Genomic DNA, 72089 nt, shown 5'->3' with positions numbered 1-72089 from the left:
GTCCGCCCCCTATTCATCATCATTGAGTAAACTTTGACCCTGTACCTCACAGTCAGCAGACACATTCCAGCCAATCAGCAGCAGACCCTCCCTCCCAGACCCTCCCACCCCCATTTTTGATTCATTCGGAAGCTGCGTTCTTAGTGAGAGGAGGGACAGTGTAGCTGCTGCTGATTTAATAGGGAAATCGATAGCTAGGCTAGTGTGTTCAGTGTCCACTACAGTCCTGAAGGACTCATCTGATCTCTGCTGTAAGGACAGCACCCCAAAAGCCCTTTTTAGGGCTAGAACATCATTTTTTTTTTCTCTGTGTAATCTAATTGCAGTTGCCTGCCTGCCAGCGTGTGTGTCAGGCTCACAGCGTATACTGTGCCCACTTGCCCAGTGCCACCACTCATATCTGGTGTCACAATAGCTTGCATTAAAAAAAATAATAATAATTTTTTTGACTGCAATATAATAGCAGTCAGTTTCCTTCACACGTGTGCGTTTCAGGGCCTGCCAGGGCACAGTGTCACACCAGTGCAACTCATATCTGGTGTAACAGTAGTGCACATTTTAACCCCTTAAAGACGCAGGGCGTACCAGTACGCCCTATTTCCCGAGTCCTTAAGGACTCAGGGCGTACCGGTACGTCCTAACTTTAAATCGGGATTCCGGCGCCGCGGGGGTTAATCGGAACGGGATGCCGGCTGAAATCATTCAGCCGGCATCCTGTAACAACGCAGGGGGGGTCATTTCCCCCCCCCCCCGTATCGGCGATCGCAGAAAACCGCAGGTGAATTCAGACCTGCGGTTTTCTGCGTTTCCGGTCCATTCGGGTCTCCGGTGACCCGATGAACCGGAAAAAGACTGCGATCGGTGGCATAATTATACACCACCAATCACAGTCCGTGCATTTGGAGAGGCGGTGCTGGCCCTGGTGCTGAACGCCGCTGTCCAGGGTGCTGATTGGTGCAGGGGAGAGAGGCGCGAGATTCAAACTTCCTGTGCTCCTCTCTCCCCTCCTCTTCCTGTTCTGCACGAGCACCCGGCAGCACCGTCCAGCACCAGCTCCTGCGCCCCCCTAATCGCCATCCATCACCCTCCTGCACCCATCGCCATCCAGGTAGGTTAGGGTCAGTGAGGGAGAGGCACCGTTAGGCAGAAAAGAAGGGAAAAGTTAGTTTAGGAAAAAAAAAAAAAAGAGAACTTTTATCTAATTCTGTGTTCCATCTTTCAGACCCCAGACCCCCCCTGCCACTTGCCAGTTCGTCGCACAAAACCCGGGCTCATTTTTGGCTACACCCGGTGGCTGGACGCCGGTCAGTGCAGCCGAGATGGGGACATTTTGGGGCCTCGTGCTGCATATGGGTCTAGTCCAAAAACCCAGTGTCAGGCAATACTGGAGTGGGGACGTCCTATACCAGACCCCACTGTACAGTATGGTCATGACACGTCCCCTGTTTGAGGCCATCCGGAAATGTCTGCATTATTCCGATAATGCAGCATGTCCCCCCCCCCCGAGGTGATCCTGCCCATGACCGTCTGTATAAGATACGGCCGGTCATCGATCACTTTGGGGCCAAATTCATGGAGGCCTACGTACCTGGAAGGGAGGTCGCGGTTGATGAGTCTCTCGTTGCGTTCAAGGGGAGACTCAGTTTCCGCCAATATATTGCCACAAAGCGGGCGAGGTATGGCGTGAAGCTATACAAAATTTGTGAAAGTACCTCAGGGTACACTTACAAATTTTGTGTGTACGAGGGGCGAGATTCCCGTATTCAACCCCCAGAATGTCCCCCCACTCTGGGTGTTAGCGGGAAACTCGTGTGGGACCTTATGTACCCACTGCTGGATAACGGTTACCACTTGTACGTGGATAACTTTTATACCAGCATTCCCTTGTTCAGGTCCCTTGCTGCCAGATCCACGTTCGCTTGTGGGACCGTGCGGAAAAATCAACGCGGCCTCCCTGCCTACCCCCTCCAGGTACCTATCCCCAGGGGTGAGACCCGTGCCCTTACCAGTGGAAACCTGTTGCTGGTCAGGTATAAGGACAAGAGGGATGTCCTTGTACTGTCCACAATCCACGGTAATAGCACCACCCATGTCCCTGTGCGAGGTACCGCGGCAACGGTCCTCAAGCCCGATTGTATCGTCGACTACAATCGGTATATGGGAGGAGTTGATCTCTCTGATCAAGTCCTCAAGCCATATAACGCCATGAGCAAAACCCGGGCATGGTACAAAAAAGTTGCGGTCTACTTGGTGCAGGTTGCCATGTACAACTCTTTTGTACTATCCCGAAGCGCTGGCAGCACAGGGACATTCCTCCAGTTCTATGAGGCAGTCCTCAAGGCCCTGATCTTTTCGGACCGGGAAAGAGCAGGCCGGAGAACCTCGGGAACTGGAGGCGCCCGGATCGTCCCTGGCCAACACTTTCCAGGTGTGGTCCCCCATACTGGAAAGAAGGGACGAACCCAAAAAAAGTGCAGAGTGTGTCGCAGGAGGGGGATACGGAAGGACTCCACCACTCAGTGTGACACGTGCCCCGATCATCCGGGCCTCTGCGTTATCGATTGCTTCAGGGAGTATCACACTTCCATGGAGTACTAAATTTTTATAATCCCCAACAGTCCACTAGAGAACATAAAAAACTATGGCTCTCAGACTTTGGAGACACGGAAACAATTTTTTTTTTCCACAAAAAATATTAGTTTTAGTGCAGGCATCCTCAAACTGCGGCCCTCCAGATGTTGTAAAACTATAACTCCCAGCATGCCCAGACAACCTACAGCCATCAGCAGGGCATGGTGGGAATTGTAGTTTTACAACATCTGGAGGGCCGCAGTTTTAGGATGCCTGCTTAGTGTCTCCAAAGTCTGAGAGCCATACATATTGGGCATCGTCCCGTGCGTAAAAGTCGTCGCTATAAAAATAACTTTTGATCAAACCCCTCAGATGAACAGTGTTAAAAATATAAAATAAAAACGGTGCCAAAACACCCGTTTTTGAGCAGAATTTCCATTTGAATCCTTTTTTCCGGTAATAAAGCAAGGGTTAACAGCCAAACAAAACTAAATATTTATTGCCCTGATTCTGTAGTTTGCAGAAACACCCCATATGTGGTCGTAAATGGCTATATAGCCGCACGGCAGGGCATAGAACGAAGGGAACTCCATATGGTTTCTGGAAGGCAGATTTTGATGGACTGTTTTTTTTTTTTGACACCATGTCCCATTAGAAGCCCCCCCTGATGTAGCTTAGACTAGAAACTCCAAAAAAGTGACCCCATCTAAGAAACTACACCCCTCAAGGTATTCAAAAGTTACTTTACAAACTATGTTAACCCTTTAGGTGTTCCACAAAACTAAATAGCGAATGTAGAAACAATTTTTGAATTAAAATTTTTTGTTACCTTGCCTCAAAAAAGAGTAATATAGAGAAACCAAAAATCATATTTACCCCTAAAATAGTCCCAAAACAACAACCACCTTATCCCATAGTCTCCTAGATGGGGTCACTTTTATGGAGTTTCTACTCTAGGGGTGCATCAGGGGGCTTGAAAGGGTACATGGTGTAAATAAACCAGTCCAGCAAAATCTGCCTTCCAAAAACCATATGACGTTCCCCTTCTTCCATGTCCTGTTGTTTAGCCAAACAGTAGTTTACGACCACATATGGGGTGTTTCTGCAAACTACAGAATCAGGGCAACCCATATTGAGTTTTGTTTGGCAGTTAACCCTTGTTTTACTCCTGGAAAAAATTGATTATATTGGAAAATTTTCCAAAAAATAGAAATTTCTAAATTGTTTCTCCGTCTGCCATTAACTCTTGTGGAACACCTAAAGGGTTAAAAAAAAGTTTGTAAACCCAGTTTTGAATACCTTGAGGGGTGTACTTTCTTAGATGGAGTCACTTTTTTGAAATTTCTATTCTAGGGGTGCAACAGGGGGCTTCAAATCGGACAAGGTATAAACAAAACTAGTCCTGCAAAATCTGCCTTCCAAAACCCATATGGTGTTCCCCTCCTTCTATGTGCTCCCGTTTGGCCAAACAGTAGTTTACGACCACATATGGGGTGTTTTTGCAAACTACAGAATCAGGGCAACCCATATTGAGTTTTGTTTGGCAGTTAACCCTTGTTTTACTCCTGGAAAAAATTGATTATATTGGAAAATTTTCCAAAAAATAGAAATTTCGAAATTGTTTCTCCATCTGCCATTAACTCTTGTGGAACACCTAAAGGGTTAAAGTTTGTAAACCCAGTTTTGAATACCTTGAGGGGTGTACTTTCTTATATGGAGTAACTTTTTTGAAATTTCTATTTTAGGGGTGCAACAGGGGGCTTCAAATGGGACATGGTATAAACAAAACCAGTCTTGCAAAATCTGCCTTCCAAAACCCATATGGCGTTCCCCTCATTCTATGTCCTCCCGTTTGGCCAAACAGTAGTTTACGACCACATATGGGGTGTTTTTGCAAACTACAGAATCAGGGCAACCCATATTGAGTTTTGTTTGGCAGTTAACCCTTGTTTTTTTCCAGGAAAAAATTGATTATATTGTAAAATCTTTAAAAAAATCTAAATTCATAAAATTTATGTCCATTTGCCATGAAGTCTTGTGGAAGACCTAAAGGGTTAACAAAGTTTGTAAAAACAGTTTGAAAACCTTGAGGGGTGTAGTTTCTAGAATTTTTGGGTGGCTTCTATTATGTAAGCCTCACAAAGTGACTTCAAACCTGAACTGGTCCATAAAAAAGTGTGATTTAGAAGATTTCTGAAAAATTTCAAAATTTGCTTCTAAACTTCTAAGCCTTGTAACATCCCCAAAAAATAAAATATCATTCCCAAAATGCTACAAACATGAAGTAGACATATGGGGATTGTAAAGTCATCACAATTTTTGGGGGTATTACTATGTATTTCAGAAGTAGAGAAACTGAAACTTTGAAATTTGCTAATTTTTCCAAATTTTTGGTAAATACTTTTTTGACCCAATTTTAGCAGTGTCATGAAGTACAATATGTGACGAAAAAACAATCTCAGAACGGCCTGGGTAAGTCAAAGTGTTTTAAAGTTATCAGCACTTAAAGGGACACTGGTCAGATTTTCAAAAAATGCCCAAGTCCTTAAGGTGAAATAGGGCTGAGTCCTTAAGGGGTTAAAAACAAATACAATTTTGACTGTAATAGATTGAATAGCAGTTAGTTGTCTGCAAGCGTGTGTGTCAGGCCTACAGCGTCTACTCTGCCAACTTCTGCCAGTGCACAGTGCCACTCATATCTGGTGTCACAGTAGCTTGCACGCATAGTACAACTTAACTAATCTAAAAAAAAATGACAGGCAGAGGCAGGCCACCCCGCAGGGGCCATCGTGGTCGTGATGCTGTGATTCTCTTTGGCCCTAGAATAATGCCCAGTGTTCAGAGCCCACGTACCCTGAACTCAAAAAGTTCTGAGGACATAGTTGACTGGCTAACACAGGACACCCAATCTTCTACAGCTTCTGCTCGGAACCTTGACGCACCATCCTCCTCCAGCTTAGCTTCGGGCACCTCTCAAGTTACCACTCGCCCGCCTGCCGCCACCACCAACACTAGCACCACAGCCGCTTCACTTGATCTGTCAGAGGAGTTATTTACACATCAGTTGGAAGAAATGAGTGATGCGCAACCATTATTGCCAGAGGATGTAGATAACAGGGATATGTCTCAGTCAGGCAGCATTACACACATGGACGTACGGTGTGATGATGATGATGTTGTACCCGCTGCTGCTTCCTTTGCTGAGTTGTCAGATACAAGTGAAGCGGTTGATGATGACGATGTGTCCGTGGATGTCACGTGGGTGCCCGCTAGAAGAGAAGAAGAATAGGGGGAAAGTTCAGATGGGGAGACAGAGAGGAGGAGGAGACAAGTTGGAAGCAGGGGGAGGTCGTCGCAAGGAGCTAGTGGCACAGTCAGACAGCATGCATCGGCACCCGGGGTCAGCCAGACAGCACGCCAATCAACGCATGCTGTTGCCACCACCAGAATGCCGTCATTGCAGAGCTCAGCAGTGTGGCATTTTTTTTGTGTGTCTGCCTCTGACAACAGCGATGCCATTTGCAACCTGTGCCAAAAGAAACTGAGTCGTGGGAAGTCCAACACCCACCTAGGTACAACTGCTTTGCGAAGGCACATGATCACACATCACAAACGCCTATGGGATCAACACATGAGTACAAGCAGCACACAAACTTAAAGCCGCCATCCTCCTCCTGGTCCAGCATCTTCAGCCACGTCAACCACTGCTGTCCTCCTTGCCCCCTCTCAACCATCCGCCACTCCGTCTCTCGCCTTGAGCAGTTCCTGCTCATCTGCCCACAGTCAGGTGTCTGTCAAGGACATGTTTGAGCGTAAGAAGCCAATGTCACAAAGTCACCCCCTTGCCCTGGCATCTGACAGCTGGCTTGTCTGAACTCTTAGCCCGCCAGCTTTTACCATACAAGCTGGTGGAGTCTGAGGCGTTCCAAAAATTTGTAGCTATTGGGACACCGCAGTGGAATGTACCCGGTCTAAATTTCTTTGCACAAAAGGCAATCCCCAACCTGTACTTGATTGTGCAAAAGGAAGTAATGGCATGTCTGGCACACAGTGTTGGGGCAAGGGTCCATCTGACCACTGATACCTGGTCTGCAAAGCACGGTCAGGGCAGGTATATCACCTACACTGCACATTGGGTAAACCTGCTGACGGCTGCCAAGCATGGAATGCGTGGCTCTGCAGAGGAGTTGGTAACACCACCACGACTTGCAGGCAGGCCTGCTGCCACCTCCTCTACTCCTCCTACTCCATCCTCTTCCATAACCTCCTCGGCTGAGTCCTCTTCTGCTGCTGCGTCTTGCTCTACATCAACGGCACCCCCCCAGCTCCCCAGGGGCTATTCCACATCCCGGATACGGCACTGTCACGCCATCTTGGGGTTGACTTGCCTGAAAGCAGAAAATCACACCGGACTAGCATTCCTGTCCGCCCTGAACGGACAGGTGGATCAGTGGCTGACTCCGCACCAACTGGAGTTCGGCAAAGTGGTGTGTGACAACGGAAGCAATTTGTTGGCGGCATTGAATTTGGGCAAGTTGACACATGTGCCGTGCATGGCACATGTGTGTAATCTGATCGTACAACGCATTGTGCATAAGTACACAGGCTTACAGGACGTCCTGAAGCAGGCCAGGAAGGTGTGTGGCCATTTCAGGCGTTCCTACACGGCCATTGTGCACTTTTCAGATATCCAGCGGCGAAACAACATGCCAGTGAGGCGCTTGATTTGCGACAGCCCGACACGTTGGAATTCAACACTCCTAATGTTCGACCGCCTGCTCCAACAAGAAAAAGACGTTAACAAGTATTTGTATGACCGGGGTGCTAGGACAGCCTCTGCGGAGCTGGGAATTTTTTTGCCACGTTACTGGACACTCATGCGCAATGCCTGTAGGCTCATGCGTCCTTTTGAGGAGGTGACAAACCTAGTCAGTCGCACCGAAGGCACCATCAGCGACATCATACCATTTGTTTTCTTCCTGGAGCGTGCTCTGCGAAGAGTGCTGGATTAGGCCGTAGATGAGCGTGAAGAGGAAGAGTTGTGGTCACCATCACCACCAGAAACAGCCTTATCAGCATCGTTTGCTGGACCTGCGGCAACGCTGGAAGAGGATTGTGAGGAAGTGGAGTCAGAGGAGGAATGTGGCTTTGAGGAGGAGGAGGAAGACCAACCACAACAGGCATCCCAGGGTGCTCGTTGTCACCTATCTGGTACCCGTGGTGTTGTACGTGGCTGGGGGGAAGAACAGACCTTCAGTGAAATCACTGAGGACGAGGAACGGGACACGAGTAGCTCGGCCTCCAACCTTGTGCCTGTTGAGGGACCCTCGTATAAAAAGGCTGAAGAAGAACGACCTGTACTGGGTGGCCACGCTACTAGACCCCCGGTATAAGCAGAAAGTGCCTGAAATGTCACCGAATTACCGCAAGTCGGAAAGGATGCAGCAGTTCCAAAATAAGTTAAAAAGTATGCTTTACACAGCGTATAAGGGTGATGTCACAGCACAACGGGAATCTAACAGGGGAAGAGGTGAAATTAATCCTCCTCCTCCCACGCCTGCAAGGACAGGACGCTTTACAGACGTGTTGTTGATGGAGGACATGCAGAGCTTTTTAAGTCCTACGCATCGCCACAGCCCTTCGGGGTCCACCCTCAGAGAACGACTCGACCGACAGGTAGCAGACTACCTCGCCTTAACTGCAGATATCGACACTCTGAGGAGCGATGAACCCCTTGACTACTGGGTGTGCAGGCTTGACCTGTGGCCTGAGCTATCCCAATTTGCGATAGAACTTATGGCCTGCCCCCAGGGGCATAACTAGAAGTGACTGTGCCCCACAGCACTCCTTTGGCACAGTGTAGCGGTATACTGTATATTGTGGTGCACAGTGTAGCGGTATACTGTATATTGTGTGGCACAGTGTAGGCTATATGTGTATAACATAAACATATTTCATATGAAAACTTACAGTTACTTGACTTGGCCCTTGGGGATCTCGGACACCACTTCCACACTTTGGTCGGGGGCTCAGTGGAGCTGATGTTGTGTTTTATCCTAATGAGAAAGATTTCATAATAAGGATTTGGAGAAGGGGCAGAGGGATAGCAGAGCAGGGAGAGGATGGTGCTGCTACTAGGGGGTCATACCATGGGGGAGTAATAAAGACCACCATAATCCCCCCCGCAGTAGAAATAATTCTCCTTATAATGTGACAGTGCAAAAATACCCCCTTGTAATGCCCCCAGTTGAGCTAATGTCCCCATAGTGCCCCCATAATGTCCCAGTATAAAATACCCCTATATAGTGCCCCCAGTAAATTCCCCCCATAGTGCTCCTCTCCCCCCTTCCTGCTAGTGCCCCCCATAATGTACCAGTATAAAATGCCCCATATATAGTGCCCCAGTAGATGCCCCTCAGTGTCCGGCCTCTGATAGGCTGCCGGCCTAGTGTCCCCCATAATGCCCCCCAATAATGTGCCAGTAAGTGTCCCCATAGATGCCCCCCCATCATGTGCCAGTATCAAGTGCCTCTCTCCTCCGCCCCACATGTCCCAGTATCATAGTGCCATCTCCCATCCCCGAATGTGCCAGTATCAAGTGCTTCTCTCCTTCCCACCCCCCATGTGCCAGTATCATAGTGCCAAAACCCCCCCCCCCCCCATGTGCCAGTATCAAGTGCCTCTCTCTTCCCCCCCCATGTCCCAGTATCATAGTGCCATCTCCCCCCCCAAAAAAAGTGACAGTATCAAGTGCCTCCCCCCCCCATGTGCCAGTATCATAGTGCCAAACCCCCCCATGTCCCAGTATCATAGTGCCATCTCCCCCCCAAAAAAGTGCCAGTATCAAGTGCCTCCCCCCCCATGTGCCAGTATCATAGTGCCAAACCCACCCATGTGCCAGTATCAAGTGCCAAACCCCCCGCCCACGTGCCAGTATCAAGTGCCTCTCCCCCCCATGTCCCAGTATCATAGTGACATCTCTCCCCCCCCCAAAAAAAGTGCCAGTATTAAGTGCCTCTCTCCCCCCCATGTGCCAGTATCAGGTGCCAGCCAACCCCTCTCCCCCCCACATGTGCCAGTATCAGGTGCCTCTCTTCCCCCCCCATGTGCCAGTATCAGGCGCCAACCCCCCCCCCCCCCCATGTGCCAGTATCAGGTGCCAACCCCCTCCCCCCCATGTGCCAGTATCAAGTTCCTCCCGCTCCCCCATGGCAGTCGGGTATTAAAAAAAATAAAATAAACACTTATACTTACCTCCATGTCAGCGATGCGATGCAGCCTCTTCCTGTGTCCCGCCCTGTATGTTCATATATGGAGTCAGTGCTTGTATTTCAGAAAAGTTTCTGCTGGGATTCTAACCCACGACCTTCTGTATCAGAGGCAAAGCACCTAACCACACGACCATAAGAGCTGCCTTGCTGCTGACTGAAAAAATATGAGACTTCTACTGTTATAGTGTCACGGCTGAGGATGGGGGAAATCCTCAGCCGTGCGGTGAAGGAAGATGTCCAGTCGCTACTCGCCAGGAACACAGAATCAGGGAGCAGGTCACCTCCTGTTGCGTCCCTAACGCTGACCCTGTCTCCTACCTGCATGGGCCGACCTTGATGGTAGGAGGACCCATGCGCAGGAACCTCGGATCCCTGACTTACCCTCCGACCGGTCCCTGGGCTAAGGAGCAGGGTAAGACAACCCACTCCTCCTAGGCACGGAGGAGCAGGAGTCTCACTGGCCAAGCAGCATGAAGAAGGGGGGGGTACATAAACATGACTATGGATAAGACAGGTGAACCAAATAGTTCCAACCAAACCTGTCTCAGCCTTGCTGACTGGAACCCGTGCTTAGGAAAAGCTGTCCACACAGACAAAGGTAAACAGCACACACATGAAGACACACAGGGACCAGGACATCCATAGCTGCACAAAAACCAAAGACACAGGACATCAACAACACACACGGTATTAGAACTTATGACCCGGAAGGGTGGCCCTTACAAGAAGATGGAAAATCACAGGAGGCTGCTACAGCAAAGCATGACTGAAGCAACCTACTGAGCCATGCCAAAGTGAGAGGCTTTATAGGCCTAAGAGGCCACACCCAACGGTCAGACACACCCAGTGACAACACACACACTGGGAAGGGAGTTAACCCTTCCAGCACCACAGGAAAGGGAAAACACCAACTTAACGGAACAGTGTCCAACACAACAAACACACTGTGGTTGTTGCCGCAGGCAACGACATGGGTGGCAACCGTGTCCTGGGAGTCAGCCCCAAGACCGGGACACTGCCACCACATGTACACAACGACAAACGTTGCCACGGGCAACCACAGTGCAGGAAAGGTGTCCGTGCACACCACACATAAGACAGAGTGCACACAGACATACATAAGTGCATACATACACGCACACAACTCCAAGGAAACCGCACACATACCTGTTGTCCGCGGCAACCGCACTTGAGGCAAACAACATCAAGCCTCAAGCTGCGGTTGAAACAACAACCCAAACCGCGGGCAACAGTATGCGGCTCCCAAGGAGTCACGGCCAAAACCGTGGCCGTGACATATAGCTAACTAAGTCTACATCTAAACACAACACACCCAGTTGCCCCAACACACCCAGCACTACTATATCTCTATATGACAGCTGTCCCAGCACACTCAGCTCTGCTATATCTCTATATATGATAGCTGCCCCAACACACCCAGCTCTGCTACATCTAATACGCATGACAGCTGCACCAGCACACTCAGCTCTACTATATCTCTATATATGACAGCTGCCCCAGCACTGCTACATCTATATATCTCTAAGTATTGCTATACAGTAGATAGATATATAGAGATATAGCAAAGCTGAGTGTGCTGGGGCAGCTGTCATGTGTATAGATGTAGCAGAGCTGGGTGTGCTTGGGCAGCTGTCATATATAGAGATATAGGAGAGCTGAGTGTGCTGGTGCAGCTGTCATGTGTATTAGATGTAGCTGAGCTGGGTGTGCTGGGGTAGCTATCATATATAGAGATATGGAGGGGCGTGGTTTGGCAGCCGAGCGTGATGGCCGCTTAAACTTGCTGCTCCTGCACAAAAGCGACTATACTAGCAAGGTATACCCTCTAAAGTGCCTGGTGCCATACACCGCAAAGTGCCTTGAGATCTTTGCAAGATGCCTAATGGCAAGAGAGCGCCCGCCAAGCAAGGCAAGTTGGATTTTTACTTTGAAAAAGACGCGGACGCCTCTCAGCAGAGCCCAGCGGCACCGCCATCTTTACCTCATGAGGCCGAGAAGGATTCTGCATCCTCTCCTACATGTCAGCGAGGATCACCACAGCCGAAGAGCGACTCCAGCCTACAACCTGCCTAAGCACTGGGACTACACCGTCGGACAGCTCCGCTGCTTCATCGCCCTTACCTGGGATCACACAAGCACGGCCGCCATGCTGTTCAAGCGCGGAAGCCTGAGGAGCAGCTGAGGCCCAAACTCCAACCGACTGCAGAAGTGGAGGTGAGCGCTGAGGGCCTAGAAGCCCAATCCGTCACAGACATCCTACACAGGCTACCCACCTCTGACCAGCCTGCGTCGGGCAACCTCCTGAAGGAGATGTTGATTGCATTCAGTGCAGCCCTTCATTCAGATTTCTCCTCCCTGATTACCCCGCTAAAATCTTCTGTCGCGGGCTTGGAGTCGAGAGTTGCGCATGTAGAGGTCAAGATGGGAGAGTTTGCGACCTCGCACAACCAGCTGATAGACAACCAGGAGGCCATGCAAGCGGACATAGACTGCATCCAAGCTAAGATAAATGACCTAGAGGATCGCTCTAGGCGTAATAACATTAAATTTCGGGGCATACCAGAGGACATTAGTCCCTCGGAGCTGATGGACTATCTAAAATCCCTAATGAAAAAGCTACTGCCCTCATTTGCAGATCAGGACCTGATGATAGATAGAGCACACCGGATCCCTAGACCCCGGCACCTACCGGAGAACACCCCCAGAGACACTCTGGCCCGCATACATTTTTTCCGCACGAAGGAGGCTGTACTAATGGCGGCCCGTCAGCTGTCTGAGATGCCTGCGCCTTTCCAGCCAGTGAAATTGTATGCTGATTTATCGGCAGCCACGTTGCAGCAAAGGCGTCTACTGGCTCCTATTACCACCGTTTTCAGGGAGCATAGTATCGCCTATAAATGGGGGTTCCCTGTGAAGCTCCTGCTCACCCATAATGGCAAGCAACACAGCATCGCATCTGTGGAAGAGGGTCGACGCCTGCTGAGCTCATGGAACTTTCCTTTACCCTCGGATGATGACCTCCTATCGTTGCCTCCGCGCCACTTAAATGCAGAATGGCGGACTGTTGGTGCTAAGAGGGGCACCAAGCATTAATATTATCTTATTAATTTGTGCACAGGAGTGCACTCTAGTGCTTGGCATCAAACAGGACTAGTTCCCCTTTCAGTCCTAAAACCGGATTTACACCTCTGCGGGTGACTATTCACTCCGGTTTGAATGATGTCTGTCTTCCTTCTTTTTCCTTTATCATTATGTATTTGTTCTTTATTGTTTGTCATTTGCCTATATGGTCGTAGTCATACAGTATATCAGACAATGTTGTTAGATGGGATGGAGGGGGTGCTGGGAGGGGGCCTCCTATTGTTCCCAAAATTATCGCAGCGTGTGTCCTTAGCCTTTTGATTATTTCTCATGGTTCTTAAATTAGTCTGTCTGAATGCTAAAGGACTAAATAGCCCCCAGAAAAGGTCCTTTATGTGGTCAGAAGCACTTGGCCTCAATGCAGATATTTTATGTGTTCAGGAGTCCCATATACTAAGCAAAGATGCGCATAGGATTAAACACCATCTATTCCCTTATGTCGTACAGTCTCATTACCGCAAAAAGCAAAGAGGAGTCATTCTGGCTTTTAGGAACACTGTTGCCTTTTCAATAGGCAGTACGTTCATAGACCAAAACGGTAGATTCATTATCCTAACATGCACTTTGAACAATATAGTGTATACTATAGTGGCCGTTTATGCTCCAAATAGGCATCAGATACACTTCCTTAATAAAGTGTTAGCGAAAACGGAGAAACTACGACAAGGTCATTTAGTGATCTGTGGAGACTTTAATCTAGTACCCGACGCTGAGATAGACTCCTCGGCCAAAAATAGAAGTTCTTATCCCACTCTGAGTCCTCTTTTGAGACGTGAAGAGTTGTACGACATTTGGAGAATTCAACATGCATCTGAAAGGGATTACTCCTTTTTCTCACCTGTGCACAATTCCTACTCCCGCATAGACCTTTTCTTGATCAGCAGATCACTCCTACAGCTGGCCACTCAGTCCACGGTGGAAATAATAAAATGGTCGGATCATGCTGCTATCTCCCTATCCATTCAGGAAACATATAATGTACGAGAAACTCTCTGGAGATGTAGCCCTTACATTATCTCCAACCCAGAATATAAGGCAGAAATCAATAGAGCACTAACTAACTATTTTGAGCTGAACGTGGGCTCAGTCTCTAATCCATGTAGCCTATGGAATGCACATAAGGCCTTCATCCGAGGTATCTTCATCAAGCTGGGACACCAGGCGAAAAAATTAAGAGAACAGAAACTAAATGCCATACTCTCCCAACTTACCTCCCTAGAATCCCTAAATAAATCCTCCCTATCTGCAGAAAGGGTGGCCCAAATACATGCCCTGAGAACGCAACTTAGGGAGTGTCTTCTTTTTGCATATGAAAAAAACCTGAGGGCCTCTAAAGCCCGCTACTACTCACAGGATAACAAAGCAGGGAAACTATTGGCCCGCCGCTTAAAAATGAGAGCCGCCAAAGCCAGAATCCCTCACCTTGTTCACCCGACCAAAGGGCATAAGATTTATGACCCGAGGGCTATAGCAGATCAATTTGTAGAATATTATTCAGCCCTATATAATCTAAAAGACTCCCCTGAGATAGAATCCATATCGCCCCTTGAGATTAGCTCTTATCTAGAGAAATTAAACCTACCAGCCCTAAACGACCATCAAAGGAATAAATTGGCTAACCCTATTAGTACCTCTGAGATAGCTAAAGCCATATCCTCACTTCATCCTCCTAAATCCCCTGGCCCGGATGGTCTAACCAATATTTACTATAATACCTTTCAAGACCAGCTTATTCCCCACCTCTTGCCGGTCTTTAATAAAGCATTCACAGAGGGTTCACTTCCAACCGAGATGCTATCTGCTACTATAGTAGCTCTGCCTAAACCAGGCAAAACGCCAGACAGACCCCAAAATTTTAGACCTATCTCTCTGTTGAACACAGACTTGAAAACTTATGCTAAGATCTTAGCCACTAGAATAGCAGACATTATACCACTCCTAACATCTGCTGACCAGTCAGGATTTGTCAAAGGTAGGCAAATCACTGATAACTCCCGCAGGATTCTAAACATCATAGATACTATTAATCGTAAAGGGACTAGTGCGCTACTAGTGGCCCTAGACGCAGAGAAGGTGTTTGACCGACTGAACTGGTCATTTGCCTTCTCTGTGTTGAAAATAATGGGGCTGGGGGAGGCGTTCATAGAGGCAGTGCGAGCCCTTTACTCTAATCCCTCGGCTAAAGTATTTATTAATGGGGCACTATCTGGGTCATTTCCCTTGACTAATGGAACACGTCAAGGGTGTCCCCTTTCTCCCTTGATATTCATCCTAGCGATGGAACCTCTAGCTCAGGCCATTAGACTCAGCCCAGATATTCCTGGGATACAGATTGGGAGGTGCAAGCACTGCATCTCTATGTATGCAGATGATGTGCTCTTGACACTCTCATCACCTCAAATTGCCCTTCCGGTGGCACTTTCTATTATTAAAGAATATGGTCGGTTATCGTACTATAAAGTCAATTAATCCAAATCCCAAATTCTCCCTTTAAATATGGTAAGCAACCTGGTAGACTCCCTAAAGATCACCTTCTCGTTTGATTGGAGACAGGATAGCATTAAATACCTGGGTATAAATTTACCTCCGTCCCTTCCAAATCTGTTCAAGGTTAACTCTCTCCCCCTGCTGGAGATGATTAAGAGTGACTTCGCCTCATATAGCAAGTATGAAATATCCTGGGTTGGATGCATTGCGACCTTCCAAATGTTTATCCTGCCAAAGCTTCTGTTTATCTTCAGAATGCTCCCTATTAAAGTCCCCAACTTCTTTTTCAAGAAGGAACAAGGCCTGCTCAGCGACTTTGTGTGGTCTGGAAGTAGGCCTCGAATTGCTACAAGTACTCTCACAAAAAGTCTTAATCTTCCAGATCTTAAGGATTACTTCCTGGCCACCCAAATCCAGGTGCTGAAGAAATGGTGGACATTAGATGTTCAAACTCCATGGGTACAAATAGAATCTGCATCAACCCCAAGTGGCCATCTCAAAGCTCTTCTGATTGACAGCTTAAGTGTCTCCAAATCTAAGGTTCTGCCTTTACCCCTTGTAATGAAAACTTCACTACATCATTGGTGTCTATTTCATAAAAACTGTAATCCGACTCCTCTCTCACTGTTAGAAACGGCACCTTTGCAATTAGTGGAATTACATATTCCTGAGTTAGATCTATCATCATGGAGCCCCTTAGGTATCAACACGCTTAGTCAACTATATAATAATGGCTCTTTAAAATCCTTTAGCGAGCTACAAGAGGAATTTGAGATACCCAGGGGAGACTTCTTTAAATTTTTGCAGGTTAGGCACCTCCTACAATCAAAACCACCTTACCAAGTGATTGCACATAAGGGGATTTTTGAGATATGGGCCCGGCCAACTAGTAATGACCGCAAAGAAGGGATTGGATCTCTGTATTAAGCTCTTGGCTTGAAATCCACCTTTTCTAAATCTGCACCACTTCAAGCATGGGATAAGGAACTAAAAGTAACTATCCCTGAGTTAGATTGGATAGCAACATTCAAATTCATCTCCAAGACATTTCGGAGCACATCCTTGTATGAGGCGGCCGTTAAGTCATGTTTGAGATGGTACTATACCCCTGACAGACTGAGCAAAATGTACCCTGGCACGTCTCATCTCTGTTGGCGTGGTTGTGGTTACTCTGGTACATTACTGCACATCCTTTGGGAGTGCCCTTTGATATTAAAAATCTGGTCTGACATATTCGGGATAGCTTCTAAGTTCTGTGGTATCACGGTCAATAAAAGCGTGTTCACGGCTTTGTTTTTCAGGGGTATACGAGAAGTCCCATCTAAGTACAGAATCCCAGTAGCGCATTTATTGCTGGTCACTAAATTAGCGCTAACTAAATATTGGAAATCAGCTTCTATCCCATCTGAGGCTGAAATCGTAGCTAGAGTCCATAACAATTGTGCATATGAAAAAGCTATGGCTTATAAGGAACATAGAGTGGATAAGTTCTTGTACCAATGGGGGTCGTGGATGCGGTTCCTGCCCGGGGACCTAGGCCAACCCTATGACATATCGCTATGATGTTGTCTGAACTCTGTATGACTATAATGTTATTTCATATAAAGGCAATGATTATTTTCTGTTGTTTTCTGTTGTTTTTCTGTTATTTTCTGCTCTCTATATACTTAATACTTGTTTACTTGTATTAAATTACCTATTGCTGATTGTAATGCATCGCCATCTATGTATACTTGTATGTATGACCAACTACCTTCTGTATCTGATGGTGTTTAATCATCGCTTGTGTTGAAAATATTCAATAAAAATGATTGAAAGATATATAGAGATATGTAGCAGAGCTGAGTGTGCTGGGACAGCTGTCATATAGAGATATAGCAGTGCTGGGTGTGTTGGGGCAGCTGGGTGTGTTGTGTATAGATGTAGACTTAGCCAGCTATAACAGTAGAAGTCTCATATTTTTTCAATCAGTAGCAATGCAGCCCTTATGGCTGTATGGGTAAATGCTTTGCCTCTGATACATGGTACATGGAGGTTGTGGGTTCGAATCCCATCAGGAGACTTCAGGAGACAGTAAGATTAGATCACATTAGCGAGGGTGCTGCGGCTATTTAACTAACTTGAAAATAAACTGTCACGCACACTGCCAGGGCGCCGAAGCAGCCGCTTCCCCGGTAGTTACTCCACTGCCTGCCCCGCTTCAAGTGTCCTGTCAGAAAGGACCTTCAGTGCAGCAGAGAAGTCGCCTATGTCAAAAAAGTCTAGATTACCTCACCTTTATTAAGATGAATGAGGGATGGATCCCGAAGGGACTGACAGTGGGCGATACATTCGACTAAAAAAGGCCTGATGAGATGAGCTGCCTTGGGCTAAAAATGGTCCACACGCTGCTGTATTTTATCTCTGAATGCCGGATGACTTGCGTGACTTATCCGCCACCAACTAGGGTTCAAGCCGCAATGTTTTAGGGCACTTTCTGCCTGGGAAACAAACATTAATTTTTCTGGCCGCTGCTACAGCAGCAGCTGCAACAATACCAAATTTTTCAGGCATGTGTACATGCCTAATTTTTCTGGCCTCTGGTGCTAGACTGTGACTTCAAAAACCCCCCAAAAAAAGGCACATACATGTGTCAATTCCTCTTCGTGATCGTTACCTTGTCGTGGTGAAGGGGCTTGCGTATCACAATGAAGCGACCACCTCTTATGAGTGTGTTGGCAATGGCAATGTTGGCACACCCCAGATGATAAGGTCGTTGCTTCATTGTGAACAGACCAAAAGCGATCGGCTGGATAATTTTGCATAGAAAAAACTGTAATTTTCTTTGTGATCATCTAAGGTGATCATTAAAGCCTACTAGGCCAACAATGGGCCCACACTGCAGAATCATTGTTTTCTGGGTCACTTAACTGTCACTGAACTACCTCAGCACGACCATAGGCTTTGTAAAACCCCCATCGCCTGCAATCTCCCAAACGTGCGCACGAGCACAGTCATAACTACACCAAGATTGACGCGTAGAGGTATGAAATTTATGTCATGAGTGTGTCAACTATTGACAACTCTTTGCGGTTGTCTAAAATCTATTCCATACACGTCCCCTGATAGGGGACGTAACAGGGATTAAACTGATAAGAATAGAACTACTTAACACACCACTCCTATCTGGTGGCACATTAAATTGCATGCGCAGTGCCCCAAATTTGAAGTAGGAGGAACGACCAAGCATCTTATTCTATCTCCCGGTTCCTAAAATCGATGCCATATACACGTCCCCTGATAGGGGACGTAACAGGGATTAAACTGATAAGAATAGAACAACATAACACACCACTCCTATCTGGTGGCACATTAGATTGCACGCGCAGTGCCCCAAATTTGAAGTAGGAGGACCGACCAAGCATCTTTTTCCATCTCCCGGTTCCTAAAATCGATGCCATATACACGTCCCCTGATAGGGGACGTAACAGGGATTAAACTGATAGGAATATTACTACTTAACACACCTTATAATAACGCAGAGAGAGGCAACGCAGACAGAGGAGCCTGAAGAAGAGGAGTCAGAGGAGGAAGGTGGCTTTGAGGAGGTGGAAGGCCAACCACAGCAGGCGTCCCAGTGGGCTTGTTGTCACCTTTCGGGGACCCTTGGTGTTGTACGTGGCTGGGTGGAGGAAGAGACCTTCAATGACATCAGTGAGGACAAGGAACGGGACATGGCTAGCTTGGTATCCAACCTTGTGCAAATGGGGAGTTTGCGGTTGTGCAAATGGACTGTTTGCGGTTGTTTGCGGTGTGTTAAACGGGGAGTTTGGTCTGTCACTGTGAAGCAGGCGTAACCCTTACACTACCTGATGGATTAAACATCATACCTGATGTTTTAAAGCACGTTATTCCAAACAATTTAGGAATGTTAGCTGATTTATGCCCTTTATGGATTAAAACCAGACTCTGCGTCAACTATGTAATTTTCCATGGGAGTTTTGCCATGGATCCCCCTCCGGCATGACACAGTCCAGTTGTTAGTCCCCTTGAAACAACTTTTCCATCACTATTGTGGCCAGAAAGAGTCCCTGTGGGTTTTAAAATTCGCCTGCCTATTGAAGTCTATGGCGGTTTGCCCGGTTCGCCCGTTTGCGAACATTTGCGAAAATTTGCGTTCGCCGTTCGCGACATCTCTAGTCAGGAACATAACGGAGCCCATGCACCCCGCCAAGGTATCTCAGTGTAGTGCGGGACCTACCGCTAACCTACTTATAGTGTGTGACCACTGTCCGATAGGTGCCAAGGTCCGATTCACAACCAAACTCCCACATACCTCCAAAGTAAGAGAACTAATACAATGGGAGGAGGGAGGAGGCTCCGAGCCCCACCTAAAGCAGGCCATGTGACACAGGCTACCAGGTGCACTAGAATGTTACCAACTATAAGCATCCACACATTCAATACATATCAAGAAAAATCACAGAATAGAGTGGCCTAACTGGGAGGAAAAGCTTAAACCCCAAATACTGTAGCGTATTTATAACCGGGGGAGCAGATCCTCCATATGTGATCCGTTGCTAACAGCAATCCCCAGCAAAAATGCATACAATGGAAGATGCCGGCAGTGGACCACATGTACCACAAAAACATTATTTTGCATATTTTTTTTTTTTTTTTTTTACAATGTGCAGATAGTACTGTACTACTAACCCCTCCATCCACCCCTACATACATTGTAATACAGAGCCACATACCTCTTACATCCAGTGACGTCTCTTTGATGTAGATGCTCTCTTTCCTCATCTTCTCCTTTCAGACCTTCAGACCAGACCACCATTTTTCAGCCATTTCTCGTCTCTGCAGTTTGACAACCAAAATCTTAGTTTACTACTTTTCCATCATCCTCCCATCTTCTGGACAAATCATCCTACCACCCCCAATACTGTGCTCCCCAATACTATACTGCAGAAACCAATAAACCCACTGATAATAGTACTACCATGCAGATAGTGCCCTTCAATAATTATTGGCACACAGTGCCCTAAAAATAACTGCACCCAGCAAATAGTGCCCCTGACACTAATAGTGTAAACATAACGTCCCCCAAAAATAATTGTGGTAAGCTGATACTGTGCCGAGGTGCTCCCAAAAGTCCCACCAATAGGAATAATTCTCTGCTAGAGCACACATGGTAGTAATAGTGCACACATGGTAGTAATAGTGCTCCTACAGTGCCCCCAACATGTCCCCACTGTGCCCCAGAAGTAATAATGCTCCTATAGAGCCCATACTAGTAATCATGTTCCCCATAGACCCCCAGTAGTAATAAAGCCCATCATAATGCCCAACAGTAGTAATAATTCTCATTATAATGTGCCAGTGTAAAAAATACCCCATTTTAATGCCCCCAGTTGAGCTAATGTCCCCATAGTGCCCCATAATGTACCAGTGTACAATGCACCATATATAGTGCCCCAGTAGATGCCCTCAGTGTCCCCCATAATTTGCAAGTATAAAATACCCCTTCTTAGTGCCCCACATAGATGAGCCTATAGTACCCACCATAATGTGCCCCAGTATAAAATGCCCCTATACAGAGCCCCCCATATAAAATACCCCTTCTTTGTGGCCTCAGTAGAAGCCCCCATAGTGTTCCTCTCCCCCTTCCCCCATATACAATACCCCTTATTTGTGGCCTATGTAGATGCCCCCATAGTGCCCCCAATAATGTGCCAGTAAAAAGTGCACCCAATAATCTGCCAGTAAGATGTGCCCCCATAGAAGCCCCCATAGTGCCCCCAATAATGTGTCAGTAAGATGTGCCCCCATAGATGCCCACCAATAATGTGCCAGTAACAAGTGCCCCATAGATGCCCCAAATCATGTGCCAGTAACAAGTACCCCCATAGATGCCCCCCAATAATGTGTCAGTAAGAAGTTCCCCCATAGATGCCCCCAATAATGTGCCAGTAAGAAGTGCCCCCATAGAAGCCCCCATAGTGCCCCCAATAATGTGTCAGTAAGATGTGCCCCCATAGATGCCCACCAATAATGTGCCGGTAACAAGTGCCCCCATAGATGCCCCAAATCATGTGCCAGTAACAAGTACCCCCATAGATGCCCCCAATCATGTGCCAATAACAAGTGCCCCCATAGATGCCGGCCAATCATGTGCCAGTAACAAGTGCCCCCATAGATGCTCCCCAATCATGTGCCAGTAACAAGATCCCCCATAAATGCCACCCATTCATGTGCCAGTAACAAGTGCCCCCATAGATGCCCCTCAATCATGTGCCAGTAACAAGTGCCCCATAGATGCCCCCCAATCATGTGCCAGTAACAAGTGCCCCCATAGATGCCCCCCAATCATGTGCCAGTAACAAGTGCCCACATAGATGCCCCCCAATAATGTGCCAGTAAGTAGTACCATAAAAAAAAAAAACACTTATACTTACCTCCATCAGGCTGGCTGCGATGCGATGCAGGCCTCTTCCGGCCTGTGTTCCACTCTCTGTACGACTCAGGCGGACCGATGATGTGTGCACTGGCCTCTCAGGCTGCAGGCACTAGGCCTGCAGCCTATCAGAGGAATGGGGAAGGGAGATGTCTCTCCCTCCCTTCCCCCGCCGTAGCACATCTATCTGTATCGCTGTCCTTAGGACGGCGATACAGATGACTATGGAGATGAGTGCTTCCACAATGGAAGCGCTCATCTCCCTGTGCCCTGCAGCCGCCCCCCACTTGTCACCAGGGCCGTGCTGCCTGGGGCCATCGCCTCACTTTGCCTAATTGGCGGTGCGGCCCTGCAAGCGCCCCCTGGAATTTTGCGCCCGGGGCAACGGACCCCCCCACGCTACGCCACTGGCCAGCGGGGCTCAAGAGACAGCTGCATTGGGCCCCCCAGGAGCAACTGGGCCCGGTGCAGCTGCCCCTTTTGCCCCGCGTTAAAGATGTCCCTGTCTGTCTCAAGGATAGCTCAAGCAGTCCCTTGGTCATCAGCCCACAAGGAAATTGCCCTGTAGGGTCTATGGACAGTCCACCCCTGCTCCTCTGTCATAAATGACATGTTGTGGAAACTCATGCAGATGGAGAATGTGTTTGATGAACAGGTGGGCAAGATGAATAGCAGACCAGTCAGCAGAACAAAATGAGCCATTTTGGAGAAACAGTTCTCAAACACCACGATCATGGACAGGGAGAGATCTGTGATAACATCCATACCAATATTTTGCCACCAAACATCTGGCAAAGGCAATGGGAGGAGAAGACCTTCAGGTTTCTGCCAAGAGGAATTGTTCTATGTGCATGTGGTGCAGGATGCAACATAGTCTCAGATGTTTTCTTTTAGCTGTATAAACAAATGTTTTCTTGGAGGAATGTCCATTGATCAAGACAGGAGCTATAGGTACAATTCAGACCAGATCAATGATGTGTTGTGGCCCAGCAACCTGGTTTGTTAGATTAAAGAAACATGAAAGAGAATCTATTGTAATTGGCAGGACAGAATTGGAAAGCGAAACTGAAGGAAGCAAAGAATAGAGACGACCTAGCTTGAGGATTCACATGCTCAGCAGATAAGGCCATATTCACACTACCATAGTTTTCGGTTCACATCCGATCTGCATTTTTTGCAGATCGCACATGGGCCTCTTCATTTCTATGGAGCCACATAAAATGCGGACAGCACAAGGATGTTGTCGTGCCTATACTCCCAAGACTAGTAAATTGCATATGTAACTCATCTGCATCAGTCTTTCATGTGTTCTCATGAACCTTAAGGCTAGGGTTACACTGCAACATTTGTCTCAAGACTTTTTGTCGCAGAAAAGTAAAAAAAAATTTTTTTTAGGATATTCAGTGGTGTCGCACTAAGACATTTGAAATGTTGCAACTGCAACACAACAGTTGCAAAAAATCCATCCAAGTTGGAATTTTGAGTGACTATGGCATCACATTCGAAGAATATCGCATGTCACAGTGTGACACTATTGAATATCATTATAAAAAATGTTGCATGACTTTGGTGCGACACATTTTGCAATGTAGTTGTAACCTTTTTATTGCGCGACTTATTGTCGCACGACACGTCGTCATGTAGCCCTAGACTTAGGGTGCCCTCACAGGCTGCAGATTTTGTTGCAGACTTTTCTGCAAATGAAAATCAGTTCCATTCATCTGAATGGGGCTTGCAGAAAATCATGTGCTTACCACTCCATTCAAATGAAAGAAATTATTTTTCAGTTGCAAAAAATCTGAAATAAAATCAGCAGCGTGTGAAGGCACCCTTAGTGTAGAATATACTGTACAGAGTAAGACAAAAGTCGAAGGACACCCTTTTATTTCAGAAACAAAAGGGAAAATGAAATATCTGAATACCCCAGCAAGTAATGGGGCCTATCTTTTAGGCTATGTTCGGATCATGGCCACTATCTTGAAAGCCACCATATTGGATCCAGAGCTAATTTTTCTAATAGAAAGGGGTCATGTAAGATATAAAAAAAAGACCAGAATTTTCTCACAAAACAATTGCCGGATTCAGATTTGAAATATCTCTTGTGGTTCAAAAGTTATCAACAATAAAATTTGCAACAACAACCAGGCACATTGCCTGTGATGCATAGCTATTTGACGGGTTCAGTGTGTTGAAGCTTTGAACTTTGTATGTTCATGATAACTTTTGAACCATAAGAGATATTGCAAATCTGATTACAGCAATCAATTTCTGAGACAATTCTGGTCTATGATATACTACATGACCACCTTCCCATTGGAAAAATTTGCCCTTGATCATCTTTCAAGGTGGCAGCTATGTTCTGGACATAGCCTAAAATGTAGGCCCCCCTCACTTATTACTTGCTGGGGTATTCAGATATTTCATCTTCCCTTTTGCTTCTTGTGACGAATACCGTACCCCGACTGACATCGGATGTCAACTACGTCAAGCTCACAAGATACGGTATGGTCCCTGGTTACCAAGGCATGACGTTACGCCCTCCTGGAGGAGTGGGTAAGGTCAGTCTTGGTACAGTTTTCACAGACTCCTCCTGTCCACACGGGCACATAGAGGCAACAAGCTGAGAGAGTCTTTTCACTGCCCCAGTGAAACAGCGCGTTCTCAGCCCGGGAAGACTGCCACCAGTTTCTTGTTTGATATAAGCCCGGTCCACTAACGGGATAATATAGGGTAAGAAACCAACCAACGGTAGCGTATAACTAGCCGAAACACGGACGTGGGGATTCGTGATCGAGATACAAGACAGCACAAGATTAAATTATATATTTAATTGCCTTAAGGGCTCACTAGACAATACACTATACACACAAGGATATATACAGTGGTCTGAGGTTACAAATACAGGTGGTATGGTACAAACAGGATTAAACAGAGTGAAAGTCAGTTTACCAGATGGATGAGTCCTTTTGGGTTGTGATGAGTCCTTTGCTGTAGTCACATGGAGGGCAGGGATGTCAGCAGGTTTCAAAAAAATGAGGCAGCACTCCAAATCACGGTGAAAGGTGATGACCCAATTTATTCCCAGGCAACGTTTCAGCCCACTCAATGAGGCCTTTGTCAAGCAAAGCAATAGTGCCACACATGAGTATACAGTACAGACCAAACGTTTGGACACACCTTCTCATTCAAAGAGTTTTCTTTATTTTCATGACTATGAAAATTGTAGATTCACACTGAAGGCATCAAAACTATGAATTAACACATGTGGAATTATATACATAACAAACAAGTGTGAAACAACTGAAAATATGTCATATTCTAGGTTCTTCAAAGTAGCCACCTTTTGCTTTGATTACTGCTTTGCACACTCTTGGCGTTCTCTTGATGAGCTTCAAGAGGTAGTCCCCTGAAATGGTCTTCCAACAGTCTTGAAGGAGTTCCCAGAGATGCTTAGCACTTGTTGGCCCTTTTGCCTTCACTCTGCGGTCCAGCTCACCCCAAACCATCTCGATTGCGTTCAGGTGACTGTGGAGGCCAGGTCATCTGGCGCAGCACCCCATCACTCTCCTTCATGGTCAAATAGCCCTTACTTTCAAAGTTTTCCCAATTTTTCGACTGACTGACTGACCTTAATTTCTTAAAGTAATGATGGCCATAATACAAATTCTAACAGTCTATTCAGTAGGACTATAAGCTGTGTATCCACCTGACTTCTCCTCAACGTCACTGATGGTCCCAACCCCATTTATAAGGCAAGAAATCCCACTTATTAAACCTGACAGGGCACACCTGTGAAGTGAAAACCATTTCAGGGGACTACCTCTTGAAGCTCATCAAGAGAATGCCAAGAGTGTGCAAAGCAGTAATCAAAGCAAAAGGTGGCTACTTTGAAGAACCTAGAATATGACATATTTTCAGTTGTTTAACACTTGTTTGTTATGTATATAATTCCACATGTGTTAATTCATAGTTTTGATGCCTTCAGTGTGAATCTACAATTTTCATAGTCATGAAAATAAAGAAAACTCTTTGAATGAGAAGGTGTGTCCAAACTTTTGGTCTGTACTGTATATACCCAAAATTGATCACATGATACATAAGTGAATAATTGAGCACATGGTACATCAAAACAATTGGTCACATGATTAATACACAGAATCTAAAATGACAAAAACTGCAAAATAAATACATGATTATCCATAAATACTAAAGGGACCAATGAGATTTTGAACAACAATATCTAAAAAGGACACATCCTCAAAACATTGATCTGTGAATAGCTATCAAATGATAAAGTGCAAGTGCATTGTGCTAGTGAAGGGTTAAAAGATTTAGTCTAGCTAGTTAACACACAGCTGACCTATATTTCACAATTACATATCTCAAAACCAGCATACCATCGGTGGTTCAGTGTGTCCGCATGTAATCGGCGTTCCCCTGTATGAACTGCGCAAGTGTGGGGCCAGACACTCAACCCCACCCTCCCCGCGCGAGCGGCGCTCCTCCTAGCCACCGCCCACAAAACTGGGTACATGCTAACGGAGATCACTTCGCCCGCAACAAAGGGAGAGAGGGGCGGACCATGTGACCCCACCTCGGCCAATCAGCACCAGGGGCGTGTGTAATCACTATGGTAACCCTGTAGTTTGTTTACCTACAGGCATAAAGTAGCGATCGTGAAATCAATACAGGGCATCAGTGGGACCATTTTATTATTATAACTAAAAACCAAACAATCACTGGCAGTATAAAGGAGATAGTGGATCCACTGAGCACATTCAGGCGATGCTCCAAATGCCACGGCAGCATCCAATGAAGGTGACCCCGCAGCAAAATTATGCAGCGTATCAGTCAACACGTCAGTGTCAAGCGCCACGCTGCAAGATGGAGCGCCACACATACACGTCAAACAGTCCACATAGCACAATAACATTGGAGGTCTAGGGTGACTTCCTAACGACTGGGTACTGCAGTGTTAAAGGTGCAACGCAGGACAGGGACCCCTGTGATGGACCCCTCGTCCCATGCCTTAATGCCATCCGGAGACAGGGCACGCCTGTGTCCCTCTCCGGGTGGCAAAATTACACCACCACCGCATGAAACCAGTCCCAAGAGTGCAAATGATTAAACGATATCCATCCAGTACATTTATTTAAATAATGCATTAAAAATGAAACCACTGATGTCCCTCCGATCATCAAATCAAACTTTTCAGTAAAGCCAAGTTATGCGGACGTAGAGAACCACTTCTGGCATCACTGGACAAATATGGCAAAGGACGTCCATCTAGGTATGAAAAAAAAACGCTAAATTAGTAAAAGTTAATAAAAACCTTGTCCATGTCACTATTACGTAATCATACAGGCAGGACAGGAGATGATAATCCATGATAGTAGGATAGAATAGCATCTATCTATCAAACAGCCCCCATTTAAACTCCGTATTCAAACCATTAGGTTTCAAGGTGTGCAAATGATATATCCATATCAGTTCACGCCGTTTCAGAGCTTCTTCTCTATTACCGCCTCTTTTCAGAGGAGGAATGTGGTCAATGACCCTAAATCTGAGATCTTTTTCTCCATGGCCAGCTTCAGCGAAATGTTTAGACTCAGGTAAGTCTTTCTTTTTTTGACGAATAGTGTACCTGTGTTGGGTCAGACGTGTTTTTAGGTCTAGAGTGGTCTCACCTACATAAAGGAGGTCACAGGACATTGGAGTAGGTAGATTACAAAAGCTCTATCACAGGTCAGGTACTGGCAAATATCATATTGTGTATGTAAAACAGGGTGAGTGAACCTATCACCTTTGAGCATGTAACTGCAATTCACGCAGTTCAAGCAAGGGAAACACCCTTTTCTTTTAGTGCCTATATAAGTTTGACTGAGCACCTTACCCCCAACTTCCGCTTTAACAAGCTTATCACACAAATTGGGGGACCTTCTGTACGAAATGAGAGGAGGGACCTTAATGTGACGTAAATTACTCCTCAAGATGGACCAGTGTTTTTTGATAGCCTCAGCTATCTGGTAGCTACATTCTGGAAAGGTCGAAATGAAAGGCCCATGTTCTGATAGTACCTTATTTGTTGTCAATGGAGTGTCTACTTTTAGTTTATCCAGATGTCTCTGGACCAACCGTTTAGGATACCCCCTGTGGATGAATTTGTTAGACATCTCTAGTAGTCTCTGAGATCGCATTTCAGAGTTTTTGACAATCCGCTGCACATGAAGGAATTGACTACAGGGGAGACACTTAATCATTGAGCGTGGATGACAGCTCTCAAAACGTAGGAATTTATTACAATCCGTCGGTTTAATAAAAAAGATCAGTCATTATTGATTCACCCTGGCCCTAAACATAGTGTCCAGGAACTGGATCTGCTCCGTAGAGTGAGTAAGGGTAAATGTCGGGGGTCTACAGTGTTAAGGAAAACATGAAAATCCAACAGACCACCCTCCGTGCCATCCCAGACAACAAACACGTCACCAATGTATCTCCACCACCCCAGCACATGGCTGAAGTGGTGGGACACATATGTAACATCCCAGAGTGGGGTTACTATACGCTTTTGCCCCGCTACAATCTGCTAAGAGCATTAATATTGCCATCTGATGTGATTTCCTCATGTCATTCACTACTGTGCAGTTGAAACCATTTTAAATGTTATATTTTCCTTTGTATTATTTCAGGTCTACCAGCAGGTGGCAGCATCATTGGTAGGAATAGTTTTAATGTTATGGCCATTCAGAATGGAACATTCCAGTTCTGTTCTGTTCCCCCCTGCTTAAGGGAAGTGGAGTTTCCCACGCCCTGCGGCAAGGGAGGGAAAAAACTGTTAGAACCCGTTTTGTCCAGCTCTCCCTGCAAGGGGAAGGCTGTGTTAGTAGGAGCTCCCAGATACAGGGATCCCAAGACAGGATCGAGCCTCGGCTGAGGACAAGATCACTCTTCCCAGCCTGAGCCATCAGCCTCAGCTGGTTTACAAGAAAAGCAGCCATCTCCAGCCTCCAGAAAGAATCCTCCCCTGTGAGCTAAGCTGTGAGTAACTATCCAGAGTTCAGGAGAAACCAAATACCTCCTCAGCTAGTCAGGCCCACACCAAGCAGAAGATAGACAGAGCAGAAGACAGATTCCTGCCAGATTCTCTAGGAATATGAATAGAAGCAGAATACATATTGATTCCTGCCACATATTGCCAATACCTGCTGGGACCCGAGACCTATGCTGTAACTCGTATGGATTCAAGCTGCCATTAAGTAAAGACAAGTTGGATTATATCACCAGTCTGGATCTCATTCCTAACTACCAAAGTTCCTCAGTTACTCCTACTAACAACACTCAATTTATTGCAAGTGAGCCAGGATCCAGGAGTCCAGCCGTACCAAGGTAGGAGACACCGTTGATACAATACCTACTACACAGAGACATTATCCCCCTCTGGCATTCCTTACCTGGTACGTGAGTTATTACATCTTAAAGGGCCCTGTTACAGTACCTGCGCAAGCTGCAATTGGCATCACGAACTACTACACATATATCCTGACCCACTGTATAGCTGACCCACTGTACCAGTGTCCTGCTCATTGCATTAAGTGGTGTCACGGGAACAGCATCGGATTGAATTGTGTGCCTACCCCTGTCCAACAGAACCGGATCCAATAGTGTGCCTCACCAGGATTTACCTTTGTGCCTTACTGCATGTACTTATTGCTGAGGAGTGTGGACTTGCATCAGTTGCAGAACAGTGGCAGTGCAGGGGTTAAGCAGCTATCCCAGATATCTCCACCCAGCAGAGGGGAGGGAACCAAACAGCCTGCCTCCACAGAGAAAGCATTCCTACAGCAGCAGGAACAAAAGTGTTGAATACAAGTTCCTAGGAGGACAAAGAGATCGCTGCCCATACAGGAAGCAGGAAGTAAAGCAGCGGCCATTTTAAGAAAGGGAAAAACAGCATTGTCTTCATTGTATGTGGGAGAATCGTCTGCTATCAAGCCTGAGTGAGTACAATTGTGCAAATAACCTTGCTAAAGACTGTTAATAGTTGTTATCTGTCTGCCACAGCACCATACATCCCGAAATTGAGCAGTTGCAGCGACTCTTAAAGGAGCCACGCACCAATTCTGCTGCAGCCACCCATAGCAACCTGCATTTAAAATTGCATTGTAGCCAGTACTAATCCCTCTAATCTGGTACTGGGCATCAAGGGACATGTCTGACAACGAAGATAGCACCCACTTTGACCGCAGCGATCCGCCAGCAGCAGCGGCAACCACCTGCATTATGCCTCTCACTATGCCATACTATTTTGGGGCACCCTGGCTCCCAAGTTACTCAGGAGAACCCCGTTCACTCAGGGAATTCCGTGATAAAATGCTAGCCACGTTTAAGCTATATCGTGTATCACAGGATCAGAAAGTGGAAATCCTGATTGGCCAATTACACGGAGCTGCGCTCCGGGAGGTCAAGTCCTGGCCCCAGTCAGAGCGGAAAACCGCTAAGCAGATCCTAGACCGACTCAGTACCACCTTTGAGACTAGGACCGCCTCTGAACTTAAAATGCGCTTCTTTGGAAAGCGGCAGCAGCCAAAGGAGACTTTGAGAGACTTTGCCCTGTCCCTGCAGGAAGCACTGCGAGCTGTTATTCAGATTGATCCCCGTGAAACTGAGGGACAAATTCAAACCCTCAGGGAACAGTTTATTGAAGGTGTCCTTGATGAACCCCTCAAACGTCAGCTGAAGATGCTTTCAGCTCAGCACCCAGATGCCCCTTTCTTGGACTTTAAGGAACTTGCTATTGCCATTCTAGGGGAAAGTCACCAAGCTGAACCTCCTGAAAACAAGAAGGCAGGGCCCGCACTACGGCCTGCTACTCACAGCCAAATAGCTGAGCACGGAGCTCAGGCACCCGTTCCAGATACTGTAGCAGCTCTGACCGCTCAAGTTTCCCTCTTAGCTGAGAATATGGAGAGGATGAGGAAACAGCTAGAGCGACTAGAACAGCAACCCAAAGTGGGGAAAGGAACTTTTGCAAACAGAGACCACCCTACACCCGGTCCGCAAGCATATCGACGTCAGCCCGTCAGTAGGTTGCCAGACCCCGGTTATCAAAACACCAGGGAACAGCGATGCCTGCATTGTCAGAGGTATGGACACATTGCAAAGGACTGCCATCAGTTAAACGGGTATCCCCTGAGGTCGAGGACCGCCCCTCGGGAGGAAGAATACTAGGTGCCAAAGATCCAGCCTTTATGCCAAGGTATGTGGGTGCCCGCCCCATGGTGGAAGTTGACATCAACAGAGTGAAGTTTTCTGCCTTAATTGATACCGGATCTCAAGTGACTACCATCCGCCAAACAGCATTTGACACATGCCAAAACGGAGCCCAATCATTGAGCGTGGATGACAGCTCTCAAAACGTAGGAATTTATTACAATCCGTCGGTTTAATAAAAAAGATCAGTCATTATTGATTCACCCTGGCCCTAAACATAGTGTCCAGGAACTGGATCTGCTCCGTAGAGTGAGTAAGGGTAAATGTCGGGGGTCTACAGTGTTAAGGAAAACATGAAAATCCAACAGACCACCCTCCGTGCCATCCCAGACAACAAACACGTCACCAATGTATCTCCACCACCCCAGCACATGGCTGAAGTGGTGGGACACATATGTAACATCCCAGAGTGGGGTTACTATACGCTTTTGCCCCGCTACAATCTGCTAAGAGCATTAATATTGCCATCTGATGTGATTTCCTCATGTCATTCACTACTGTGCAGTTGAAACCATTTTAAATGTTATATTTTCCTTTGTATTATTTCAGGTCTACCAGCAGGTGGCAGCATCATTGGTAGGAATAGTTTTAATGTTATGGCCATTCAGAATGGAACATTCCAGTTCTGTTCTGTTCCCCCCTGCTTAAGGGAAGTGGAGTTTCCCACGCCCTGCGGCAAGGGAGGGAAAAAACTGTTAGAACCCGTTTTGTCCAGCTCTCCCTGCAAGGGGAAGGCTGTGTTAGTAGGAGCTCCCAGATACAGGGATCCCAAGACAGGATCGAGCCTCGGCTGAGGACAAGATCACTCTTCCCAGCCTGAGCCATCAGCCTCAGCTGGTTTACAAGAAAAGCAGCCATCTCCAGCCTCCAGAAAGAATCCTCCCCTGTGAGCTAAGCTGTGAGTAACTATCCAGAGTTCAGGAGAAACCAAATACCTCCTCAGCTAGTCAGGCCCACACCAAGCAGAAGATAGACAGAGCAGAAGACAGATTCCTGCCAGATTCTCTAGGAATATGAATAGAAGCAGAATACATATTGATTCCTGCCACATATTGCCAATACCTGCTGGGACCCGAGACCTATGCTGTAACTCGTATGGATTCAAGCTGCCATTAAGTAAAGACAAGTTGGATTATATCACCAGTCTGGATCTCATTCCTAACTACCAAAGTTCCTCAGTTACTCCTACTAACAACACTCAATTTATTGCAAGTGAGCCAGGATCCAGGAGTCCAGCCGTACCAAGGTAGGAGACACCGTTGATACAATACCTACTACACAGAGACATTATCCCCCTCTGGCATTCCTTACCTGGTACGTGAGTTATTACATCTTAAAGGGCCCTGTTACAGTACCTGCGCAAGCTGCAATTGGCATCACGAACTACTACACATATATCCTGACCCACTGTATAGCTGACCCACTGTACCAGTGTCCTGCTCATTGCATTAAGTGGTGTCACGGGAACAGCATCGGATTGAATTGTGTGCCTACCCCTGTCCAACAGAACCGGATCCAATAGTGTGCCTCACCAGGATTTACCTTTGTGCCTTACTGCATGTACTTATTGCTGAGGAGTGTGGACTTGCATCAGTTGCAGAACAGTGGCAGTGCAGGGGTTAAGCAGCTATCCCAGATATCTCCACCCAGCAGAGGGGAGGGAACCAAACAGCCTGCCTCCACAGAGAAAGCATTCCTACAGCAGCAGGAACAAAAGTGTTGAATACAAGTTCCTAGGAGGACAAAGAGATCGCTGCCCATACAGGAAGCAGGAAGTAAAGCAGCGGCCATTTTAAGAAAGGGAAAAACAGCATTGTCTTCATTGTATGTGGGAGAATCGTCTGCTATCAAGCCTGAGTGAGTACAATTGTGCAAATAACCTTGCTAAAGACTGTTAATAGTTGTTATCTGTCTGCCAGAGCACCATACATCCCGAAATTGAGCAGTTGCAGCGACTCTTAAAGGAGCCACGCACCAATTCTGCTGCAGCCACCCATAGCAACCTGCATTTAAAATTGCATTGTAGCCAGTACTAATCCCTCTAATCTGGTACTGGGCATCAAGGGACATGTCTGACAACGAAGATAGCACCCACTTTGACCGCAGCGATCCGCCAGCAGCAGCGGCAACCACCTGCATTATGCCTCTCACTATGCCATACTATTTTGGGGCACCCTGGCTCCCAAGTTACTCAGGAGAACCCCGTTCACTCAGGGAATTCCGTGATAAAATGCTAGCCACGTTTAAGCTATATCGTGTATCACAGGATCAGAAAGTGGAAATCCTGATTGGCCAATTACACGGAGCTGCGCTCCGGGAGGTCAAGTCCTGGCCCCAGTCAGAGCGGAAAACCGCTAAGCAGATCCTAGACCGACTCAGTACCACCTTTGAGACTAGGACCGCCTCTGAACTTAAAATGCGCTTCTTTGGAAAGCGGCAGCAGCCAAAGGAGACTTTGAGAGACTTTGCCCTGTCCCTGCAGGAAGCACTGCGAGCTGTTATTCAGATTGATCCCCGTGAAACTGAGGGACAAATTCAAACCCTCAGGGAACAGTTTATTGAAGGTGTCCTTGATGAATCCCTCAAACGTCAGCTAAGATGCTTTCAGCTCAGCACCCAGATGCCCCTTTCTTGGACTTTAAGGAACTTGCTATTGGTATTCTAGGGGAAAGTCACCAAGCTGAACCTCCTGAAAACAAGAAGGCAGGGCCCGAACTACGGCCTGCTACTCACAGCCAAATAGCTGAGCACGGAGCTCAGGCGCCCGTTCCAGATACTGTAGCAGCTTTGACCGCTCAAGTCTCCCTCTTAGCTGAGAATATGGAGAGGATGAGGAAACAGCTAGAGCGACTAGAACAACAACCCAAGGTGGGGAAAGGAACTTTGGCAAACAGAGACCGCTCTACGCCCGGTCCACAAGAATGTCGGCGTCAGCCATTCAGTAGATTTCCAAACCCCGGTTATCAAAACATCAGGAAACAGCGATGCCTGCATTGTCAGAGGTATGGACACATTACAAAAGACTGCCGTCAGTTAAACGGGTATTCCCTGAGGTCGAGGACCACCCCTCAGGAGGAAGAATACTAGGTCCCAAATATCCAGCCTTTATGTCAAGGTATGTGGGCGCCCGCCACATGGTGGAAGTTGACATCAACGGAGTGAAGTTTCCTGCCTTAATTGATACCGGATCTCAAGTGACTACCATCCGCCAAGCAGCATTTGACACATGCCGAAACGGAGCCCAACTGATACAACCTCCTGAAGCTTGGCTCCAGATCATGGCTACCAATGGCAAATTAGTGCTTATACTAGGTTATTGGGAACCTACCTTACAGATTGAAGATACTGAACTCTCATGTCAAGGAGTAATCGTGATTCAGGTCCCAGATGATGACAATTGCCCTGTGGTCCTGGGAATGAATGTACTCAGCAATTGCTACCCTGAAGTGCTGAAAGCCTTAAAGAAACCCTGCCTGACTACACCCATGAAACTCAATGGTTATACACCAGACCAATCGAGTGCTATCCCGCCCAACAAAAGTTCAGCAATCAACGGGGTGAAATCTGCCGTGTCCGCATCAAGGATGCTTATCCTATCAAACTCCAGCCTGGAGCAGAGACTCTGATATGGTGCAAGGCTTGTATCGGTATCCAAAGTCAAGATTATCAGGCCCTTGTGGAGCCAATACATCTTCAGGATCACCCCCTTGTCCTAGCCGCCAGGAGCGTGGTCACCGTGTCCCAAGGAAAGGTACCTATACGCTTAGTCAATCTGGGTGATGAAGCTGTGAAATTAAAAAAGCACTTATCCAGTGGCCTGCCTATACCACATCGCCCACAGGATATCCTGGATATCCCACTACTGCGGCTCAACAATCACTCCAAACAGTGGAGGAAGCCCAAAGACCCCGCCAGAACAGCCCCTGGGGGCCGAACTACACATCGGGGATACCACAACCTCTGCTGAGCAACTCAACGGTGTGCTGCACTTAGTAAAACAACACCATCAGGTGTTCAGCAAACATTCTCTGGACTATGGACAGACTTGCTTAATACAGCACACCATTCAAACCAGCAATCATCCTCCAATCAAAGAGAGATACCGACCAATCCCTCCTGCCATGTACCAGCAAGTGAAGAAGATGGTTCAGGATATGAAGACAGCTAATGTCATCCAGGATAGTCACAGCCCCTGGGCTGCCCCCTTCGTCCTGGTAAAGAAGAAGGATGGAACCATCCGTTTTTGTGTGGACTACCGTAAGATCAACAACATTACGCACAAGGATGCGTACCCCCTGCCACGAATTGAAGAATCCCTGGCAGCTCTGGGATCCGCTGCCTACTTTTCAACTCTGGATCTAACCAGTGGCTATTGGCAAGTTCCCATGGCACCAGCTTTTGCCACCCCAATGGGTCTGTTTGAGTTCAACAACATGCCATTCGGGCTATGCAACGACCCTGGGACATTTCAGAGACTCATGGAAAGATGTCTTGGACGCAAAAACTTTAAGACTGTGTTGTTGTACCTGGATGATGTGATCATCTACTCTAAGACCTACGAGGAACATTTACAGCACCTGGCGGAAGTGTTCCAGACTTTGACTCAACATGGACTGAAAGTGAAACCTTCAAAGTGTCACTTACTGAAGCCCCAAGTGAAATATCTGGGCCATGTTGTGAGTGCAGAAGGCGTGAGACTGGACTCTGACAAAATAGCAGCAGTACAAAGCTGGCCGGCTCCCAAAACAGTCAAAGAGGTCAAGAGCTTCCTCGGATTTGCAAGTTACTATCGTAGATTTATCCCGCACTTTGCTCAGATTGCGGAACCTATCCAGGAGCTTGTGAAAGGTCACCCTAAAGGATGTCAGAATTCCAAGATACCAGTGGAGTGGAATGAAGAGAGAGAAGCTGCTTTCCAACTGTTGAAAGAAAAACTTACAGAACCTCCAGTCCTGGGTTATCCTGACTACAGCCTACCATTCTGCCTCTATACTGATGCAAGTAAGAAAGGTTTGGGAGCTGTACTATCTCAGACGCAAGCTGGAACTGAAAGAGTCATCGCCTATGCTAGCAGATCTTTAAGAGAGCCAGAGCGGAATGACCATAACTACAGTTCGTTCAAACTGGAGTTCCTAGCCTTGGTCTGGGCTGTCACTGAGAAATTCAAGGACTACCTAGCTGCTACACCTTTCACAGTCTACACCGACAATAATCCGCTAGCTCACTTGAACACTGCACGTCTGGGAGCTCTAGAACAAAGATGGGCCTCTAGACTGGCCAACTTCAACTTTACCATTAAGTACCGTACTGGGAAATCTAATGACAATGCCGATGCTTTGTCTAGGCTACCTGCCCAGAAAGAACAAATTTCTACTGATGATCAGTGGGAAGATGTGGAGATGCCAATATTCTACTCCCGATTTGCCCGACAGGAGGCCCTACACACTAGGCACCCGACCTCTAAAGTCACTTGTTTTCCACAGACCTGTGACCCCTCACCTCCAGTTGAGAAAGAGCTCTGGATTAAACTACAATCAGAGAGCAGAGCCATTGGAGAACTGTTGGATTATTTTTACAGCGGGCGCATACCGGAGAGAATCCGACGGCGGAGAGCTGACTCAGAGCTAGTTCGCCTCTGGCGAGAATGGAAACTACTCTTCCTACAAAGAGACCTACTCCTCAGGAGAACGCTTGATCCAGTCACCTGTGAGCGCCTCCACCAGATAGTGGTGCCTCGAAGAGATGCCAAGATGGTGATGGACATGTACAAACCGGATTCCAAAAAAGTTGGGACACTAAACAAATTGTGAATAAAAACTGAATGCAATGATGTGGAGATGGCAAATGTCAATATTTTATTTGTAATAGAACGTAGATGACAGATCAAACGTTTAATCCGAGTAAATGTATCATTTTAAAGGAAAAATACGTTGATTCAAAATTTCACGGTGTCAACAAATCCCCAAAAAGTTGGGACAAGTAGCAATAAGAGGCTGGAAAAAGTAAATTTGAGCATAACGAAGAGCTGGAAGACCAATTAATACTAATTGGGTCAATTAGCAACATGATTGGGTATAAAAAGAGCTTCTCAGAGTGGCAATGTCTCTCAGAAGCCAAGATGGGTAGAGGATCACCAATTCCCACAATGTTGCGCAGAAAGATAGTGGAGCAATATCAGAAAGGTGTTACCCAGCGAAAAATTGCAAAGACTTTGCATCTATCATCATCAACTGTGCATAACATCATCCGAAGATTCAGACAATCTGGAAAAATCTCTGTGCGTAAGGGTCAAGGCCGTAAAACCATACTGGATGCCCGTGATCTCCGGGCCCTTAAACAACACTGCACCACAAACAGGAATGCTACTGTAAAGGAAATCACAGAATGGGCTCAGGAATACTTCCAGAAACCATTGTCAGTGAACACAATCCACCGTGCCATCCGCCGTGGCCAGCTGAAACTCTACAGTGCAAAGAAGAAGCTATTTCTAAGCAAGATCCACAAGCTCAGGCGTTTTCACTGGGCCAGGGATCATTTAAAATGGAGTGTGGCAAAATGGAAGACTGTTCTGTGGTCAGACGAGTCACGATTCAAAGTTCTTTTTGGAAATCTAGGATGCCATGTCATCCGGACCAAAGAGGACAAGGACAACCCAAGTTGTTATCAACGCTCAGTTCAGAAGCCTGCATCTCTGATGGTATGGGGTTGCATGAGTGCGTGTGGCATGGGCAACTTGCATGTCTGGAAAGGCACCATCAATGCAGAAAAATATATTCAGGTTCTAGAACAACATATGCTCCCATCCAGACGTCATCTCTTTCAGGGAAGACCCTGCATTTTTCAACAAGATAATGCCAGACCACATTCTGCATCAATCACAACATCATGTCTGCGTAGGAGAAGGATCCGGGTACTGAAATGGCCAGTCTGCAGTCCAGATCTTTCACCTATAGAGAACATTTGGCTCATCATAAAGAGGAAGGTGCAACAAAGAAGGCCCAAGACGATTGAACAGTTAGAGGTCTGTATTAGACAAGAATGGGAGAGCATTCCTATTTCTAAACTTGAGAAACTGGTCTCCTCGGTCCCCAGACATCTGTTGAGTGTTGTAAGAAGAAGGGGAGATGCCACACAGTGGTGAAAATGGCCTTGTCCCAACTTTTTTGGGATTTGTTGACACCATGAAATTCTGATTCAACATATTTTTCCCTTAAAATGGTAGATTTACTCAGTTTAAACTTTTGTTCCGTGATTTATGTTCTATTCTGAATAAAATATCAGAAGTTGGCACCTCCACATCATTGCATTCAGTTTTTATTCACGATTTGTATAGTATGCCAACTTTTTTGGAATCCGGTTTGTACCATAACCGGTCTGGTCACTTTGGAATCCAAAAAACGGAAGCCACCATCAGACGACGTTTCTACTGGATCGGCATGAGAAGTGATATTGAAACCTGGTATCGACAGTGTCCCACCTGTGCAGTGGCAAAAGGGGAAAGACATGATCAGCGAGCCCCCCTTCATTCAATAGTGAGTAAAGGTCCTCTTGAATTTGTGGCAATCGACCACGTGAAACTGGAACCCAGCAGATCTGGGTATGTCTATGCGATGACCATCATAGACCACTATACCAAGTTTGTTGTGGCTGTACCTGTAAAGGACTTAACTGCAAAAACTACAGCTGCTGCCATGTGGAAGAGCTTCATTCAGCCATATGGGTGTCCTGGAAAAATACTCACTGATCAGGGATCTGCATTCGAGTCTCAGTTATTCTATGAACTTTGTGCCTTGTACAACTGCAAAAAACTGAGAACTACTGCATACCACCCTCAGGGAAATAGACTGTGCGAAAAAATGAATCAGACACTGATCAACATGCCCAAGGCTGTGCCGCCTCACCAGAGGTCTGATTGACCATTACTCCTCCCTGAATTAGTGTACATGTACAACAATACAACCCATTGCTCTACTGGGTACACTCCATACTATCTCATGTTCGGAAGACATGGCCGTCTACCCGCAGATCTTGCCCTTGACGTCCCTTTGCCGGACGCTGAACCACTCCTTCCCCAATCTGAGTGGGTCAAAGAGCATCAGAAACGCCTGAAGGACGCTAAAGAAATAGTGGACTCTAAAATAGAGAAGGCGCAACAAAAACAAAAACAGGACTTTGATATAAATGCACATGCTGAGCCCTTACAGCCTGGAGACCAGGTCTGGCTAAAAAACAATCACCCTCTAAGCAAACTGGATAGTTGCTGGGAGCGTGAGCCATATACAATAGTGGCCATTCCCTCATCAGAGGTCTACGAAATCCAGAGAGAGGATAAAGGTATTCAGCGAGTCCATCGTAACAGGCTTAAGAAATGCTTACAGGAACCTGTTCAGGAGCAGCCAAGAGAAGAGGATACATCACCTGAGCTGCCATTGTCTTCAGAAAGTGAGACTCCAACATAGTTGCCTTCCATGCTTGACCCTCTTCAGTGGTTTCTCCAACCTCAAATTCGAGTCCTGATGCCAGTGTCCGAGATTTCTCTGTCTATAGAACCAAGTCAGACAGCTGATCCTCCTGTACCAGTCCTGGACTCTAGCTCCACTCCTGCAGACTCTGGATTATCCTTGCGGAGATCTCAACGGACCACCAAAGGTCAGCCTCCTGCTCATTATAGGGACTTTCAGCAGCAGCAACCAAGACGAAGTCTCCCAGTGCTTCCTGTAAGCGGTCTCTTGATATGAGGAGAACCAACCATTAGATTATAGGAGCCAAGCCATGGACACATTTTGACTGGTAAGAAACATTGCCTACTATTTATTGTTGACATTTTTGTCCTTTTTCATTTCACCTTTTTATGCCTGGACTTAATGGACTCCATCTATCAGCCAAACCATACTTCATGTTGGATTACAAATTATTTTTGTGTTTTTCCCTACTTGATACAAGTTACTCTTTTACAGATGCCGCAATGTGAATTTATGCACTGTTTGTGAAACTGCACTAACTTTTGCCTTTAGCCAGAGCAGTAGCATCTTACTTTTGTGTGTCTTGCCTTACAGCTCTGTTCTCTTTACACGGACTGCCTATCTGAAAGCTTAATACTAATGGCCTACACCTGGGGTCATATATCCCGTTTACCCAGGGTAGGACCAAGTGGTAAGTCCCAGGCATGTCCAGCACAGGTACCCCCGCTGCTTCGGGAATCGTTAGAAGTCATAGATTGCTCCTTCCCGCTAGTTTTATGTTCAGGATTGTTCCCATCCTAAGGTGTCTTATTTCCAGGAGATCCATGGGATCGTACTGCCCTCCTCCTGTGACATTGCCAGAAGTGTACGGAGACGATAAATACCTCCCCTTCTGAGCCTTTTTGTCTAAGGTACGGGCCCTCAAACCTTAGAGCCACAATTTAGCTACCCTTATAGTCACTATTGTGATCGTGCTTTAAGCTAAATTTCTCAGGCTTTGGTGCAGGGAAGGGAATACAGGATAAAGCCACCTTTTCATTTGCGGGCATTTCATTACACAATGGTGGGACTACAGACTAAAGACCCCCCCATGCTTTCTTTGGTGTTTAAAGGATCCAGAACATTTCAAAGTCAGTCGGTAATGTTTGCTTAGTGCAGTATTAGGTTACCTGGTTATACCAAGAGAAGGAAACTGTGTGTTGGACACCTTACTCTAACGGGCAGGAACCCAGGGTAGCCGTTTTATGTTTGTCTTCATTTGTCTTATGTGTGTTTCAGGCAGCCCTTTGTATTAATTTGGGTACCCCAAGAGCTCATTCCTCTTATCCTAAGCACAAGCCCAGGACTGCTTGATTCAAAGTAAGGGGGAATGTAACATCCCAGAGTGGGGTTACTATACGCTTTTGCCCCGCTACAATCTGCTAAGAGCATTAATATTGTCATCTGATGTGATTTCCTCATGTCATTCACTACTGTGCAGTTGAAACCATTTTAAATGTTATATTTTCCTTTGTAATGTTTCAGGTCTACCAGCAGGTGGCGGCATCATTGGTAGGCATAGTTTTAATGTTATGGCCATTCAGAATGGAACATTCCAGTTCTGTTCTGTTCCCCCCTGCTTAAGGGAAGTGGAGTTTCCCACGCCCTGCGGCAAGGGAGGGAAAAAACTGTTAGAACCAGTTTTGTCCAGCTCTCCCTGCAAGGGGAAGGCTGTGTTAGTAGGAGCTCCCAGAAACAGGGATCCCAAGACAGGATCGAGCCTCGGCTGAGGACAAGATCACTCTTCCCAGCCTGAGCCATCAGCCTCAGCTGGTTGACAAGAAAAGCAGCCATCTCCAGCCTCCAGAAAGAATCCTCCCCTGTGAGATAAGCTGTGAGTAACTATCCAGAGTTCAGGAGAAACCAAATACCTCCTGAGCTAGTCAGGCCCACACCAAGCAGAAGATAGACAGAGCAGAAGACAGATTCCTTCCAGATTCTCTAGGCATATGAATAGAAGCAGAATACATATTGATTCCTGCCACATATTGCCAATACCTGCTGGGACCCGAGACCTATGCTGTAACTCGTATGGATTCAAGCTGCCATTAAGTAAAGACAAGTTGGATTATATCACCAGTCTGGATCTCATTCCTAACTACCAAAGTTCCTCAGTTACTCCTACTAACAACACTCAATTTATTGCAAGTGAGCCAGGATCCAGGAGTCCAGTCGTACCAAGGTAGGAGACACCGTTGATACAATACCTACTACACAGAGACATTATCCCCCTCTGGCATTCCTTACCTGGTACGTGAGTTATTACATCTTAAAGGGCCCTGCTACATTACCTGCGCAAGCTGCAATTGGCGTCACGAACTACTACACATATATCCTGACCCACTGCATAGCTGACCCACTGTACCAGTGTCCTGCTCATTGCACATAGACGTAATCTGTCTCCAGGTATGACATGAAGACATTGGCGTAAGTCAGCGCCATATTTGAACCCATAGCAGTTCCCCGCAATTGAAGGTACAGTCGTGGCCAAAAGTTTTGAGAATGACAAAAATATTAGTTTTCACAAAGTTTGCTGCTAAACTGCTTTTAGATCTTTGTTTCAGTTGTTTCTGTGATGTAGTGAAATATAATTTCACGCACTTCATATGTTTCAAAGGCTTTTATCGACAATTACATGACATTTATGCAAAGAGTCAGTATTTGCAGTGTTGGCCCTTCTTTTTCAGGACCTCTGCAATTCAACTGGGCATGCTCTTGATCAACTTCTGGGCCAATTCCTGACTGATAGCAACCCATTCTTTCATAATCACTTCTTGGAGTTTGTCAGAATTAGTGGGGGTTTTTTGTCCACCCGCCTCTTGAGGATTGACCACAAGTTCTCAATGGGATTAAGATCTGGGGAGTTTCCAGGCCATGGACCCAAAATGTCAACGTTTTGGTCCCCGAGCCACTTAGTTATCACTTTTGCCTTATGGCACGGTGCTCCATCGTGCTGGAAAATGCATTGTTCTTCATTGTTGGAAGAAGTTGCTGTTGGAGCTTGTTTTGGTACCATTCTTTATTCATGGCTGTGTTTTTAGGCAAAATTGTGAGTGAGCCTACTCCCTTGGATGAGAAGCAACCCCACACATGAATGGTCTCAGGATGCTTTACTGTTGGCATGACACAGGGCTGATGGTAGCGCTCACCTTTTCTTCTCCGGACAAGCCTTTTTCCAGATGCCCCAAACAATCGGAAAGAGGCTTCATTGGAGAATATGACTTTGCCCCAGTCCTCAGCAGTCCATTCACCAAACTTTCTGCAGAAGATCAATCTGTCCCTGATGTTTTTTTTGAAGAGAAGTGTCTTCTTTGCTGCCCTTCTTGACACCAGGCCATCTTCCAAAAGTCTTCGCCTCACTGTGCGTGCAGATGCGCTCACACCTGCCTGCTGCCATTCCTGAGCAAGCTCTGCACTGGTGGCACTCTGATCCCGCAGCTGAATCCTCTTTAGGAGATGATCCTGACGCTTGCTGGACTTTCTTGGACGCCCTGAAGCCTTCTCAACAAGAATTGAACCTCTTTCCTTGAAGTTCTTGATGATCCTATAAATTGTTGATTGAGGTGCAATCTTAGTAGCCACAATATCCTTGCCTGGGAAGCCATTTTTATGCAACGCAATGATGGCTGGACGCGTTTCTTTGCAGGTCACCATGGTTAACAATGGAAGAACAATGATTTCAAGCATCACCCTCCTTTTAACATGTCAAGTCTGCCATTTTAACCCAATCAGCCTGACATAATGATCTCCAGCCTTGTGCTCGTCAACATTCTCACCTGAGTTAACAAGACGATTACTGAAATGATCTCAGCAGGTCCTTTAATGACAGCAATGAAATGCAGTGGAAAGTTTTTTTTGGGATTAAGTTAATTTTCATGGCAAAGAAGGACTATGCAATTCATCTGATCATTCTTCATAACATTCTGGAGTATATGCAAATTGCTATTATAAAAACTTAAGCAGCAACTTTTCCAATTTCCAATATTTATGTAATTCTCAAAACTTTTGGCCACGACTGTAGTAGCCATCTTTGAATGAAAAATAGTTATACCTCAACACTATATTCAATAGATCAATAATGAATTCCCTGCATTATCCAGTGTAATTAGTTTGAGACAGGCATCTCTGAATAGCCTCCACACCTCTATCATGGTTGATAGAGGTGTAGAGGCTAGTCACATCAAAAGATGCCAAGATGGTAGTCGGGGTCACCGAAACATTTGAAATCCTGTCAAGGAAATCACCTGTATCATGTATGAAAGATCTGGATGTAACAGCAAAACAGCGTAAAACCTTGTCCAAAAACACTGAATCTCTACCCGATACTATTGGCCTACCGGGGGAGTTTATTAAGGACTTGTGTATTTTAGGCAATACATAAATCAGAGGAGTCTTAGGGTGTGTCTCTAAAAGAAAAGTGTATAGGGAGTCATCTATGATACCTTCTGACCTATCCATGTTCAGTGTATTGTTAATCACTTTTAACACATCAAACTTAGGATCATTGTGAAGTCGCTGGTATACTGCCGTATTATTCAACTGCCTGAGAATTTCAGACACATACCAATCGATATCCATAACAACAAAGGCTCCCCCTTTATCTGCCAGTTTGACAGTGAGGGAGCCGTTGTTGCATAGTTCATCTATCGCCCGTATTTCAGCTGTAGTCATATTCGGATGCGCCAACCCATTATCACATGATGCAATTTTCAACGTCTCAATTTCTAAATGAACCGCATTAACAAATATATCAATTGCAGGACAGTTCAATTGGGGAGTGAAGTCACTCTTGGTCCATAAACCAACTGTGCCAAGGGTGAGTTCACTAGTATTTATATCAATCTGCCTGTTACTACAACTGTGATTAGCTGCATCTGCAAACCAGACCTTCAATTTGATATTACGATAAAAACGATACAAGTCCAGTTCCAATTTAAACCAATCCGTACCAACAGAGGGACAGTATGACAAACCCTTGGACAATAGTTTAATCTGTGTATTGGTAAGTACAGAAGAAGATATATTTACCACATTAGATTTTTCTTTCTCATTGTCCGACCTTTTGGTGGGACGTTGCTCCTGTTGTTTTTCTCCACCTGTGCTGTCTTTGTCCACCTCGTCTGGTCCTTTTGGATCTATAGTTGCTTCTAAAAAAGGCATCTCCTGTTGCGCTTCTTGTGTCAGCCCTGTCGCTGTTGGAGACATCGATTTCCTCCGAATGTTACCTTATGATTGTTTCATATTTATATTTCCTTGAGGAGTGTCGGGTATTTATTTCATATAAGATATGAAATCATAAAAATTATGATTTCATATTTTTATGAAATATGAAAAATTAAAAATTAAAAATTTAATTGGCGGACATATAAACGCCAGTTCTTTTATTGATGAGATCTAAAGTTAATTTGTGCAGATAATGAAACAGGGTGCAATTAATTATATAAATTATAATTTATTACAAACAAATACATGCAGTAAAAATGGCATACAAATGAATACAAGGATAATATCAAAATTGACCACAAGATGATGCTCCACCGTTTACGCCGGGCTCACTTAATTTACTACACCAAGTACAATACAATACTACTTTTTTCTTTTATCAAATTATTACCGATTAGTGTACTGATTATCAAAATATTATAATGTAACAACAACAACAAAAACAATAGAAATGAATCTGTGGAAAATCCCTTATGCTCAATCAAAGAATATGGCAGTAGGAGACACCTTATAAATGCGCTCGTTGGCCTAACTATGGATAATAAAATTCGATCAGAGATCCCACTCTGATAGCAATATTACAGGAATTCTAATGATGTGCACATTCATTAAAATTTCCCATAAAATTATTGTTTTAACACTATTGACCCACTAAGAATGGGGTCTCAAATATATGCCAATTGGAGCGATTTATAATTACTGCAAATGAAATAGATTATACATTACCCCTGGCTTTGGGATAAAGAGCTTTTAGAATGGACCCAGCTTTCCAAGATATAGATATGTCCCGTCCTGTGGTATGTTCCTGACGTGTGAAGTGATGCTGATAAATGAATCTTTGTGAAGTTTTTCTTTTTGTGAAGTGTTCCCCTTTGTGAAGTGTTCTGATCTCCCAAAACTGGATCAGATATTCCAATCCTTATCTATGCCCTCCCCTCTTGGATTAGGGATTTCCAATTAGATAAGGTGGGTGCGACGTATGTTAAACATGGGGATGATGTTATTTAATTGACATTCCTTAGAAACTTCTGCCCATCTACCACTTGATGGCACTGTTGTATCATATTGTCACGGAACCATGAACCAGACATACAACAAGGGATAAGTGAAAATAAGAAGGCTTTATTGAAAATAAAGCTGTAAAGCAAAAGTCCAAACGGATGGCGAAACCGAAGCAGAGTCTTTGCGAAGCCAGAGGTCAGGAACCAGAAGGGTAGTCAGACGAAGCCAGGATCAGGAACCAGCAGGGTAGTCAGACGAAGCCAGGATCAGGAACCAGCAGGGTAGTCGGACGAAACCAGGATCAGGAACCAGCAGGGTAGTCGGACGAAACCAGGATCAGGAACCAGAAGCAGCAGCAGTCTAGAAGCATGTGAACACAGGAGGACCAAGCAAGGAACTGAAGCCACAGACCTCCTATATATATGAGCTAGGCATCCAGCTCCTCCCAGTGGGAAGGAGTAGCCGCAGGGTGGGAGGCTACAAGAAACCCAGAAACCAAGATGGCCGCCAGCACATGTCAAACGAAGGAGAACAGCAAGAAGGTAAGACCATGACAGTACCTCCCCCTCAAGGGCCCCTCCTCCGCGGAGTAAAGAACGGTTTCTGAGGGAAGCGTGCGTGGAAGGCTCGGAGCAAGGCAGGAGCATGGACATCTGCGGGGGGAACCCAGGAACGCTCCTCTGGACCATAACCACGCCAATGGACCAAAAACTGCACCCGACCGCGGACCAGGCGTGAGTCCAGGATATTGCTCACCTCATACTCCTCACGATTACCCACTTGGACCGGACGAGGCCGAGGAACCGAGGAAGTGAAACGATTACACACCAGTGGCTTCAACAGGGAGACATGAAACACGTTGGAGAAACACGCATGCCAGGAGGAAGCGCAAGGGCATAGGCTACCGGGTTTACCCTGCGAAGCACTCGGAAGGGACCAACAAAGCGAGGCGCCAGCTTGGGAGTGGGCACTCGAAGGTTGAGGTTGCGGGTGGACAACCATACACGGTCTCCGACCTGGTAGGAAGGAGCAGGCGCTCGTCTGCGATCAGCCTGGAGTCTCTGGCGCTGCGCAGAGACCTCAAGGGACTTCTGGATCTGTACCCAAGAAGCACGTAGGACGGAAAGGTGATCCTCCACAGCCGGAATATCCTGGGGAGAGAATACCTCCGGTAACACGGCAGGTTGGAACCCATAATTGGCCATGAAGGGAGACGTCCCAGAGGAAGAGTTCACCGCCGTGTTCCTGGCAAACTCAGCCCAAGGCAGGAGGTCAACCCAATTGTCTTGGTGATCGGAGACATAGCAACGAAGGAATTGCTCCAAGGCCTGATTGGATCGTTCTGCGGCCCCATTGGACTGAGGGTGGTAGGCCGAGGAGAAGGAGAGATGAATCCCCAACTGGGAGCAAAAGGCGCGCCAGAACCTGGACACAAACTGACTCCCCCGATCCGACACAATCTCCTTGGGCAAACCGTGCAACCGGAAGACCTCCCTGGCAAAAATCGTGGCCAACTCTGTGCAGAGGGTAACTTCTTGAGAGGAACACAGTGGCACATTTTGGAAAACCGATCCACAATCATGAGAATGACCGTATGGCCTCGGGATGCAGGGAGGTCCACAATGAAATCCATCCCCAGGTGTGACCATGGGCGCTCCCCGGTGGCTATGGGTTGCAGAAGGCCCAACGGAAGGTGCCGAGGGGACTTACTCTGGGCACAAACGGAGCATGCCGCTACATATGCGGCGATGTCGGAACGTAGGGAAGGCCACCAGAACAGACGTGAAACAGCCCAGGACAGCTGATTCTTTCCAGGATGCCCCGCGGTCTTGGAGTTATGGTAGGTTCGCAACAACCGAGTGCGCAACTCCTCAGGCACAAAACATCTGCCGTTGGGTCTCCCAGAGGGAGCACCAGATTGAGCCGCCAAAATCTGCTCACCCAGGGGAGAGGTCAGGCTGGTGCGAATGGCGGCCAAGATCTGATTCGGAGGTATGACCGAAGTCGGAATCGACTCCTCCCTGGACAGCTCGGAGTACTGCCGTGATAAGGCATCCGCCCTGATGTTCTTGGAACCGGGTAGGTAGGAGACCACGTAATTAAAACGTGACAAGAACAGAGCCCATCTGGCCTGACGTGGTGTCAATCTCTTGGCCTCAGAAAGGTAGGTCAGATTCTTGTGGTCCGTCAGGATGAGGACCGGAACCACCGAACCCTCGAGCAAGTGCCTCCATTCTTTAAGGGCCTGCACGATGGCCAATAACTCCCTGTCACCAATCTGATAGTTGCACTCCGCGGAAGACAGTTTCCGGGAGTAAAACCCACAAGGAAGCAGAGGACCCTCTGGTGTTCTATGCTGAGACAGAAGGGCGCCTACTCCCGTCTCAGACGCGTCCACCTCGAGGACAAAGGGCAACCCAGGGTTGGGATGCGACAGAATCGGAGCCGACACAAAGGCGGACTTTAGAGCCTCAAAAGCTCGGATGGCCTCGAGCGGCCAGACCTGGGAATTACTGCCCTTCCTGGTCAGATCCGTGAGAGGCTTGGCTAGCATGGAAAAGTCCCTGATGAACTTCCGATAATAATTGGCGAAGCCCAAAAAGCGCTGCAGGGAACGAAGACCACTGGGCTGGGGCCACTGTAAGACAGCCGAAACCTTCTCAGGATCCATGGAGAACCCCTCAGCGGAAATGATGTAACCTAAGAAGGTTACCTGGGATCGGTGAAATTCGCATTTCTCAAGCTTACCGAACAGCTTGTTCTCTCGTAACCGTTGCAACACTCGTCTGACATCCAGAATGTGGGCCTCCATGGATTCAGAATATACCAAGATGTCATCCAAATAGACCACCACACACTGCTGCAACAGGTCACGGAAAACATCGTTGATGAATTCCTGAAAGACTGCGGGCGCATTGCACAACCCAAAGGGCATAACCAAGGATTCATAATGACCGGTCCTGGTGTTAAACGCGGTCTTCCACTCATCGCCCGCCTTGATCCTTACCAGGTTATATGCCGCCCTCAGGTCGAGTTTGGTAAAGACCGTGGCCCCTTTAAGGCGATCGAACAGCTCGGAAATCAAGGGTATCGGGTAAGCGTTCTTGATCGTGATGCGATTGAGACCCCTGTAATCGATGCAAGGCCTCAACTCACCGCCCTTCTTTTTCACAAAGAAAAATCCAGCCCCTGCCGGGGACGAGGATTTGCGAATGTGTCCGCGTGAAAGCGCCTCCCTCACGTACTCCTCCATGGCCTCATTCTCCGCTACCGACAGTGGATAGACTTTGCCACGAGGAGGAACGGCACCAGATTGTAACTCTATGGCACAATCGTATGGGCGGTGCGGAGGTAGGGCAACCGCGCGCACCTTATCGAATACATCCCGGTACTCCTCGTATTCAGGAGGCAACAGAGAGTCCGAGGAAGTACACAGCAACTTGACAGACCCATGGATGCAACTAGCCCCACACTGCGGTGACCATGAGAGGATCTCGGCCGATCTCCAATCGAAAGTCGGATTATGCTTCCGGAGCCAGGGGTACCCCAAGACCACCGAGTAGTGTGGAGACGAAATAACCTGGAGGCAGACCGACTCTCTGTGAACGGCACCAATGGCTATCCCCACTGGAAGGGTCTCATGAGTCACGTGTGGCGGCAGAAGGGGTCTGCCGTCTATCGCCTCAAGAGCCAGTGGGGAACCTCGAGCCTGCAGAGGAATGGAATTGGCGGCAGCGAACACATTATCAATGAACAAACCACCAGCACCAGAGTCCACCAACGCCTGGGTCGTCACCGAGCCCCCGACCCAGGAGAGGACAACAGTGATCAGTGGTTTGTCAACACGGGAAACCGGGGACGAGGAGACTCCACCCAAGATCTGCCCCCGACAGGATCTCAGGTGCGAGCGTTTCCCGGACGGTTCGGACATGCCAACCGAAAATGCCCACCGAGACCACAGTACATGCATCGGCCCTCGCGTCTCCAGAGTACCCTCTCCCCCTCGGACAGGCGAGCAAACCCCAGCTGCATGGGTTCACCCCCAGACAAGTCATCCCCAGGAGGCGTGGGAGGAGAGGGAGGCACGGGTGGGACAGCAAACGTAGGCGCCAATCTGTTAGAAAACCTCCGCAGGCTCTCCTTAAAGGAAGGTCTCTCCCTGAGTCTGGTGTCAATCAAAATCAGGAAAGAAATAAGAGACTCGAGCTCCACTGGTAGGTCCTTAGCTGCAACCTCATCCTTCAAGGCATCCGAGAGACCATGAGAGAAAGCAGCGACCAGAGCCTCATTATTCCAGCCCACCTCTGCTGCCAGGGTACGAAACTCAATGGCGTATTCAGCTACGGATCGTGAACCCTGTCTGATGGACATAAGGAGCTTCGCAGCAGAGGCAGCACGAGCCGGCACATCGAATACCTTCCGAAGAGAAGCAACAAAACCGGAAAACTCGGCAACCACCGGATTGTTGTTCTCCCATAAAGGGCTGGCCCAGGCCAAGGCCTTGTCCGAGAGCAGCGAGATCAAGAAGCCCACCTTTGATCTCTCAGTGGGAAAGGCATGTGGCAGCAACTCGAAATAAATGCCCACCTGGTTAAGGAAACCTCGGCACTGAGTTGGCTCTCCCCCAAAGCGCTGTGGAAGAGGGGCAGAATCGGTCATACCCCGAAACACCGCAGGTGCAACAACAGGTGTCGGGGTAGACTCTGGCGCAACAACCGGAGCGGCAGTAGGAGCGGGCCCAGGAGCGACAACCGACCCATCGGCAACGGGAGCGAAATGAGCCGTGCGTTCAAGCAGGGTTTGCAACGCCACAGCGAACCGACCCAACAGGTGATCCTGCTGATCAAGTCTGGCAACCAGCGTGGGTAGCGAGGATGGCCCTGTACCGTCAGAATTCATGGCTTGGTCCTAATGTCACGGAACCATGAACCAGACGTACAACAAGGGATAAGTGAAAATAAGAAGGCTTTATTGAAAATAAAGCTGTAAAGCAAAAGTCCAAACGGATGGCGAAACCGAAGCAGAGTCTTTGCGAAGCCAGAGGTCAGGAACCAGAAGGGTAGTCAGACGAAGCCAGGATCAGGAACCAGCAGGGTAGTCAGACGAAGCCAGGATCAGGAACCAGCAGGGTAGTCAGACGAAACCAGGATCAGGAACCAGCAGGGTAGTCGGACGAAACCAGGATCAGGAACCAGAAGCAGCAGCAGTCTAGAAGCATGTGAACACAGGAGGACCAAGCAAGGAACTGAAGCCACAGACCTACTATATATATGAGCTGGGCATCCAGCTCCTCCCAGTGGGAAGGAGTAGCCGCAGGGTGGGAGGCTACAAGAAACCCAGAAACCAAGATGGCCGCCAGCACATGTCAAACGAAGGAGAACAGCAAGAAGGTAAGACCATGACACATATAACAATTTTAAATATTTTAAGAATTAACACATATATATTGCTTTATTACCACTTAAACTTTGACCTTTCCCACCTTAAATCAATTAGGAGGGACTCTTTCTGACACTTTGCTTAGACTGACTGGCGGTATCAGAAGTTTCCCTAATCCCTGAATTTATGGGGCAGATAAGAGTATAATGGTCCTTAGAAAGTTTTCTCCTGGTTTGTGTATCTTAACTGTCTCAGCTATTGAGTAAAGATGTTTGAAATAACATCAGCTCCTCTAAAATAGACCCTATTTAAGAAAATTCAACTTAAACACTCTCTATATCCCCTAGAATATATCCTTTCAGTGAGATACACACACATAAAGATACATTAATAATATTTGGTTATAATACATCAATTTTGCATGGTATATATCAGTGATGGCGAACCTGTGGCACGGGTGCCAGAGGCGGCACTCAGAGCCCTCTCTGTGGGCACCCACGCCCTGGAAAAAGTCTAAGGTTAGACTCTTCCTGCCATTCATCAGCGCAGGGCGCACTTTGAACGGCACGGGTAGCGCATTGAATGTAGGCAGGCTATTATATCTAAATGATAAAGTACATGGAAGATATACTGTATTGGACTGTAGTATTCAGGGTAAATTGCTGTGTTGGCACTTTGTGATAAATAAGTGGGTTTTGGGTTACAGTTTGGGCACTCGGTCTCTAAAAGGTTCACCATCACTGGTATATATGAATCATTAACAAGTTCAAACGCTAAATAAATGCACACAGGAATATATATATATATATATATATATATATACACATATATGTGAATATATAAATAGATATCTGTTCCACACCAAATGTGTTTTATGGATGTCTCTTATCAGATCATGGTTTAGCCATGAAACACCCATTGTTCCTCAGACAGACAAGTTTAGAGAAACCAGTGTAGATAAATCCATGTCTCTAAACAATAATACAAAGTATAATGCTCCCTATATATTTACTTTTAACACATTGAACTTGCCATGAACCCATCTTGGTTTTTTCCAGGTTCATGCTGATCACATGCTGTTAAAGGCAATGATCATCCATATTGAATAAAATATCATCAGATACATTGTACACTTATGAAAATGCACAACAGGAGTGCGTCTTTGACCTTTCTGTTCTTGCCACGTGTACATATTACCTCTCCGTTAATCCTCTTCATCCCTCAGCCATTTCCGTCTTTTGGTAGTTTCTTGCTCCTTTTTACATTTTTGTAAATAGGCAGAACAGTTCAATAGATATGTGTCATAATCCTGTGTAGTTAATACAGCCTTTAACTCATTATCAGTCGTAGTATGTCACTTATGGGTGACACTCAGCTCATGTTGGAGAAATTCCAAATTAAGCGCAAGATCACATCGAGTGCATACATATTTGAAATTTGTGTGGATTTTTGAGCAAACACAGAGTCCACAGGGAACAAATTTGGCTTTAACTGAGAGCGCATACCTCTTGGAATCCTGTAATACTCTGCCCACGTCGTCCGGTGTAGCTCCATTGAGGAAATACGTTTACCGTCCGCCTCAAAGTGTTTTTTTAGTTCAACCACGGAGGGGGTGGAAAGAAAAGTACTGCCGCTCACCAAACCCTGGAGAATCCTCTCCTCATCCTGCCTGGTGTATGAAAAGACGTCGGGAGGGTCAATTTCAGGTGAAGTCATTTTGGAAGATGTAATCAGTGCTCAGCTGTAAAGTCCTGAAGATCCAAAAAACAACAGCAGCACAGTTAGAACAAAGTAAATCGGGTGCAAATCCTCAGGGAAGGTAGGCAACCATTCCACTGTGCAATATTTCCAAAAAATGAGGCAGCACTCCAAATCAGGCTGAAAGGTGATGACCTAATTTATTCCCAGGCAACGTTTCAGCCCACTCAATGAGGCCTTTGTCAAGCAAAAGAATCACAGAAATAAGATGATAATGCACTTAGTAAAGTAGATGCAAGCATTATATATGGACAAGGTCCTCACTCTGATATGATAAAATCTGAGACACTTAGCCAATATTTTGATCAAAACACATCTGTGCCTGCCTACCAAGCGTCAAGGTGGTCTCAGGTCAGACGGGTCCTACACTAAACCTACCTAAGCGATGGGCTTCTATGTTCAGGAGCGCAGATGCCGAACATATGGTGTGCTGCTCCTAGTCACCTCCATGTGCGTCAAGCAACCGATGTGAGGAGGAGCAAGCACACCTATATGTACCTCCTAATCAAGGCGCTCTATTGCATAGGAAGGGCAAAAGTGCAAAGGAATGCTACTCCCAAGATAAAATAGGTGTGCATTCACGCTTGAAGGTGCCACTCCCTCAAGCAAATGCTACATAGACAAAAAACTTTACTAAGTGCATTATTACCTCATTTCTGTGATTTTCTTCAATAATATGGCCATTGACATCCGCAAATTTATATATCATATTGTGCAGGATGTTTTTATCTTTAAGATCACCTTGGCGCTTGGTAGGCGGGCACAGATGTGTTTTGATAAAAATATATTGGCTAAGTGTCTCAGATTTTATCATATCAGAGTGAGGACCTTGTCCATATATAATGCTTGCATCTAGTTTACTAAGTGCATTATTACCTTATTTCTGTGATTTTCTTCAATAATATGGCCAGTGACATCCGCAAATTTATATATCATACCGTGCAGGATGTTTTTATCTTTTAGACCACCTTGGCGCTTGGTAGGCGAGCACAGATGTGTTTTGATAAAAATATATTGGCTAAGTGTCTCAGATTTTATCATATCAGAGTGAGGACCTTGTCCATATATAATGCTTGCATCTAGTTTACTAAGTGCATTATTACCTTATTTCTGTAATTTTCTTCAATAATATGGCCAGTGACATCCGCAAATTTATATATCATGGATAATCGAGACTCCATTATTAGGGGAACAGATAGGGAAATCTGTCACAAAGACTGTGATCGCCGAACAGTGTGCTGTCTTCCTGGCGCTAGAGTTCGACACATCGCGGATCGGGTTGACAGATTACTGGGAGGGGCTGGAGAAGATCCAGCGGTCATGGTCCATATCAGAACCAATGACAAAGTTAGAGGTAGGTGGAGAGTCCTTAAAAATGATTTCAGGGATTTAGGTCAAAAGCTTATGGCAAGGACCTCAAAGGTAGTATTTTCCGAAATACTGCCTGTACCACGAGCCACACAAGAAAGGCAGTGGGAGATTAGGGAGATTAACAAGTGGCTCAAGAACTGGTGTAGGAAGGAGGGGTTTGGGTTCCTGGAGAACTGGGCCGACTTCTCTATCGGCTACAGGCTCTATCGTAGGGACGGGCTGCACCTCAATGGGGAAGGGGCAGCTGTGCTGGGGAGAAAGATGGCTAGAAGGTTGGAGGAGTGTTTAAACTAGGGACTGGGGGAGGGTAATTACACTATAAGAGGGGAAGATAGTGCAGATAGAGGCCGGGGGCAAGGTAGTGGGACTGGGGGAGGAATGGAAGGAGGGACTAGAACAGTTCAGAAGGAAAGGTGTAGGGTAAAAAATATACATAAACCTCTCAAATGTATGTATACTAATGCCAGAAGCCTGACTAATAAAACTGGGGAGCTGGAATTAGTGAGGTGTGAGGAGAACTATGACATAGTGGGAATAACTGAGACATGGCTGGATGATAGCTATGACTGGGCAGTTAATGTACAAGGTTACAGTCTGTTTAGAAAGGATCGTCAAAACCGGAGAGGGGGAGGGGTTTGCCTTTATGTAAAGTCTTGTCTAAAGCCCACACTCCGTGAAGATATAAGTGAGGGACATGAACATTTGGAGTCACTGTGGGTAGAGATTCATGGAGCTCAAAACAACAATAAATTACTAATAGGAGTTTACTATAAACCACCTAATATACCAGAGTCCACAGAAAATCTACTACTAAACGAGATAGACAAGGCGGCAAATCATAATGAGGTGGTTATTATGGGGGACTTCAACTACCCAGATATAGACTGGGAAACTGAATCTTGTATATCTCATAAGGGAAACAGGTTCTTGGCAATAACCAAAGACAATTACCTCTCCCAACTGGTTCAGGACCCGACTAGAGGGACGGCCATACTGGACTTAGTATTAACCAATAGGCCTGACAGAACAACAGACGTGCAGGTTGGTGGACACCTGGGAAATAGTGACCATAAAGTAATAACCTTCCAATTATCATTCAAAAGAGCGTTTCTACAGGGAGGAACAAAAATACCAAACTTCCAAAAAGCTAAATTTAGCCAACTAAGAGAGGCTATAGGCCTAACTAACTGGGACAAAGTCCTCAAAAATAAAAATACAGCCACAAAATGGGATGTCTTTAATAACATCCTAAAATCTCATTGTGAGAGGTACATACCGTATGGGAATAAAAGGTTAAGGAACAAAAAGAAACCAATGTGGATAAATAGAACTGTAAAGAAAGCAATAAATGACAAAAAGAAAGCATAAAAATCACTAAAACAGGAGGGTAGCACGTAAGCACTGAAAAACTATAAGGGAAAAAATAGAACATGTAAAAAACAAATAAAAGCGGCCAAATTAGAGACCGAGAGATTAATTGCCAAAGAGAGTAAAACTAACCCTAAAATGTTCTTTAATTATATAAATGTTAAAAAGTAGAGAGCGACGAGGAGAAAGCAAAACTGTTAAATATTTTTTTCTCCAATGTATTCACTGAGGAAAATAAACTGTCAGATGACATGCAGAATGTAAAAATAAATTCCCCATTAAAAGTGTCCTGTCTGACCCAGGAAGAAGTACATCAGCGACTTAAAAAGATTAAAATAGACAAATCGCCAGGACCGGATGGCATACACCCCCGTATCCTAAGGGAATTAAGTCATAGCCAGACCCTTGTTTCTGATATTTATACTGACAGGGATTGTTCCACAGGATTGGCGCATGGCAAATGTGGTGCCAATATTCAAAAAGGGTCCAAAAACAGAGCCTAGAAACTATAGGCCGGTAAGTTTAACATCTGTTGTGGGTAAACTGTTTGAAGGTTTTCTGAGAGATGCTATCTTAGAGCATCTCAATGGAAATAAGCAAATAACGCCACATCAGCATGGCTTCGTGAGGAATCGGTCATGCCAAACTAATTTAATCAGTTTCTATGAGGAGGTAAGTTCTAGACTTGACAGCGGCGAATCAATGGATGTCGTATATCTGGACTTCTCCAAAGCATTTGACACTGTACCACATAAAAGGTTAGTATATAAAATGAGAATGCTCGGACTGGGAGAAAACGTCTGTATGTGGGTAAGTAACTGGCTCAATGATAGAAAACAGAGGGTGGTTATTAACGGTACACACTCAGATTGGGTCACTGTCACTAGTGGGGTACCTCAGGGGTCAGTATTGGGCCCTATTCTCTTCAATATATTTGTTAAGGATCTCATAGAAGGCTTGCACAGTAAAGTATCAATTTTCGCAGATGACACTAAACTGTGTAAAGTAATTTACACTGAAGAGGACAGTATACTACTACAGAGGGATCTGGATAGATTGGATGCTTGGGCAGATAAGTGGCAGATGAGGTTTAACACTGACAAATGTAAAGTTATGCACATGGGAAGGAATAATGCAAGTCACCCGTACATACTAAATGATAAAACATTTGGTAACACTGACATGGAAAAGGATCTAGGAATTTTAATAAACAGCAAACTAAGATGCAAAAACCAGTGTCAGGCAGCTGCTGCCAAGGCCAATAAGATAATGGGTTGCATCAGAAGGGGCATAGATGCCCGTGATAAGAACATAGTCCTACCACTTTACAAATCGCTATTCAGACCACACATGGAGTACTGTGTACAGTTCTGGGCTCCTGTAAACAAGGCAGACATAGCAGAGCTGGAGAGGGTCCAGAGGAGGGCAACTAAAGTAATAACTGGAATGGGGCAACTACAGTACCCTGAAAGATTATCAAAATTAGGGTTATTCACTTTAGAAAAAAGACGACTGAGGGGAGATCTAATTAATATGTATAAATATATCAGGGGTCAGTATACAGTAGAGATCTATCCCATCATCTATTTATCCCCAGAACTGTGACTGTGATGAGGGGACATCCTCTGCGTCTGGAGGAAAGAAGGTTTGTACACAAACATAGAAAAGGATTCTTTATGGTAAGAGCAGTGAGACTATGGAACTCTCTGCCTGAGGAGGTGGTGATGGTGAGTACAATAAAGGAATTCAAGAGGGGCCTGGATGTATTTCTGGAGCGTAATAATATTACAGGCTATGGCTACCAGAGAGGGGTCGTTGATCCAGGAAGTTATTCTGATTGCCTGATTGGAGTCGGGAAGGAATTTTTTATTCCCCTAAAGTGGGGAAAATTGGCTTCTACCTCACAGGTTTTTTTTTTTGCCTTCCTCTGGATCAACTTGCAGGATAACAGGCCAAACTGGATGAACAAATGTCTTTTTTCGGCTTTATGTACTTATGTACTATGTTATACCGTGCAGGATGTTTTTATCTTAGTTTTTTCTGTTTTTTCTGTGATTTTGGCCCGCCGGCCATGTAACATCATAAAGTAACGGTCCGGACTAAAGAGACTGAGTGAGTAGGGGGCGGGGCCCTGGCCGCTCTGCGCTCCGCTCTGCTGCCTGGCCTGCCTGTCTCTTTAACAGAGCAGACCAGTGGCTGCTGGAGCGTGACGCAGCTGAGCTGCCGCACAGGCAGAGAGAAGAAGGAGGCGGAGCGAGCCCCAGCCAGCAGCCACAACAGACACAGCCTGAGCCAGCCAAGCAACTAACAGAACTACAGAACTTACAGGTATTTGGTAGCTATGGGGAGGGGGGGGGCTCATATAGGACAGGGGGACAGTGTGTGCTTTCCTGCTACTACATCAACCCCCCCCCCAGGGATTTTGGGAGCCATTAAGGGTTGGACTTTAACTCCTTGCTGCTGATGTTGAGTGTGCCAGTGTGTGTGTCCGTCCCTGTGTGTGTGTGTCTGTCCCTGTGTGTGTGTGTGTGTCTGTCCCTGTGTGTGTGTGTGTCCGTCCCTGTGTGTCTGTCCCTTTGTGTGTGTGTGTGTCCGTCCCTGTGTGTGTGTGTCTGTCCCTGTGTGTGTGTGTGTCTGTCCCTTTGTGTGTGTGTGTCCGTCCCTGTGTGTGTGTGTGTCTGTCCCTTTGTGTGTGTCCGTCCCTGTGTGTGTGTGTGTGTGTCTGTCCCTTTGTGTGTGTCCGTCCCTGTGTGTGTGTCCGTCCGTGTGTGTGTGTGTGTGTCCATCCCTGTGTGTGTGTGTATGTCCCTTTGTGTGTGTGTGTCTGTCCCTTTGTGTGTGTGTGTGTGTGTGTGTCCGTCCCTGTGTGTGTGTGTGTCTGTCCCTTTTGTGTGTGTGTGTGTCTGTCCCTTTGTGTGTGTGTGTGTCTGTCCCTTTATGTGTGTGTGTCCGTCCCTGTGTGTGTGTGTGTGTCCGTCCCTGTGTGTGTGTCTGTCCCTTTGTGTGTGTGTGTGTGTGTCTGTCCCTGTGTGTGTGTGTGTGTGTCTGTCCCTTTGTGTGTGTCTGTCCCTTTGTGTGTGTCTGTCCCTTTGTTTGTGTCCGTCCCTGTGTGTGTGTGTGTGTGTCTGTCCCTTTGTGTGTCCGTCCCTGTGTGTGTGTGTCCGTCCCTGTGTGTGTGTGTCCGTCCCTGTGTGTGTGTGTGTGTGTGTCTCTCCCTGTGTGTATCACCATGCCCACAGTGTTCCTATGTCTTGACGCAGCTGCTTCAGAACGTTCTGTGCGGGGCAAGAGGAAGAAGATGGAAGAGGAGGCAGCGCCAGCATGGAGTCCGTGCGATAGACACAGGGAGGCACACTAAGGACGAAGGTAGCACTTCCACATTATCAGCACTAGTGTTATCTGTGGTTTTATATAGGACTGCAGGTAACACTACTACATTATTTAGCACTAGTGTTATCTGTGGTTTTACATAGGACTGCAGGTAACACTACCACAAGGTTAGCTCACACAGGGCGCCTGAACACCTAAGGCCGGCCCTGGCTGCGCACCCCAGCGCCAAGTGATGACGTCACTGATGTAATATGCCTCTTATATTTGGAGAGCGGTGATGTCACAGATGTAATATATCACCTATATATGGACAGCGGTGATGTCACTGATGTAATATATTACTTATAAGTGATATATTACATCAGTGACATCACCACTCTCCACACATAAGTAATATATTACATCAGTGACATCACTGCTGTCCACATATACCGGTAAGTAATATATTACATCAGTGACATCACCGCTCATCACATATATGTGGAGAGCGGTGATGTCACTGATATAATATATCGCCTATATGTGGAGAGCGGTGATGTCACTGATGTAATATAACATTATATGTGGACAGCGGTGATGTCACTGATGTAATATAACATTATATGTGGAGAGTGTTCATGTCACTGATGCAATACAGCGCTCCAGATGGCGACTAAAATGGTCGCCAATGCGCCTTAAAATTTGCAGATGGCGACAAGACTTGTCATAGGCTACAGGCCTGAGGTCTATTTGGTAGTGAAATCCCAGCGCAGGCAGGCGTGATGATGTCATCACGCCCGCCTGTGCCAGGACGCGGTGAGGTGTGCGCGTCTGCGTTGCACCATCCCTTTGCCGTACCAGCAGCTAGTCAGCGCCAGTGAAAGGAAACAGGTGAGTATAAGATTTTCGCTTTTTTTTTAAGGTGTGGGAAGGCGGGATCCAGGGGGCCCAAGTAAATTCTTGCCCAGGGTCCAATCAATATTAAAGACGGCCCTGGGAGTACGAATCCTTTGCACTTTTGCCCTTCCTATTGTTGTGCATTTTCATAAGTATACAATATTATCTAATGATATTATAGCCAAAATGAATGGTCATTGCCTTTAAGAGGAAATCAGCTTGAACCAAAGTTCTGTTATGTGGCTGAAGAAGCCAAGATGAGTTCATGGCAAGTTCAGTTTATATAAAAATAATTGTGAACATGAACGGTCATTGTATTTTAAAAGTTATTGCTAAAGATATGAGTTTATCTATGGGAAGTACACTAGCTTCTTCAAACATGTCTGTCTGAAGGGAACAATGTTGTTTCATGGATAAGCTGTGCCAAGATAAGAATTTATATCCTTGAGGCACACCTGTTTTGTGAGGTTCAATTCATATATTCATAATCATATTATATATATATTTCTGTATGGTATATTTAGTTTTACAACATATTTTAACCAATAATTCATTTATGTGTAACAATGTATCGATTTATATATATTATACCATGTATGTATCATTTAGAATGTATCCTGTAGAAGATACAGAAACACTGAAGTAAATTTCTGTTATTTGGATTTTTGAGGAGAGTTAAATGTTATTTCAAATGATAGTTATTCATCCATGTAGATAAGTAAAGTATACAAGTCCCGATGCCGAGTATCAAGGCCGTTATAAATCGTTATCAATTAACATATATTCAAAAAGATAGGAGAAGACAGTGACTCCAACAAGTCTAGGTTATAGGTAATTAAAAGTGGCAGGAAAAGACCTTCCTCAATTATGTATATTAACCACCTCAGCTCCCATAGCTTAAACACCCTTAATGACCAGACCACTTTTTACAATTCTGCACTACACTACTTTCACGGTTTATTGCTCAGTCATACAACTTACCACCCAAATGATTTTTACCTCCTTTTCTTCTCACTAATAGAGCTTTCATTTGGTCGTATTTCATTGCTGCTGACATTTTTACTTTTTTTGTTATTAATCAAAATTTACCGAATTTTTTGCAAAAAAATGACATTTTTCAATTTCAGTTGTAAAATTTTTCAAATAAAACTACATTTATATATAAATTTTTCTCAAAATGTATTGTTCTACATGTCTTTGATAAAAAAAATGCAATAAGTGTATATTTATTGGTTTGCGCAAAAGCTATAGCGTTTACAAACTATGGTACAAAAATGTGAATTTCCGCATTTTGAAGCAGCTCTGACTTTCTGAGCACCTGTCATGTTTCCTGAGGTTCTACAATGGCCAGACAGTAGAAACATCCCACAAATGACCCAATTTCGGAAAGTAGACACCCTAAGGTATTCGCTGATGGGCATAGTGAGTTCATAGAAATTTTTATTTTTTGTCACAAGTTAGCGGAAAATGATGATTTTTTTTTTGTTTGTTTTTCTTACAAAGTCTCATATTCCACTAACTTGTGACAAAAAATAAAAACTTCCATGAACTCACTATGCCCATCACAAAATACCTTGGGGTGTCTTCTTTCCAAAATGGGGTAGTTATACTGCCCTGGCATTTTAGGGGCCCTAATGCATGAGAAGTAGTTTGAATTCCAAATGTGTTAAAAATGCCCTGTGAAATCCTAAAGGTGCTCTTTAGAATTTGGGCCCCTTTGCCCACCTAGGCTGCAAAATGTGGTATTGCCGTACTCAGGAGAAGTAGGGCAATGTGTTTTGGGGTGTCTTTTTACATATGCCCATGCTGGGTAAGAGAAATATCTCTCTAAAAGACAACTTTCCCCATTTTTTTTATACAAAGTTGTCATTTGACAGAGATATTTATCTCATCCAGCATGGGTATATGTAAAAATACACCCCAAAACACATTGCCCTACTTCTCCTGAGTATGGGGATACCACATGTGTGACACTTTTTTGCAGGCTAGGTGGGCAAAGGGGCCCAAATTCTAAAGAGCACCTTTAGGATTTCACAGGGCATTTTTAACACATTTGGATTCCAGACTTCTTCTCACGCATTCGGGCCCCTAAAATGCCAGGGCAGTATAAATACCCCACAAGTGACCCCATTTTGGAAAGAAGACACCCCAAGGTATTCGCTGATGGGCATAGTGAGTTCATAGAAGTTTTTATTTTTTGTATTTTTTATAGACTTTGTAAGAAAAAAATAAAAAAAATCATAATTTTCCACTAACTTGTGACAAAAAATAAAAAATTCTAGGAACTCGCCATGCCCCTCACGGAATACCTTGGGGTGTCTTCTTTCCAAAATGGGGTCACTTGTGGGGTAGTTATACTGCCCTGGCATTCTAGGGGCCCAAATGTGTGGTAAGGAGTTTGAAATCAAATTCTGTAAAAAATGGCCAGTGAAATCCGAAAGGTGCTCGTTGGAATGTGGGCCCCTTTGCCCACCTAGGCCCCTCACGGAATACCTTGGGGTGTCTTCTTTCCAAAATGGGGTCACATGTGGGGTATTTATTCTGCCCTGGCATTTTAGGGGCCCTAATGCGTGAGAAGTAGTTTGAAATCCAAATGTGTTAAAAATGCCCTGTGAAATCCTAAGGGTGCTCTTTAGAATTTGGGCCCCTTTGCCCACCTAGGCTGCAAAAAAGTGTCACACATGTGGTATCTTCGTACTCAGAAGAAGTAGGGCAATGTGTTTTGGGGTGTATTTTTATATATACCCATGCTGGGTGAGAGAAATATCTCTCTAAAAGACAACTTTTCCAATTTTTTTATACAAAGTTGTCATTTGACAGAGATATTTATCTCACCCAGCATGGGTATATGTAAAAATACACCCCAAAGCACATTGCCCTACTTCTCCTGAGTATGGTGATACCACATGTGTGACACTTTTTTGCAGCCTAGGTGGGCAAAGGGGCCCAAATTCCTTTTAGGAGGGCATTTTTAGACATTTGGATTCCAGACTTCTTCTCATGCTTTAGGGCCCCTAAAATGCCAGGGCAGTATAAATACCCCACATGTGACCCCATTTTGGAAAGAAGACACCCCAAGGTATTCCATGAGGGGCATGGCGAGTTCATAGAAGATTTTTTTTTTTGGCACAAGTTAGCAGAAATTGATTTTTTTTTGTTTTTTCTCACAAAGTTTCCCTTTCCGCTAACTTGGCACAAAAATTTCAATCTTTCATGGACTCAATATGCCCCTCAGCGAATACCTTGGGTTGTCTTCTTTCCAAAATGGGGTCATTTGTGGGGTGTTTGCACTGCCCTGGCATTTGAGGGTCTCCACAATCATTACATGTATGGCCAGCATTAGGAGTTTCTGCTATTCTCCTTATATTGAGCATACGGGTAATGATATTTTTTTTTCCGTTCAGCCTCTGGGCTGAAAGAAAAAATAAATAGCACAGATTTCTTCATTTCCATCGATCAATGTGGATGAAAAAATCTCTGCCCAAAAAAAAAAAAAAGGAGGGGAAAGGCGTCTGCCAGGACATAGGAGCTCCGCCCAACATCCAAACCCACTTAGCTCGTATGCCCTGGCAAACCCGATTTCTCCATTCACATCAATGTGGATGAATAAATCATTGCCAGGATTTTTTTTATTTATTTTTTTATTATATACAAAGTGTTTGCCAAAGCATATGAACACCGCCCCTCAGGTCATATGCCTCGGCAAACGTATCTTTTTTACTGCAGAGGAGAAATCTCATCTTGCAGTGCCGCATACACCGACTTTTGTGTAATCTGACAGCAGCGCAATGCTTCTGTCAGAATGCACATCAGTGCTGCAGCTCGTTCATCGGTTACCTTCCACCTAGAAGCTAAAAGAAAGAAACAGGCCGCAACGCAATAAATTTATTAACATTAAGTTTATATAACATTTAAACGGAACATTAACTTTTATAAACTTTAACTTTTTGAACAGAACATTAACTTTTTTGCTTACCGGTGATTTTTTTTTGTTTTTTGTTTTTTTTACCTTTATAGGACAAACCTCTCCTTCCCCATGGGACAATGTGCAATGCGCAAATCGCCCAGAGATGTGGCGAAGTACAGCTGTGAGTAAAAGGGCCCTAAGACCCCTGTGTGCCTGTCCTGTCTCACGCAATCCCTATGCTAAGTGTACCTGTGTGTGGTACTTCCGGAAACACTCCCCTAAGCATAGGGCAGGGTGGTCAGGGCAGTCAGGACAGAAAAAGCGGGTGTCACGCCTTATTCCACTCCTGCTACAGACACCAAAAAATTTTCAGGGTGGCGGTCGGTTTGAGGTACCAGCAACGACATTGGGGAAATGTCGCTCGTGTAGACGGATCACTACACTGGTGGATGGGGCCACGGAACCTCCTGGATACAGGAGGTTCTCGATGATCTCTTCCTGAAATTTGAGGATCCTGTTCTCCCAGCCTTACTGTAGAGAACAAAACTATTATATACAGACAATTGCATCAAATATACAGACACCTTCTTACACCAGCGTCTGGTGTGTCGGGAAAGTAAATAAGGAGCCAACATCTGGTCATTGAAGTCCACCCCTCCCATGAGCGAATTATAGTCGTGGACACAGAAGGCTTTTCAATGACACTGGTTGCTCGTTCAATTTGTATTGTCGTGTCTGCGTGAATGGAGGAGAGCATGTAAACGTCACGCTTGTCTCTCCATTTCACCGCGAGCAGTTCTTCGTTACACAAGGCAGCCCTCTCCCCCCTTGCAAGACGGGTGGTAACGAGCCGTTGGGGGAAGCCCCGGCGACTAGGTCGCACGGTGCCACAGCAGCCAATCTGTTCTAAAAACAAATGCCTGAAGAGGGGCACACTTGTGTAAAAATGGTCCACATAAAGATGGTACCCCTTGCCAAATAAGGGTGACACCAAGTCCCAGATTGTCTTCCCACTGCTCCCCAGGTAGTCAGGGCAACCGACCGGCTCCAGGGTATGATCTTTACCCTTATAGACACAAAATTTGTGCTTATAGCCTGTGGCCCTTTCACAGAGCTTATACAATTTGACCCCATACCGGGGGCGCTTGCTTGGGATGTATTGTTTGAAGCCAAGGCGCCCGGTAAAATGTATAAGGGACTCGTCTACGCAGATGTTTTGCTCAGGGGTATACAAATCTGCAAATTTGGTGTTAAAGTGGTCTATGAGGGGCCGAATTTTGTGGAGCCGGTCAAAAGCTGGGTGGCCTCTGGGACGAGAGGTGCTGTTGTCACCAAAGTGCAGGAAACGCAGGCTGGTCTCAAATCGTGTCCTGGACATGGCAGCAGAGAACATGGGCATGTGATGAATTGGGTTCGTGGACCAATATGACCGCAATTCATGCTTTTTTGTTAGGCCCATGTTGAGGAGAAGGCCCAGAAAAATTTTACATTCGGAAACTTGGACGGGTTTCCACCGGAAAGACTGGGCATAAAAGCTTCCCAGGTTGGCGGCTATAAATTCAGTGACATACCGATTTGTTTCTGCCACGACTAAGTCCAAGAGCTTCGCAGTCAAGAACAGCTCAAAAAACCCCAGTGCCGAACCGATCTGAGCTGTCTCAAGCCGAACTCCAGACTGGGCGGTGAAAGGGGAACTATTGGTGCGGCTGAAGTTGGGGGCTGCCAATCAGGGTTTGCCAGCACCTCAGGGACTCTAGGGGCTCTACGGGCCTGTCTGTGCGGTGGCTTCGACAGGGGAACTAATGCACGTGCCATCGTACCAGCTTCAACTGCCCTTCTGGTGTTCGCCACTTCACCCTGTTGTACGGCAGTGCTGGTACTAGGTCCAGGATGGGCTGCGCTGCTGGTGTATGCCTCACCACGTAATCCGACAGCGCCAGCCCCACTCTGCTGCCCTTGAAGCAGATCCTGCGCAACCTGTGGTCTAGCAACACGGGGCCGGGTACGCCTGGTGGTATCAGGGACCTCAAACTCCTCGTCCGAACTTTGGGTCAGACTGCCACTGCTTTCTACAGGTTCATATTCTGTCCCGCTGGATTCGTCAGATGAGGGTTCCCTGCTGCGGGGTCACCTTCATTGGATGCCGCCGTGGCATTTGGAGCGTCGCCTGTATGTGCTCAGTGGATCCACTATCTCCTTTATACTACCAGTGTTTGTTTGGTTTTTAGTTATAATAATCAAATGGTCCCACTGATGCCCTGTATTGATTTCACGATCGCTACTTTATGCCGGTAGGTAAACAAACTACAGGGTTACCATAGTGATTACACACGCCACTGGTGCTGATTGGCCGAGGTGGGGTCACATGGTCCTCCCCTCTCTCCCTTTGTTGCGGGTGACGCGATCTCCGTCAGCACGTTTCCAGTCATGTGGGCGGTGGCTGGGAGGAGCGCAGCCCGTGCGGGGAGGGTGGGGTTAACTGTCTGGCCCCGCACTTGCGCGGTTCGTACAGGGGAACGCCAATTACATGCGGACACACTGAACCACCGATGGTATGCTGGTTTTGAGATATGTAATTGTGAAATATAGGTCAGCTGTGTGTTAACTAGCTAGACTAAATCTTTTAACCCTTCACTAGCACAATGCACTTGCACTTTATCATTTGATAGCTATTCACAGATCAATGTTTTGAGGAGGTGTCCTTTTTAGATATTGTTTTTGTAATTTTAGATTCTGTGTATTAATCATGTGACCAATTGTTTTGATGTACCATGTGCTTAATTATTCACTTATGTAGCATGTGATCAATTTTGGGTATATACAGTTGCAAGAAAAAGTATGTGAACCCTGTGGAATGATATGTATTTCTGCACACATTGGTCATAAAATGTGATCTGATCTTCATCTAAATCACAACAATAGACAATCACAGTCTGCTTAAACTAATAACACACAACAAATTAAATGTTACCATGTTTTTATTGAACACACCATGTAAACATTCACAGTGCAGGTGGAAAAAGTATGTGAACCCTTGGATTTAATAACTGGTTGAACCTCTTTTGGCAGCAATAACTTCAACCAAACGTTTCCTGTAGTTGCAGATCAGACGTGCACAACGGTCAGGAGTAATTATTGACCATTCCTCTTCACAGAACTGTTTCACTTCAGCAATATTCTTGGGATGTCTGGTGTGACTCGCTTTCTTGAGGTCATGCCACAGCATCTCAATCGGGTTGAGGTCAGGACTCTGACTGAGACACTCCAGAAGGCGTATTTTCTTCTGTTTAAGCCATTCTGTTGTTGATTTCCTTCTATGCTTTGGTTCGTTGTCCTGTTGCAACACCCATCTTCTGTTGAGCTTCAGCTGGTGGACAGATGGCCTTAAGTTCTCCTGCAAAATGTCTTGATAAACTTGGGAATTCATTTTACCTTCAATATATATATATATATTAGCCTAGTTCTGTTATGACGTGGGCGTGTGTGATGCCATGGTATGGCATCTGGGGGGCATTTACACCTTGGGCAGGAAGTCCTTTGATTCCTTTGTCTGTACAGATCCTGAGCTAGCCTCAGGGGGCCAACTTCAAGCATTCCGTCACACGCCCATGATTATGTCATCACCCTCCTGTTAGAAAAGGGGGAGGTGGGCTGCTTTTGGGCTTATATTAGCCCTACAAAGAAAAAATGTGGGGGATTCAGTCAGCACAACCCTGTATGCAGGTGCACATCGCTATGGCGAAATACATATACAAACGCAAAAACACAAATGCAAAAGCACTCTGCAACCAGCACTCTGCCTTGCCTCTATGCTGGATGTTGAATGAGGCATTGGTGTACATTTTGGCCAAAGCGTAATAAGCCACTCACCACATCAAGGTCGCCTCTATGAGTGGTCCCTAACACTAGTACTTACCTGTTATGGGCCATGATAGCCACACAAAGTCCAGGGAGCGCAGGTACAGCATGCATGCCAGGCACACTCTGCTTTTAACCCCGTACGGTGCAGTGACAGCTATCATCGGATCCAGGGATGCAAGTACCAACATGCATGCTGAGACCACTATATACTTCTCCTGGAGCCAAATGGCTACTGGTAGGCGCTGTAAAAGCAGACTCAGTTTTAGCCAGGACAAAGGCTTGCTCTCTTGGGACGGCCTCAAACAGAGACACATGGGGGCAGCTACATGAAGGAAGATGGCCCGAACAGCTCCCTGAAGGAAGAGAGGCAGAGCCCCACATGCCCCTGGAGATGGCGAAGTAACCCTTTCCCTCCAGCATTGCAGTACCCCTAATACCCCTGCCCTGATTTACCCCCTATTAACCCCTGGCCTGCATTGGGTTAACCTTTACCCTGCAGTAAACCCCTTTCTGGACCTGCCCTGCAGAGAATTAGCCCCTGCAATTCCCTGCACCCCAGTTCTCCTGCATTCCCGATGTGCAGACCCAGCATTCCCTTGTTGAGCTGTATTAACCCTTCCTTACCCCTGCCAACAAACATTGTAAACCCTGTATTCCCTGTCCTGCACAAACCCTTGCAGTGCCACAATCCAATTAATCCCTACAGCAATGACCCCTTCATTGCTGCTGCCCTGAACCCCTGCTGCCCCTGTATTACACTAACCTGTAACCCACGGCTACATCCCTGTCTATATCCCTGGCCTGCAAGTATTAACCTTTGCAGTACCACCATTGCGTTAACCCCTTGTACCCCGTAGGGACAGTGAGTAGCCAGGCGGGTGGGTTGCTGATATACGTATGAATGTATGTAAGTGTAATGTATAGATAGTGTGTGTGTGTGGGGTGGAATAAAAAAATTGTGTGTTGTGTACTGTGGTTAGGTTTGTATTGTGTTTATTGTAGTACTGTCACAGATGGTGTTGCGGAAAACTGGAAGTTATAAATAAACATCCGACTGACTTGATCCCAAACTAAGGAACATATGGGTGAGCCCTATAAAACCCCTAGAGCTCTCCCTGACTGCTATGCCCATGCAAAGATCTTTATGATAGATAATTGCATGCCCTCGTACCTAGACTGTGTGACACCTGAAAACCCTATAATAGTGAGGGGACACGACCACCGGCTCCCTGCACTTAATACGGAGGGAGTCAGGGTCACCTAGAATCAAGCCAGCACGGAAACACAAATAAAGGAAAAGACTTATCTGAGGAACCAGCAGTTGCAGCCTCTAGCAGTGAACACAATCCAGGAAGTAATATAAACCGCAAAGTGAGGCAGTATGGGAGGGAATATAAAGGGAGGCAATCGGTGTAAATAGATGACAGCTGGGAGAAGGAAAAGAGATGACAAAGTGAAACCAAAACAAAGAACATCATGCAAGAGGTACAGAAGAACGTCTGCCAGAGGTTCTCAGAGAGCTGGCGGTGACAAGTACTGTTACTATACTGCGGTGTGTACGTCTATATGTATATATATTTATATCCATTGATCTATAAATATATATAGATATAGCGTATTATTGGAATTGTTTAGTTCTATTGTGTAACAAATACTTTATTGTTCATAATACAGCGTGTAGTGTTTTCAGTAGTCGCCGCCCTAGTATAGTGATAGTAAGTCCCATTTAGTGTAGTTCAGTGTAGTGTATATGCAATCAGGTAGTTAGTTAGCAAGAGATTATAGCTAGGTATTTATAATTTAGGCATAAATAGGCAGAGTCATCACTAGATGACTCACGCCTATTTATAAATATTAATTATTGAGATTTGCATAAATTTCAATAAATAATATTTCCTTTAACATTGGCGAGCCAGGCCCACTGCTAGGAATTTGTGTCCGTGTTTGGCTTTGGTGAAGGAAGTCGCTATTCTGTGAACTAGTCAGGCAAGAGAGACGTGGTCTGTGGTTTCTGAGCGTCGAGGGCCTAATAATTCGGACAGAAGCGATTTTTCAATCGGAGCTTGGCGCGGGCCAAAATCTACAGCAGAGAATTTAAATCTTTCTGATTTGTGTATTAACGATTTTCTGATTGCCTTGCACGCCCACTGAACACTGGAGAGAAGTCGTCGCATACGTCACTGAAGAGAGGACCATCACCGTCGGAGCTGAACAGAGAAGTCCGGCTTTACGGGAGAAGGCGTTAAAGGCATTCCTCCACGCAGCAACCAAGGACAGCAAAGGACAGCACCAAGGAAGATGGCCTCTCATCAAGACGTAAGTATGGACTTCTCCACACTACACCACCTGGCTAAATACAGCACATTTAACCCCATCCTCCCCACCACTCACAAGTCAGCAGAAATGCTGTGGTCCGATTTGTTAGCACAGGCTTGTAGTTATGACAAGCTACGTGTTAACAAACGGACGGTGTTGAACAAGGCCACCAAACGGCTCCGGATGCTAGCCAAACTTGTGCATACATTTGAGGTTAGCATCTTCAAGCCAAAGGAAGTTGCGCTGGTGTCTCGGTCAATGGAGACAATTCCTCCGAACATTCACTGCCAATGCTGTGCCAGTAATTCGGACCAGGTTTCGGCATTGCAGGCACAGCTGGCGGAGAATGTGCAGTCTACTGTTGACCGAGATGCGCAGGTGGCTAGGATAGAGTCACAGTTAGTAGAGCTGCAGAGGCAGAAGGAGGAAATTGAGGCTAAGTTGACTCAGTCTTATACTGAGGTCAAGGCATTCAAGGAGCGGACTGCCTCTACTGACGTGACGGTAGCCAAATTGAAGGCTGAAGTTGCTGTAAGGTCCCAGCTAATGTCTGGCATGCAACAGGTTATCACCAGTTTGATGCCTGCCCTTTCTTTTTCCGTAAAGTCAGGGTCGGAATCTCCCAAAACTTTGCCCTTTGCAGGGCAAAAAGGGGGGAGAGAAGTCTATGACCGGTCAAATCATCAGACTGTCACGGAACCATGAACCAGACGTACAACAAGAGATAAGTGAAAATAAGAAGGCTTTATTGAAAATAAAGCTGTAAAGCAAAAGTCCAAACGGATGGTGAAACCGAGCAGAGTCTTTGCGAAGCCAGAGGTCAGGAACCAGAAGGGTAGTCAGACGAAGCCAGGATCAGGAACCAGCAGGGTAGTCAGACGAATCCAGGATCAGGAACCAGCAGGGTAGTCAGACGAAGCCAGGATCAGGAACCAGAAGCAGCAGCAGTCTTAGAAGCATGTGAACACAAGAGGACCAAGCAAGGAACTGAAGCCACAGACCTCCTATATATATGAGCTAGGCATCCAGCTCCTCCCAGGGGAAGGAGGAGCCGCAGGGTGGAAGGCTACAAGAAACCCAGAAACCAAGATGGCCGCCAGCACATGTCAAACGAAGGAGAGCAGCAAGCAGGTAAGACCATGACAGTACCTCCCCCTCAAGGGCCCCTCCTCCGCGGAGCACAAAACGGTTTCTGAGGGAAGCGTGCGTGGAAGGCTCGGAGCAAGGCAGGAGCATGGACATCTGCGGAGGGAACCCAGGAACGCTCCTCTGGACCATAACCACGCCAATGGACCAAAAACAGCAACCGACCGCGGACCAGGCGTGAGTCCAGGATATTGCTCACCTCATATTCCTCACGATTGCCCACTTGGACCGGACGAGGCCGAGGAACCGAGGAAGTGAAACGATTACACACCAGTGGCTTCAACAGGGAGACATGAAACACGTTGGAGATCCGCATGCCAGGAGGAAGCGCAAGGGCATAGGCTACCGGGTTTACCCTGCGAAGCACTCGGAAGGGACCAACAAAGCGAGGCGCCAGCTTGGGAGTGGGCACTCGAAGGTTGAGGTTGCGGGTGGACAACCATACACGGTCTCCGACCTGGTAGGAAGGAGCAGGCGCTCGTCTGCGATCAGCCTGGAGTCTCTGGCGCTGCGCAGAGACCTCAAGGGACTTCTGGATCAGTACCCAAGAAGCACGTAGGACGGAAAGGTGATCCTCCACAGCCGGAATATCCTGGGGAGAGAATACCTCCGGTAACACGGCAGGTTGGAACCCATAATTGGCCATGAAGGGAGACGTCCCAGAGGAAGAGTTCACCGCCGTGTTCCTGGCAAACTCAGCCCAAGGCAGGAGGTCAACCCAATTGTCTTGGTGATCGGAGACATAGCAACGAAGGAATTGCTCCAAGGCCTGATTGGATCGTTCTGCGGCCCCATTGGACTGAGGGTGGTAGGCCGAGGAGAAGGAGAGATGAATCCCCAACTGGGAGCAAAAG

Source organism: Bufo bufo, chromosome 9, assembly GCF_905171765.1.
Source record: "Bufo bufo chromosome 9, aBufBuf1.1, whole genome shotgun sequence".
NCBI classification, from domain to species: Eukaryota; Metazoa; Chordata; class Amphibia; order Anura; family Bufonidae; genus Bufo; species Bufo bufo.
Note: the sequence above shows the minus strand (reverse complement) of the source record.